This window comes from Culex pipiens, chromosome 1 (assembly GCF_016801865.2).
Source record: "Culex pipiens pallens isolate TS chromosome 1, TS_CPP_V2, whole genome shotgun sequence".
Classification (NCBI taxonomy): Eukaryota; Metazoa; Arthropoda; class Insecta; order Diptera; family Culicidae; genus Culex; species Culex pipiens.
Window position 1 is genome coordinate 97,215,200 of NC_068937.1, and position 58,821 is coordinate 97,274,020.

The 58,821-nt window shown below is 39.2% G+C and overlaps 5 protein-coding genes and 1 non-coding gene across 8 annotated transcripts; 3 read left to right on the forward strand and 3 right to left on the reverse strand.

Moving 5' to 3' along the window:
* Window positions 1-5,753: 5,753 nt before the first annotated feature.
* On the reverse strand, window positions 5,754-15,730 carry LOC120427250 (TRAF3-interacting protein 1). Its single transcript, XM_039592106.2, has 5 exons — window positions 13,814-15,730; window positions 13,511-13,628; window positions 11,729-13,092; window positions 11,464-11,666; window positions 5,754-10,269 (listed from the first exon to the last, which is right to left on the reverse strand). Exons 1-5 carry the CDS (start codon window positions 13,943-13,945, stop codon window positions 10,119-10,121), a joined length of 1,968 nt encoding a protein of 655 aa, XP_039448040.1. The 5' UTR covers window positions 13,946-15,730; the 3' UTR covers window positions 5,754-10,118.
* Window positions 15,731-22,833: 7,103 nt separating this feature from the next.
* Window positions 22,834-23,496, forward strand: LOC120427260 (vesicle transport through interaction with t-SNAREs homolog 1B-like). The gene is made up of 2 exons (XM_039592119.2): window positions 22,834-23,102; window positions 23,165-23,496. The coding sequence occupies exons 1-2, from the start codon at window positions 22,971-22,973 to the stop codon at window positions 23,369-23,371; spliced, it is 339 nt and encodes a 112-aa protein (XP_039448053.1). The 5' UTR covers window positions 22,834-22,970; the 3' UTR covers window positions 23,372-23,496.
* Window positions 23,497-28,212: 4,716 nt separating this feature from the next.
* LOC120427258 (vesicle transport through interaction with t-SNAREs homolog 1B-like) lies at window positions 28,213-28,876 on the reverse strand. Its single transcript, XM_039592118.1, has 2 exons — window positions 28,607-28,876; window positions 28,213-28,544 (listed from the first exon to the last, which is right to left on the reverse strand). Exons 1-2 carry the CDS (start codon window positions 28,736-28,738, stop codon window positions 28,338-28,340), a joined length of 339 nt encoding a protein of 112 aa, XP_039448052.1. The 5' UTR covers window positions 28,739-28,876; the 3' UTR covers window positions 28,213-28,337.
* A 4,445-nt stretch (window positions 28,877-33,321) lies between these two features.
* LOC120427255 (oocyte zinc finger protein XlCOF6) lies at window positions 33,322-44,850 on the forward strand. 2 transcript variants are annotated; one of them, XM_039592113.2, is made up of 7 exons: window positions 33,322-33,487; window positions 37,331-38,193; window positions 38,252-38,384; window positions 38,525-38,582; window positions 40,983-41,246; window positions 41,311-41,470; window positions 41,554-44,850. In XM_039592113.2, the coding sequence occupies exons 2-7, from the start codon at window positions 37,349-37,351 to the stop codon at window positions 42,419-42,421; spliced, it is 2,328 nt and encodes a 775-aa protein (XP_039448047.1). In that variant the 5' UTR covers window positions 33,322-33,487; window positions 37,331-37,348; the 3' UTR covers window positions 42,422-44,850. The 2 variants fall into 2 exon arrangements, with proteins under 2 accessions (XP_039448047.1, XP_039448048.1); XM_039592114.2 differs by having other exon boundaries at window positions 33,344-33,362.
* Window positions 44,851-47,787: 2,937 nt separating this feature from the next.
* On the reverse strand, window positions 47,788-53,258 carry LOC120427256 (transcriptional adapter 2B). 2 transcript variants are annotated; one of them, XM_039592115.2, is made up of 4 exons: window positions 53,103-53,258; window positions 51,984-52,844; window positions 48,726-48,805; window positions 47,788-48,662 (listed from the first exon to the last, which is right to left on the reverse strand). In XM_039592115.2, exons 2-4 carry the CDS (start codon window positions 52,785-52,787, stop codon window positions 48,257-48,259), a joined length of 1,290 nt encoding a protein of 429 aa, XP_039448049.1. In that variant the 5' UTR covers window positions 52,788-52,844; window positions 53,103-53,258; the 3' UTR covers window positions 47,788-48,256. The 2 variants fall into 2 exon arrangements, with proteins under 2 accessions (XP_039448049.1, XP_039448050.1); XM_039592116.2 differs by having other exon boundaries at window positions 48,316-48,662; window positions 48,726-48,869.
* A 509-nt stretch (window positions 53,259-53,767) lies between these two features.
* Trnaf-gaa (transfer RNA phenylalanine (anticodon GAA)) lies at window positions 53,768-53,840 on the forward strand. The gene has a single exon. It is a non-coding gene; the product is annotated as a tRNA-Phe (tRNA).
* Window positions 53,841-58,821: the final 4,981 nt, after the last annotated feature.

The following is a 58,821-nucleotide window of genomic DNA, read 5'->3' on the forward strand; positions in this document are numbered from 1 at the left end:
AATAGCTCATAATCTGACACTTTCACGACACTTATATATTCTTTTTTCATTTTTAACTGTGTACTACTACGCGGCGCGAAAACTTCCAGGCACGCATCGGGTCACTACGGCGTGGCGCGAAAAATTCTAAAGTCCTGTCACGGTCGCCATGTAAAGATCAATAAAATGTTTAGAGATCGAAGCCATCGAGTGGACGAGGTACTCAGACTTGAGTTTTACCGAGGACTTTCTTTTCTTGAGGTCGGGGTGTCCTGGGTACAGTGGTCTACGAAAGTAGATACTGGCCAGGATCCCGAAAGAGGAGTCGAGTCCGTAGTATGTTCAATAAGACTGTGTTTTGTTTATTTTGGCCATCGGTATTTATATCGTTACATAATGTCGCAAGACTTGTAATTTGTCTTGCGACACTTATACGCTACAATATGACTTCTGGAGTTGGCTTATCTCTTGCGCTGGCTCAGCAGGAGCCAGTGCCCCGGCCAATAGCCGATGAACCGAAAGTGATTCGAAAAGGCTAGGCGCATGCATCAGCAATTATGTTTGCACCCATCGCACCGGCTGTGTGCAATATGATCCCGGTTCTTGAGTGTGTGTGGTCTGACGACCAAGGCAGGGTTTGTTTTGGAATATGAACCATGGCTGGGTTGTGTGATGCAAATTAAGTGCGAGCGGGTATGTGTGAATAGAAATGGGTTGCTGAAGGTGCAGTGGTGGTCAAACCATTACAAGCCCCTAATTCGTAAACTACGGTGTGCATCAGTTTTTGAAAGGTACTCCCTTTCGGCACGATCACTTTGCTAACGTCTTTGCTATAATTTAAGTTAGGGTAGGTCGCACGGACTAAGTCCGGTGCACTTCTATTTGGGTTTTTTTCTAATGTGCTTAGTATGTTATTTAATTTTTTTTATGTTACTATCTATAGCTTCTGACATTTGTACAACTTACTTTGTTTCTTTAATTAATCATTACTTCGCTGCTGGGGTCCTCTTTGGCATCGTGGAAAGGTATGCTAGTCGCATGAGCGCGCTCCCTTTAGCCGTTGTCTATATCTCCGTTGATCCTCAGTAAATAACTGCTATTAGGGTGCCTCCGAGGTTTTCTTCGATGACTTTGTGATGAGTCATTATTCCCTTTTCCGTTGAAATGAGTAGGTGCCCGGTTATTGACGGTAGTAAACACGTGCGTTTCAGGAATTTCAACGTTTGTTTCTTTTTTATCGGCACCGGTTTGGTAACGAATATCGCCTGAATCTCCTTGTTGATTTTTAATTTTCTGTTTTTTATTCTGTATGCCACTGGTTTTCTTATTGTCACTAAATTTTTCCATTAAACTTCTTCTTTTGAGTTTAATTTGCCAGAGTAAATCATAGTCTTTTGCTTGGACTCTTGATATGTACTCCTTCTTCATTTTGTCACTTCACGCTGTTTTTATCGTTCATTCATTTTTGTTTCTGTTGGCTTTCTGATATTTCATTGTTCGTTAGAAATACTTAGTACACACAGTAACTTCGCGGTGCAAAAAAAAACTGTGCTAACTTGGTCACTTAGCTCGGTCACTGTTCGGTGCACTATAACGCGGCACGAAAGATTTTCCAGTGTGGTGGCATTTCGTAGGTACGGGTCACTACGGCGTGCTGTCAAAACTTTGACGCGAAGCCGCTGTCACGGTCGCCATGTGGTAAGCGAAGCGGACATGAATGGCAAGTGGAAGAATCGCGAGTAATGCTTGACTATTACAAGGACTTTCTTTTCGAGAAGAGAGGTTATCCTTACGGCTGAGTAGATACTAGCCAGGAACCTTAAAACTCGTTAAGTAATGTCCAGTCAAGAACTGACTATAATCGTTTATTGAATGAGCTTTTTATATGGTTACATAATGTTGCATCGATGTGCAACTCTTACTAGCTACGCCCTGCCTGGTCTATTGCCCTGCTGGCTTTTTCGGTCTCACTGATGGACTCACTCGAAGAGTCCTTTGCGCTGACCTCAGCAATATCGCCGGCGCGCGTCGATGGGCTCACTCGAAGAGTCCCATGTGCTGACCTCGGCAATATCGTCGGTGCGCATTGAACAGAGCGAGGTGGGCAGTTGATATTTATCGAGGTCAGGATTGTTTTGATTCTAGTTGTCTAGTTGCCAGTGATTCTCACTCTATAAATATCACCACAATATGGTAATTATTAATGATGAGTTGTTGCTCATCTTTATTTTCAACATGTTTTATTTTATTTCCTATTACAATGATAGGTGGCATGCCTTTTATTTCTAGAGCTTCTACTTGCTCATTTAGTTTTTTATATGTCTGCATGTTTTGCACGACTAGGCCTTTTATCGGATTCTTTTCTGTAAACACCACTTGTACTTTCCATACTCCCCGTAGGTGAGCTATTGACGTTTTAGGGTTAATTATCAGTAGGGCTAGTGATTTTTCGCGATTTCACGGAAGCCGCGTAATCCGTGAAATTCGACCCTGGCCGTGAAATTTGGGAAATACCGTGAAATGCCGCGAAATTTCACATATTCAATTGATAAATCGCTACTCAGTGCATTTAAGCTTAATTTTTTTAATTCAAGCATTTTACAAGATTTATAACAAGCATTTTAAAAGCAGTTTACAAATAAAAAAGTTTTTCATATCAGATCTACAACTATTTTTTGAAAATATTGTTCATTAGAATATTCAAAAAAAAAATACAAAAAGTTTCTTTATTACACCAAATTCTAAACAGATTTAAAAAAAAAACATTAATCAGCACTTCTCTGAAAGAAAACGTAAGAAATAGATTTCATGATTTCATGATTAAACAAATTGATTAGTAAAATAATACATTTATTTGTTAACCATTTTGCAATGTATTTTTTTTTAATTTATCAATTAATGTAAAAACTGCTTTTAATGAAGTTTTGCTTGAACTTTATTAAAATACTGAAATTTTTCTATTGTTGAAATCAAGGAAAGCAAAAAACCCTTGCTTGCACTTATTTTAATGATTCAAGTTATGATGAATTAGAGATTCAGGACGTGCTACGTTTTGGGGGTATATGAGCATATTAATTTTATAAAATTAAAACAGCTGAACCATAAATTCTTAACTGTTTTTATAAGGTCGTATAAACAATTGTTAACGCTGAGTGTATCCCACTTTATAATTTTGCTAAAAGAATGCATTTTTACGTTTATTTTGAGCAGTTTTTTGAGTACCGTGAAATTGCTGTGAAATTTCAATGTTTTGTAACTGGTATGCCGCGTAATTTCGATTTTTTTGCCGTGAAAAATCACTAGCCCTAATTATCAGAGTTCCATCCTCAATTTTAAACTCATTTTCATTATTTCCAATTTGGATTTGTATGTAGTCTGTTGCAACTTCGCTTTTCTCAGCTGATTTAATTTTATTTTTATTTTGTGCGTTCGCTATCACGTTTTCTGATCCCTTTTTGTATATAACATAAAATTTATATTCTTCGAGTGCTAACCGATTTTTTGTTAATCTTCTCGAAGGGTCAGTTAATGTAAATAAATAGACTAAAGGACGGTGGCCTGAATAAACATCAAATCGTCTCCCATATAAATATAGTCTGAAATGTCTGATTGTCCAAGTAGTTCTTTTTCGATGGTACCATAATTGATTTCCGCTTTATTTAGAGCTCTACTTGCAAATCCAATAGGTCTACCATTTTGGTTGCTAAGAACAGCTCCAATGGCTTTTCCTGAAGCATCTGTATGTAAAGTATATGTATTTTTATCTGAAAATCTGGATAATCCAAAACTGGTGGATTGATAAAACAGGTTTTCAAATACTGAAAACTTTTTGCACATACATATTTCTGTCCATTGAAAGTCAAAGCCTTTTCTTGCTACCGTAATCTGGGGTGAATCGGGACTACAGTCTGAATAGGGACAGCAGTTTTTAGAGCACCTAATGCTTTTAAATTTGGAAATGGATGTACACATTTTGTTGGCCTGAGTCTGTTCTAACTGAAACCAACCAGAAAAATCAAAATATTGTGCTACATCATGGTTAAACTGCTGTCCCAATTCACCCTTAAGTGTCCCGATTGACCCCAGTTTACGGTAATTTATTTAAAGGACTACAATTTTTTGCGAAATTCTCAATATGTTTTCGATAATAATTAGCAAATGCTACAAATCTTCTGACTTCGTCCGCTGTTTTGGGACTGCTCCATTTTACAATTACTTTTATTTTTGAGGGATCAGGTATAATACCTTTGTATCGGGCCGTCCACCCGTTATTTTTGATTAATTCACTGGTATTTCTTTTAATTAGTAAGTAAGACGCGGCACGATCACTTTCCTAACGTTTTTTATTCAAATGTTTGAAGAATTACAAGGATACAAAGTCAAACACGGAAAAACTGACACTAATCGAAAAAAGAACTGAATTGAATTGAACTACTGAACTCAGCTGAACCACTGAACTGAGACCTGACTGAGACCCCGATCGAGGTTTTCGATCGCCTTTTATAGTATCCTCTTGGTTCATTTGAGGACTTTGAAGATCCCCATAATTCCTGGAAATCCTGTTGGTTCGGAAGGTTTTCGGAATCACTCAGTAGGGTTCGGATTACTTGCCGAAACCTTCTGACCAATCAATTAGCGGGTGAGGTAATTATCCCCTCCATGTCCTAATTGATTGGTCAACGAGTCAAAACCCGAAATGTCGCATATTGTCTTTCTTCTCCCTTTCTCTATCGCTCTCTCTACCTCTGGCTTAAGTAAGTGGATTAGATTCGATCTCCTATCGGCTCACGCATGGGTCATCTGTTTTCGCGCGTGTGACGCACAAACGACATCGCCTCAGCCGGCCCTTCGTTTGATCTTGAATAGATAACTGTGCAGTTATGCTAACTGGGCCAAGTTCCCCTGGGGGTAATTTGGCTGTAGACTAATTATGATTTGAGCGACTTCACGGTTCTCTTTAATTTCGCAACTGGATGAAATCTCCTCATCATGGGTCAAAGTCCAATCGCACATTATTGCATCGGGGATTTAATCTAAGGTGAAATAGATGTAGGTCGCTACACCTTCCTAAGACATCAAATGACCTAGATATAAAAGTTCTTTTTTTAAGAAATTACATTTTTGAGAGCTAAGTTTTAAATTTACTTGGCGTAATCTGCAAAAACTATATCTATAAGATTTTTATTATGTTCCTGTAATGTTTTACCATAGACTATAATATCGTCTAGGTAAATCAAACACTTGGAACCATTTAACCCTGACATTGCAATGGTCATAATACGTGTGAATTTAGAAGGACTTAATTTCAGACTCAGAAAAAGCTGTAACACGTCTATTTTTAGGCCTTATTTCTTCAATGTTGGGGAGTGGAAATTTATCATCTTCCACTACCGTGTTTAGTTTGCGGTAGTCCACTACTAAACGCCATTTTTTTCATCATTAGTATACCCTTTTTTGGTACTGAGCAATTATCTACAAAATCGGTCTTTATTTTTGAATTTTAATTTTTGTTTTTTTTTTTAATCCAGCTGAAACTTGTTTGGTGCTTTCGGTATGCCCAAAGAAGCCATTTTGCGTCATTAGTTTGTCCATATAATTTTCCGTAATTTTCCGTTTTTTTTTTCAGAAATTTACAGGTTGTGCAAAAAAATTTATTAATTAATACAGATTTAAAAAAAAACAAATACTGATCGCAAAAATTTACCTAAAAATGGCTATAACAAGAAAACGGTGCACTTTATCAAAATTTCACTGGTGTACTTTTTGATTGCAAATTGAATTTTACTTCAAAAATGAAGTTTAAAAAATTTTGCGACCGATATTTCGATTTTTTGAAAAACATAAAAAAAAATAAAAAAGTGTTTTTTGCAAATCATGTTTTAGTGATAAAAAGTGAAATTAAAAATGATCGCAATTTTTTTAACGGTGTAAATTTTTTTTCAGTGTAGTCCTTTTTTATACCTACAACTTTGCCGAAGACACCAAATCGATCAAAAAAATTCCTTCTAAAGATACAGATTTTTGAATTTTCATATATCATTTTTGTATGGACAGCTGCTAAATTTGTATGGAAAAATTACATAGACAAACTAATGATGCAAAATGGTTTCTTTGGGCATACCGAAGGTACCAAAAAAGTTTCAACCGGATTACAATTACAAAAAAAAATCGAATTACCGAAATCTCATCAATTTTAGCCGAGCTACCGTGGCCGTGAGGTTACGGGTTTCGCCTTGTAAGCGGAAGGTGGTGGGTTCGATTCCTGACTGGCTAGGCAAAGTCAGATCCCTTAAAAGAGTAAATCTGCTCACTAGCTCGACTAGCGACGTGCTGAATTTCGAATCCAGAGGTCGTGAGTTCGATTCTCGTACCGGGATGATGAATTAAATAGCTTTTGTAATAGCATCTGAGAGCTTTGAAAATGTTCCAGCTTCCAGCTCCAAAGTGAAAATATTCTTCATCAAAAGCTTTTGTAATCTTCAACAGAGAATTAATTTAGAATTAGAATATGCTTTCCATATAGTTCAAGAAAAGCCTACAGTGCACTAGTTATTTCTGAGAGAGATTCAGAGAGATCTGCGCTCGTTTGTTTCTGTTTTTATTTTGCTGTCTTAATAAAGCATTTTCGTTAAAATCATTACTGTACTGTTGCAAGAACCCGTACAGATGCCGAAAATATTCACGAATTATAAATTATAACGTCATGCTAAAAGAATTCTTAATTTCGTTTCGGAACAAAATCTTTAAATACTGTATTGATCACTATAGTCGAAAGTCTCTTAAAGCTTACTTAACAACAGCGATTTCTATTACACCCACCTGCCTAGACTTTCATTTTTTATGCCAGATCAAGAAAGTGAAACTTTAGCAAGAACATTCGTTGATTACTTTATTTGCAGATACGGTTGCCCTTTAGAAGTAGTAACCGATCAAGGTGCACATTTTGTGAGCAGCGCCTTATGAAAAATGTGTGCAAGCTCTTGAAATTTAAAAAGTTTTTTTTATCTTAATGTTTCATACGAGATGGAAAATCTGCAACAACATTTTCTTTTCCTTGTTTATGTCTTATCTAGCATCCAATGCTTTGAATTTTCAATCTTATTTCAGAAAGGGTTGGAGATGTTTCTTAAAGTCTTCATAATGCAAAAAGTGGTCTGTGGTCTGTATATACGATGAATGGTTGATTGAAAATTTAATGTTTGAAATATTCAATTGCCCATGCAATTGCTAGAAGTTCTTTTTCAATTATGTATCCACTTAACATGCTTGTAATCGTCTTTCTATTGTCTCTTTGAGTGCTAGCATATTGTTTTAAATTTGAAAGAAAATATAAAAAAAAACTCTGTGTTGATATTTTTCAACGGATGGTTGTTTAAATTCAAAACCAAAATTTGGTACAAGAATGTAATTTTGGTTTTGAATTTCGGTCTATGCTTGCTTTCCTCCTTATCACTCTCTCACTCTCCGAGAGAGAGGGCTTGTCTTGCTTACTATCTTCGATTTTAATTTGCTCTTTGGCATCTGCTCTTTGTCGTCTGCTTCGCCTATGAATTTACACTGTACAATATAAAGGATTTTGCTTCGAAATAAATTAAACAACTTAAACAATTCTTAATATCCAGGGACAAAATGTGCCTTAAAGTGCAAAGATATTCGTTTACTATTCCTCAAAATTTTAACGTATTCTTCTGCATAAATTTTAGCCCTTTTGAAATTTCAGACCTCGAATTATTCAAATTTTAGAAATATTTTTATGTTAATGATCGGAACATTTCACTGCATCTTCTTTTTTTTTACGTTGAAATTCGGACCTAAAGTTGCCGACATGGCGTCAGTTGAAAATTAAGGTAAATCGATGAACACTTTGAAAATCTAAATTTTCTCATTTTCAATTCTTGGCAATGCTCTATCTCGTCAACTTTTTGACCAATTTTCAAAGTTTGAAAAAAATGGGCAATAATTATCTCAGCTATTTGAAAAAAACATATACTTTTTTTTGCTTGGAACTTGGATTTAACCATCAAATGGCTATAATTTGAAAACTACTTTTCACTGGCAAATTTTGTTTTGCTCTTGATTTTTTGAATTTTTTTAAATACTAAAAAAATATTTTTTTAATGTAACATTTTTCTCTGATTTGTTCTTATCATACATAACCAACAACTTTGCTGAAAACACCAAATCGATCATCAAATCAAAAAAAAAAAACAAATTTTCGAATATTTATAGCATTTTTGTATGGACATCTACCAAAATTGTATGGAGACTTTTAAGGACGAATTAATGATATAAAATGCCTTTTACAGTCTTCAGTTTGTGAAAATTAGAAATGTCAGAATGAATAAAAAATCAATCTTATTCAAAATTACCCATCTCTATGCAATCGAAAGCTCTTGTTGTCACCCAAATCTGCGTCCCTCCAATATCCCCTTTGTTTAGAGTAAAACCATCATTGCGAGTCAAAGAAACCCATACTCACACACCCCTGGGCAAAACATATCCTTCACCGTGAAAATCTTTAACCAAATCACTGAAATCACAGCAAATATGCGAAAAAAAAAGTTCACAAAAAATAACAAAATGATTGTTTAAAACAGCCTCCGGCAAAAGTGGAGGGGAAAAAGTCAAGTTGTTGCCTTCAGTGTTAGCAAAAATGAAAGGAGAATAAAAAATCCGTAGTTTAGGCATAGTACGAGCAAAAACTATAAATAAATCCTATTACAACACAGAATAGTCGTTCACAATTCTCACAATCATGTAGACACTCGAAATGAAAGTTAGTTTTTTTTTTAAAGGCCCGCTTCCTCTCTTTCTCTTCCACTGTTTGAGCGGAGAGCGAAACTTGCGCGAGCGCAGCCAACCTTCAGCAAGAGAGAGTGGAAGATATAGAAGGAAGAGAGAGAGAGAGAGTTTGCAATTCTGAGAGAGAACTTAAATTGGTGCAAAAAAGTAAACATATTACACTCAGTTAACCAATCGGTACTATCGCTCAGGTCCGCGGAAGAAGGCACTCGAAAGGGCACCAGATTTGTCCAAAAAATATCAATTTCATTTTGTATGAAATCGTTAGAATATTTAACCAATCTTATCTCATTTTAAATTTAAGCTTTCGAACAAAATTATCTAGCTAAAAACAATCCAAATTGTGATATTTATAAGTTGATTTATCCAGAATCTTCATCTTTAGTTAACGTCCCTAGCCTAATTCCGTTATATTTTTTATTTGCTTGAAAAAGAGAAAGAGAGGTGAGAACTATGGTGCAGTTTGACAGTAAGGCTAGCGCACTGCAATAATTTATTGAAAAACTCACACCAATACACACGCAAGAACACCTCATCGCGCTGATACGAATACTATATGGTAGCTCACAGATACATACAACAATATTGGAACCCCTCACAAAACCACAACTCACTCTCACGCGCGCAACGGAAGCATTATTAGAAAAAGAGAAAGCGAGAGGAGAAGCAAATTACCAAATTAATCCAGCTTTAAGAGTTAAATCAAGTGAATCGCTATCGAACAAATAAATACAGTAATGTGAGCTGGTTTGATTGCTCGTTTGATGAAATTATCATTATACAAGAACACACACAAGAATACGTTAATCCTACATAAAAAATATATATATATATTTATCCACAAAGTGAAAGTAACACATGATGAGAAAATAGCTTATTTTGAACCAGTACACGTGCAGCATTGAATAGCAAGAAAAATGATTTAAAGAAATGTGCTAGAATAAACTGTAAATGTAAACAGAAAAAAACTGTCCTGAACCGAACCCGGGTACCGAACAGATCAAAGCCGTGTGTAAAAATGAATGTGTAAATTTGTGTAAATATGCGTAGTAGGTGGTAAACTTGAAGTATACACATGAATAAAACTATATAAATGATATGAACATAACCTAAGCCGATCGATTGTGGTTAACTTCGAAGTAGAGCGAAAGAAATCCATTTTTCATTCCTTCTCATAGCGTTGGTGCTTGGAAGGCACGTCGTCGGAGGTACCTTTGGAATTTTTCAGATTTCTCTACCCCAAGAAAACGTCCATGAATTCCGTGACTGAAATCTACCCTTTATTAAAATTTGTTTAAAAGAATAAAAAAACAACACGACTCAACCCCTCCCGTTCCCTAAATCTCCGTCATGTAGAGCCGCTCGATTTTCTGCTCGTTTTGCAGTATATTCGCCCTCGTAATGTCAATCATCTCGTGGTACTCCCGGATGCTGGTCTCGATTTGGGCCAGCTGGTGCTTCAGCGGTTCCACCGCGTTTTCGTTTGCACTTGATAGAAAAGAAAAAAAGAAAACGTCACATTTTGCATCCAAACGACGAACCTCTGACTTTGAATGCTACTCCCAAATCATTACACAGATTGATAGCTTTTGTGACATTTCGACCTAGAGATTTTCTTAGTTATCAGATTGACGTATGCAAGCAGCGGAAGAGTCTTACAACAAACTTCCATACAAATTTTATTTTATTTTTGTATGGAGCGTAACACGGCATCCGACCCCCCCCCCCCTTCCACCTAACTGCGTTACGTAATAAAAGAACGCTCCCTAAGGCTAGAAATGTTGACAGGAACAGAGCGGATTCGTTAATTCGAACGCTCGCCAATTCGGACGTACTTTAATTAAAAAGCACTCAAACGTCAAAATTTAGTTGTCAAGCTAATGTTTACATTTGACCCCCATGTTCGTCGTTTTCCAAGCACGTTGTTTAGTGCTGTTGACAGATGTCAGTCGTTCCAATTGGCGAATTCGGATTCGATAATTCGAATGCAGTTCGAATTGACGAATCCGCTTGCGCAAATGTTGTTGTCTGTTGTTTTTTGCTAACTGTGTCATAACAAAACTTTTCGGCACCCTCCGCAAATGTCAAGAGAGCACAGAGGCATCGATTGGCTGATACACCTTGCAAAATTGCTGCCATTTTTTTCCGGCAAAAATTCCGGCAGCAGTTTGTACTGAATAGACGTTTGCTTAAGGAGGTATTAGACTGTGATAAACCAACTACTTCTCACTTTTTCGTGTTTGACAGTTTGCCAAACTCGCAAACAAAGTGCGTTAAAAAGTGCGAGTTTGTTTGTTTGACATCTTTCGGGTTCAGGTTGCCGACAAGTTTGGTTATGTTAATGCTTGCAAAAAAACAGTGGACTTAGCACAGTTCGATGCGTTCGTCGATTTTGTTCCGGGAAAATCGACGATGTTAATGTAAACATTACACGCAAGCTGTCAAATTACGTCACTGCGTAAAACCTTATTGCACGAAGTGGTTTAACCTCTCTTTATTTTTACTCGAGCGAACGTTTAACATTTAATCTTTTTGCCGGATATTTTACGGATACCTCCTGAGAAAGATCCGGCATAAGTTTGACGTTTGCTCAGGTTAAAAAAGGTAAAAAATCGCGAGACTAGTGTAGCTGTCAATGGCAGAAAGTTAAACTGCCTTTGTTCAGGTTGTCAACAATCTTACCTTCTCTCCTTGGCGAGTTCTTGCGCTGCTTTCGAGTACACCTGCTGCCAGTTGGTCAGCTCGCGCTCCATCGAGTCGATATCCTCCTGGAGGAAGTCCATCAGTTTCCCCAGCGGATTCACACTTCTCGTTAGCTTCTGAATCGACTCTCGCATCGTTTCCATCTGCTTCGCCGAAGATTGCCGCTGGTTGCTGGTCCACTCCTAAAACATTATGAAAAGTCGTCTAACTTTCTGTTGAGACTGGTTTCTTCCAGCATACTCACGATATCAACCTTCTTGGCCACCTCCGCTTCCGCTCCAGCAATGTTCGAAAACTCCTTCTGCGTCTCCAGAATCTGCTGCACCAGGTGACCCTGATCCTGCTCTTCCTTAACCTCCTGCCCCTCCGACCCACCTCCGTACACGTTGTCCACCTGGGTAGGATCCTCGATCACGATCAAGTTCTCCCCATCGTCGTCCAGCAGCTCGTTGTTGAACACCTCCATCTTGACGTTGATTTCGCCCAGCTTCGTCGTCCCGTTCGGTTGCAGCACAATCTCGACGTTCTTCTCCTTCCTCCGCGGTGCACCGGGTCTCGCCGACGGAGGTCGAACGCTCGGTGGCCGCAAACTTGTCCGCGGACGCATCACACTGTCCACCGACTGTTGCCGATGGATTGGCGGCTTGGCCGAGATCCGTTCACTCGCGATCGGCTCCACCGGATCCGAATCATGCCTGCTTATCGATTCTCCCATCAGGTTGCTGTTCTGCCGGCTTGGTCCCTGTATTTCCAACCCGTTGAACTGGTTCAAATCCCCTAGCACTGTGTTCTCAACGGCAGTCAAACTACCCTGCTTCTTCAGTGACGATCTCCGACTATTGTTCCGCTCCATCCGTCTCAGCTCAGCTTCTTCGTCGATCACCGCAACCAGCTCGTCATCCTGTTGCTGTATCACAATCGATTTCTTCCCATTCACCTCCAGCACTTCCTGGTTCTCCTTCAGCGAATCCTTGCTGTCATTGTCCACACTTGAGTCCTGATTCAGCTGAGGCTTCCCTTCCGTCGACTCCTCCTTGATCGAGTCCGACCGCTTCAGTGGCTTCTCCTTGTCTTTCGATCTGGACTTCTCCAGCTTCCGCTTCTCACTCTTCTCCACCTTTCCGTCTGTCTTACTGCTCGGCTTGCCATCCACCTTGCTCGACGTTCTCTCCCTGTCTTTACTCTTACTCACCTTCTCCGCTTTGTCCTTGCTCTTCCCATTGACAACGTCTTCACCGCTTCGCTTCGTCTTCTCCTTCGACCTTTCCTTCTCCTTCTCCTTACCATCCTTCACTCGCTCCTTCTCCTTCGTCTTTTCCTTCGCCTTCTCCTTGCTTCGCTTGTCATCTTTCTTTTCCTCCTTTGCTTTGACGCCATTCACCGCCGGCGTCGCCGCCACCGCGGGAACTTCAGCCGCCTTTGGCTTTTCGCTTGCCGTTCCGTTGCTCGAGGTTGCGCCTCCGATGTAGCTTTGCACCGCTTCCGTGCTGTCGAGCTTTTTGTCCAGCGCATAGCCGATCGCTTGCAGCAGCTCGTTCGTCTTGTCCGGCTCGAGGCCGGCGACGATTTTGGACGGGCGGACCTTCAGGTCTTTGCCGGTGACGGATTCTGCGGGAAGACGCGAAAAAATTAGAACTTCGATTTGTCTTGATTTGGAGATTCCCGCGTTTCTTCCTGGTCTATAGATTGAGATTGGATTGCTGATTGAACCTTCTTGTCCAACATAAAGCCGATTCAACGAATTGCCTTTGCGGTTAAATTTACGCAGTAGGCCTGGCTACATTAGAGCTGAATTTATTTTAAATTTGATTTAAAGTTATCAATCTGAACATGCAACCAACTGCATCAATTCACAACCCGTGCCGTCCCAGTAGGCCTGCAGGGCGCGCGCCAACCCTACCCGTCACCATGTCAACGAACAACCCCAAACCCCTGTTCGAAATCACCACGCGCCACGGCTTGCTATGACCAAGTAAATAAACTCAAACCCAAACCCTGGGAAACACCGTAAAACAACAACACTTACTGGTCACGTCAATCAGCTTCTGTAGATAGGCCACCTTCGCATCCCGGTCCTTGATGTTGTCCGACACGAGCTCTTCCGGGCTGTACAAACCCTTGAGAAAGTTCGTGTCCTTGATGACCTACAAATAAAAAAGGGTGACACATTTAGCCGTGGGGGGGTGAAAATTCCACTAGTCATCAGCGACACCCTTTCAGGATAATGAAGAGCGAAAAGAAAAATGTCACCGGAAGTCGGTCAGGGGTGAGACGAAGGGCGCTAATTTTTGAAATCGATACTTTTGAGGATCCTAGCTGGGCCACTTACCACATTGATCACGTCGTGCAGAAACCGGAAGGGAGGCTTCTTCAGCAACTTATCCGTGAGGGCCGGCTTTTTCACGTACTTTCCCAGAGAGTTCTGGGTCTTTTTGATGGTGGCCGAATCTGGGTCAGTCATTTTCGCGAGTTGACTTCCGCAATCAATTTCGCACCAATTTACACCATTTCTTCGAGCAAACTCTTGCGACACCTCGAAAATCCACGTTGATGCGTAGTAAGCCTTGAACACTTTCAATTTCAACACCACACCGTGAACCCGCGGTCGTCTGGACTGGTCGAAGGATAGCTGGGCTTTTGCCGAGTCCGAGCAGGCCACGGCGACGACGACGACGACAGGAAAATAAACTGGCCGTGTTGTAGACGGGCGGTTACCTTGGTAACCCTTCCTAGGTCATAGCGCGCGTGGGGAGGTCGCGGCATGGTGACACGAGGTGGCGCGCGTTTTGCGTCAGCGGATTGTTGATTGTCGCGAAGTTTTCAATTTCAACGACCATTTAACGTGAAGACTTCCATCATTGTCATGATTTTCGTTCAAAGATAGAAATTTTGCACCGCTTTCAATATTTTGACAAAATTCCTTCAACAAGTTGTTTAGAATAGTGCCCTACACATGCTGATTTTTTTAGTAACGATTATCCCATTCCTTGCAAAGTTATGGAAATCGTCATTAATCAATGATTGCCAACTAGGACGTCAATGATTGTACCACAAAATTACATAAATTTTTAAACGCATTTGATTTAGATTGAAAATTCTTTCAGTGGCTTAAAGAACACAACACCCGGCACATGCTGATTCCTTTTGGTGCTAAAATTCGTTAAATTGAATTTAATACAGAATATTTTATAGTGATGATCAATTTTCTTCGAAAATGATCAACGGCTTCACCTTAGGATAATGACTTTTTTAACATTACGGCCTATGCAATTTTTTTTAAAGTTTATGTTCCTTGCCTGTGGTCAAAATCTTTGTTGACCTCTGAAAAAATGACATTGGCAAATTTACATCAACCAAGTCAAAATTCTACCCTTGATATTTTATAAAATTCAAAAAATTTCTTCTTTCCAATGCTTTTTGAAGATTGAAAATTGGTTGAAAAATGTTTTTTTTTGTTTGGTATATAAGAAGCGGCCGTGGCTGACTGGTTACGGTGTTCGCTTTGTAGGCAAATGGTTCTAGGGTCGATTCTCATCTGCAACAAACGAGAAAGTTTAGGAAATATACATTCTTGAAACTCTGAACATGAACGAAAAATCAAAGTCGCTCGAACAGGGGTTCGATCCCCCGTCCTTTGGAATGGTATTCAAAAATGCTAACCACTAGGCTATCACGGCTTGGTGAACTGTGACTGGAATCAGGAATGCTGTTACTACTATATACGCGCTGGGTTTTTGTCCATTTGACAAGGGTTCGGAAGTTCTAAATAACGTTTGAATCCGATCGATGCAAACGTTCTTTAGGGCGGGGCTTGTCGATTCAAGCTGAGGTACCTCGCGCACGGCCAGCCTGCGTAGAAATGGGTCACCGAAGCTCGGCAGAGCTAACACCTTCCAAATGCCTATAAGAGTTTTTTGCGTGTATAGAATGTATACATTAGGGTGGGTACGTTTTTCAAAAAGTTCTCGGATCAAGTTTTAGTATGGTTCCCCTTGTAGGGCATGCCCATAGGGACTTTCATGCCAAATATCAGCTCATTTAGTTGTAAACTGGCTGCGCGCATCAGGGTTAAAGTTAACATGGGAATTACTATGGGAAATTGGAACTTTTTGTTCAAACGCTCCTACAGGTCTGGGAAAATCACGCGCCAACTTCTGGTATGGTCAGGCCTAATGGAAATGGTCTGGAGAACACTTTTCCCGAAGAGAGCATATGGATTCGTTGTCCCTAGACCTGGCGCATCGGCAAACAATCCGATGTCTCCGGAATCAACGAGTTTCCCTGAAAAAGCATCAAATTTTCCTTAGCATGCTATGAAAGTTTGATGAACACCGCGACGCCATATGTCAGACAGCTACCACGTGGGTGAGAAACGGCTGGAATATTCAATTGCAAACCTTCTTTTAACTAGAAAATGATCATATCGAGTAATCCTGATATTATTTTGTCGAATTCAGAATCTTTGCATAGCAAATTTGTATTTTTTTGCAAATATTTCAACCACGTGGTAGCTGTCTGACGTATGGCGTCGCAGTGTTCATCAAGCTTTCATAGCATGCTAAGAAAAATTTTATGCTTTTTGAGGGAAAACCGTTGATTCCGGAGACATCGGATTGTTTGCCGATGCGCCAGGTCTAGGGACAACGAATCCATATGCTCTCTTCGGGAAAAGTGTTCTCCAGACTAGAGAGCCTGGATCTTATTAGAGAACGGACATCTCAAACCAAAAGTACCAATCGAAGCACGAGAACTGTCAAACGGAGGTACCAAACGAGCATAAGACAAAGGATTTTGCTCGATTGGTACCTCCGTTTGACAGTTCTCGTGCTTCGATTGGTACTTTTGGTTTGAGATGTCCGTTCTCTAATAAGATCCAGGCTCTCTACTCCAGACCATTCCCCTTAGGCCTGACCATACCAGAAGTTGGCGTGCGATGTTTGTTTGTAGCGGAAAGTTTTGACAAGAGTTTTGACGTAGGACTACGTGATAGAAAACTAATTGGGTCCTAAAATGAAGCTTAGATTGCTGATATTATTGTTTACAGCGATAAAGCTTATTTTTCTGAGTACAATAGACAAATCCAGCGAAAGCTCAACGCTGCTTTTTGGTGGTGAGAGATTTGACAGCTCCCATACTAAATGTCTCGATTTTCATACTTTTTGTTAATTATCTTTTAAAATAAAATACTTAACATATGAAAACTATATATTTTTGGTGCCCAAAATTCCTGCTGAATCGAATGGTGTACTTATCTCGATTGCAAATTTTTTGAGCGGCTTTCATTTTAATAATATTCTAGACACATTTTGTGCACCTAATCAATCAATACTTTTATCATAAATAATCATTTTATTGCTTAAAATTGAGCTTTCCTGAGCTCCCATATTCAAATACATGGAAGCTGTCATTTCTAACACCATTGGCCACCTAGCGGCCATTTCAAACTGGATTCATCTATGACCCTTTGTACGACCACAAAGAGTTTAAAATGGATTTTTAAATCAATTTTGAAAAATTAACCTCGCGGTCCTTCTTGACAAAAAGCTCCTACTTGACAGCTCGTTCCAAGGGGACCATAGTTGATCCATCGAAAAAATGTTGTCCTGTCAAAAAAAAAATTTGCATTAAAATGAAAAAAAGTGATCAGAAATGGTTTTTAATCGTGTTTTTTACCGTTGTACATAAAAATTGACATAGGGCTTTAGTACCCAATTAAAATTTATTTTAGCCAAAGTTTTTTTTTTACATTTCTGGAGTTTTTTGAAAAGGTCCAATCAACCAAATTTTCAGTTTTTGCTTTTTGGGTGTTTTTTTAATACTGACTCAAGGCGGTTTCAAAAACACCCAAAATGCAAAAACTGGAAATTTGGTTTATTGGACCTTTAAACAAAACTACACACTCAAAATCGTGGATCGGTTCGGATGCCGACGGATTTTCCGACGACGTAATTCCGGGTTGGTACGAAATTGGGTACTAAAGCCCTATGTCAATTTTTATTTACAACGGTAAAAAAACGCGATTAAAAACCATTTCTGATCACTTTTTTTCATTTTAATGCAAAAAAAATATTGACAAGACAACATTTTTTCGATGGATCAACTATGGTCCCCTTGGAACGAGCTGTCAAGTAGGAGCTTTTCTGTCAAGAAGGACCGCGAGGATAATTTTTCAAAATTGATTTAAAAATCCATTTTAAACTCTTTGTGGTCGTACAAAGGGTCAATGTACTCAAAAAAATAAGCTTTATCGCTGTAAACAATAATATCATCAATCTAAGCTTCATTTTAGGACCCAATTCTATGGTAATATATAGACATTTAGTTGAATTAAAAGTTTGAAAAATTAAGTTTAGAAAAGTTTTATATAGAATTTCTGTAATTTCTGTAATTCTGTAATTTCGGAATACATTCGTCCGGCTTCAGCTGAAGATTCATGCTGTCCCATGTTGCATGTTCGAGTGTAGACCTACGGAAAACCTTGCCGCGAGGAGAGGTGAGTGAGAAGTACACGAACCACCTACGACATAATTCCTCGGGCGGCCCAGGTCAACTCGAAGTTACCCCAGGCACCCCCAGTGCAGGACACATTGGGGGTAGAAAGTGGATAGAATTTTCAGTGAATACAATAGTTATGACAATATAGGTTCATATAATCCTTATTCCTTGATCTTACCTTTTGACATTATCAAACCTAGCAATATTACTATTGCATCTTACCATTTCCTTTTGATAGTGTCAACCTCAAACCTTCATCCATTGTACAATTAACGCAGAATTTCCACTATATCCTTCATGCGGAATCGTCGTCTACTTTCTTCACCTTGTTATCACTTAACCACGACGCGATATTGTTCTCACATTTTATTGAGCTTCAACGATTGTTATTCACGCACTTATAAAAATACTTGTTCTGTTTTGTTGCTTTGTCTACTTTAATTTTGGACATGATTATCTTTTCACTGTGAAATACACACTGTTGGCTGATACAATGACTTTTTCGGTCATCGTATGCTCGCAAGGTACAGTCATCCCACATATTCTGAACAGTTTACAGATCGGCCAATGTTCAACAAATCATAGAAAATCGATAATTGAACATAATGATTTGCTTTTACCTCCATGTGAAAGCTTTTCTTGCGATCTTTCAAATGCTGTATCGGACAACTGCAAATTTTAACTTTTATATCAATTTTTTTAAGAAATACTTTGACCCTTGAAATCCACAAATTCGGAACACTTTTTTCTTACGATGTAAACAAACTTTTTTTTCTCCCCACGAGTAAATATTTTTTACAAAACAATGACTTCACACTCGGAAACCAATAAAACTGAAACTTAGTGATGTTTTATCAATGGTCTGATAACTTTTTTTGTGAAAATATCAGTTAAATTCAGGTGTTCCACAATTGTGGGTGGCACAATAACATCCCACAGTCATGGAACAGGCAATTTGGAGGCAGTGTTTTGCTGCTCTGCATAAAATAGTCTTGAAGTGAAGTTTTTTGTTCAAAAAGTACTACTTTTACTAGTGGAATAGCAAGAAAATGTTCAAATAAAGGTCCTAAAAATAGTATGGTCGAGAGAAAAGCTGCATTTGGCATGCTACTGACAAATTATCACAAAAGTGTTCCGAATTTGTGGGTGTTCCGAACATGTGGGATGACTGTACATGAAAAAGAAAAAGAGAAAAAATGGGATAAGTACAATGTAAAATAAAATCGAACATTGAATAACAGACTAACACAGAAAGAAAGAATAAAGAAACCTTATTTATTGCAACTAGACAGAACTACCAACATATAACGAGAAGTTTACTAGAAAACAACTGAAGTTGTGAAATATGGGACGAGACAAACAAACTTGAACAGTTAACATATACATATATTAAAATAGATTGAACGTACCTTTAATCATATTAATAACAGTTATGCCCAAATTTCTTACCAATTTTTTTCAGCAGTTACATTTCTACAATGATGTATTGCGATTCCAAGTTAGAATAATTGAGTAGTTAAAGTTTATGGGGTAAGAGACAAGTTATAGCAATAGCAAAATAAATAGATGGATAGATTTTACTAAATTTTATCTTAAAAGAACAGGAAAAATCGAGCTTGTTTTTGAAAATAGCCAATGCACCAAGAGCAAACATACAGCATGTCACGTTCACACCGTATGGAGTAAATGTGATAAACTATATGTCCACATTCAAGACATCACCTTTTTCAAAATACAGGAAATGATAGAAGGTAGACCCCATTCTGTATAGTGGAAGATTTCTGCAACACCTTGGACTCGGACCAGATTTTTTGTCTGAAATAAGAGAGAAAGACAAATATTAAATTGTGGTATTATCACTAAATCCTATCATCCTTTCACCCCCAAGACATGGTCTATCCTTCGTGCCTTCGTGTCTTGGGTGATGGCGAATTCTACCTTCTTCAATGATCTTCGGACCACCTCCAACTAGAATTCACAACAGGACCTCCCTCGGCTCCAGTTTACAACATGACAGCGACGAGAACACAGCCGAATGGGAGTTGACAGTATCAAATGCATGCTATTCTTCATGTAAACTAATGTCAAAAACATAAACAATGACTTTAAAATCCCGCCGTTTGGCATGTGGGTTGGTATCATCCCGCCAAACAAATCAAAGTAAACTTTGGGTTGCGATGGAAAAAAATCTTGTCAAATGTTTGCATTTTTGTTTTTAGCCACACGGTTTTCGCAACAGCGGATGAAATTCGAATTGTTCCAGAATTTGTCCACCGGCAGGACCGTTGGTCGTCGGCAGATCATCGACTATCCGGATCAGTTCACGGATTTGCGCAGAACTTGTCTTTGTAATTCACGCGGTTGGATCGAGCGATGCCATTTACGTAAGCTGTTTGGGGAGCAGCTACCTTCAAAACAGGAGTTGGCCACCGTAGGACGGGACCACAAGACGCCCATCGAATTGTGCTTCAACCGCCCGCGGTCTGGCCAGTACGTTGTATTAATGATCGTCGCAAATTATCACTAAGGCGGATTCTGCATACTGAAGCTATCAAAATATCGTTTTCAATTTCGTATCAAGTGCTAGTTTTATATTTGCTTTTTCCAATTGAATGTTTAAAATGATTTTTGTTTAAGCGTTTAAATAACTTTAAGTGATGTACGACTTGGACTGGACCTTTGGACGCAGGAGTTAGATATTGATAACATTTGAAACAGAAAAACGCTGAATGTTCTACCTCAAGAATGATTTTTTTTTAATATCCGAATATCTTTGATAAAAAAGTTGATCTTGAATCTTGACAGCGCAATCCGCTGGTAGAACTTAACTTGTTTCCTCGACCAGGGGCTTGAACATGCGCGGATTTTCCTAGACCAGGTAAAAACCGTGGATTCTTAAAAATTTTGCTCTGGGAACCTACGGACAAAGCAGATATCTGAGCTGTAAGAATCGGGATCAATCAGTTTCATGTTCTCCACGGTCAAGCTAGTGTCACTTACGACTAACGACCGTGTGGGATCTGCTGTGAACTGAATTTATCACCTCGAAATGATGCACTCCTTCCTCCTCCCGATCTGATGTTCTGCTGATGGCCGTGACTTTTTCCATCGGTGGATCTGCCTGATGCCAGGATAAGTCGAAAATTGCGAATAACAACCTTACCCACAGATAAAACGAGGACAAAAGCTGGAAAACCCAAACTTCATTTCCTGGCTCCGTGCGGCAGAAAACAAAAATTTTTGACAAGATTTTTTCCATTGCAACCCAAAGTTTACTTTGATTTGTTTGGCGGGATGATACCAACCTACATGCCAAACGGCGGGATTTAAAAGTCATTGTTTATGTTTTTGACATTAGTTTACATGAAGAATTCTTCATGTTAATCCGCGCATGTTCAAGCCCCTGGTCGAGGAAACAAGTTAAGTTCTACCAGCGGATTGCGCTGTCAAGATTCAAGATCAACTTTTTTATCAAAGATATTCGGATATTAAAAAAAAATCATTCTTGAGGTAGAACATTCAGCGTTTTTCTGTTTCAAATGTTATCAATATCTAACTCCTGCGTCCAAAGGTCCAGTCCAAGTCGTACATCACTTAAAGTTATTTAAACGCTTAAACAAAAATCATTTTAAACATTCAATTGGAAAAAGCAAATATAAAACTAGCACTTGATACGAAATTGAAAACGATATTTTGATAGCTTCAGTATGCAGAATCCGCCTTAGTGATAATTTGCGACGATCATTAATACAACGTACTGGCCAGACCGCGGGCGGTTGAAGCACAATTCGATGGGCGTCTTGTGGTCCCGTCCTACGGTGGCCAACTCCTGTTTTGAAGGTAGCTGCTCCCCAAACAGCTTACGTAAATGGCATCGCTCGATCCAACCGCGTGAATTACAAAGACAAGTTCTGCGCAAATCCGTGAACTGATCCGGATAGTCGATGATCTGCCGACGACCAACGGTCCTGCCGGTGGACAAATTCTGGAACAATTCGAATTTCATCCGCTGTTGCGAAAACCGTGTGGCTAAAAACAAAAATGCAAACATTTGACAAGATTTTTTTCCATCGCAACCCAAAGTTTACTTTGATTTGTTTGGCGGGATGATACCAACCCACATGCCAAACGGCGGGATTTTAAAGTCATTGTTTATGTTTTTGACATTAGTTTACATGAAGAATACCCTTTGCTTTGCTGGATACTTACTAATAGCAAAAGGCGAGAGTCCTGCGACTCTCAGCAATCATGAATACTGCCCATTTGCCACTAGAAAAGTTTTATATAGAATTTCCAGAGTTAAATAAACTTTTATACTAAGTAGCTAGTAAACTTTATATTCAATCCAAATTATTTTTCAATCAGTCAAGGATGCTTATTTGGAGTTGGGAGACTGGATTTATGGTGATTTGTCAACAAATAACTTTATTTATGTTAATTTTTCGAAAGGTGCACAAACTTTTTTTGTACCTTTTTTTGATTTTTGTAATAGTATTTGTTATATAACTTTTTATAGAAATCATCTTTTAATGAGCTTTTTGTAGCAAAATGTTTGGCATGAGTTTCGGAACAAAACGTAGTACTAGGTTCCTGTCAAACTTTATTTTTTTACATGTTTCTTCACAAAATGTGCATAGTGCCCAAGGGGTGTAAATACTTTTTTTACATACTGTAATTGGACTTTTACTACAGTAATTCTTATAACAAAAATTTAATTAATAATAAAAAAATATTTTTGTTTTCACTGTGCGCAGTTTGCGCGCGTTATCAATCTCAATCACCAAAGATGGCGGCCTTTAGCATCCCCCTGGTACAAACTTGCAGATTTTTGTCAGATGTCAGTCCTTTTTTGTTGTTGTTTTTGTTTGTTTACGATTCGCCCATCGCCTGAGGAAGAATTATTCTTTGTGAACAGCGGAATTAAATTTATTTATTCAACTGAAAATAAAATCTGAATCCATTTGCCAATTTTGCTACAGCAACAACAAATCATGGGCGATTTCAACTGGGACGACCACAACCGGCAACAGGTTCTGCAGGGCCGCCAAATCCTGGAGCGAACATCGGCCAGTTTGGCCCGCTCGAACCAGATCGCAATCGAAACCGAACAGACTGGCCATGAAGTGAATGATTGCCCCCGCGTATTGAATCTCCAAATTGATTTAAACCCCCTTTATCGCCGTAGGTCATAAGCGAGCTGGAAGTCCAGCGGGAATCGCTGCTGCGGAGCCAGCGGAGGTTGGAAAGTGCCAACGACGGACTGTCCAAGTCGAGCTCGATTCTGAGGGCGATGCACCGGAACGTGCTGTACAATAAGATGATTCTGATAATGATTATTGTGATGGAGGTTATTATTCTGATTGGCATGATCTATCTCAAGTTTTTGCGCTAGTACGGAGGACGTTCGAGCAACGAGTTGGACGTGCAACCATTCCTGGAAATTTTTATTTTTCTTCGCTAACCAAAGTTATGATATCAATCTATAAATATATTGGTATATTCGGATTTTTTAACACATTTTGAATTGTTAGTTTTATTTTGATGGCATTTCAAATTTTTTTTTTCATAATTAAATTTAACAGCCTTATTAAAGTGTGCCAAAGTGCAAATTAAAAGTCTATCCTGCTCGCTCCGAATGTAACGTATATTGACGTGAGCAGGATAGAAACATTACATGATATATATGTATACTAGGGTGGGTACGTTTTTCAAACAGTTCTCGGATCAAGTTTTAGTATGGTTCCCCTTGTAGGGCATGCCCATAGGGACATTCATGCCAAATATCAGCTCATTTAGTTGTAAACTGGCTGCGGGCATCAGGGTTAAAGTTAACATGGGAATTACTATGGGAAATTGGAACTTTTTGTTCAAACGCTCCTACAGGTCTGGGAAAAACACGCGCCAACTTCTGGTATGGTCAGGCCCAGAGGCGCCGACTAGTCCAAAATGTTGGGGGGGGCACGGTTGTTTTCCGAAATCGATAGGTGAGAGTGGCGATTTGATGTTTATGTTTCTTGTATATCACGAATTTTACCAATTTGAATATTACTTTGTGATACGATTTTTTTTCATCCGGAATCCATTTTTTTTTTTGGAAAAAGATAATTTATTAAAACGTGATTGAGAATGATAATTGGGGAAATTTTTTATATTTTTAGAAGGCGAATTCCTTCTAATTGGCATATTCTCACTTATTTTCCAGAAGAAACAGTCAATAATAAAAATAATCAGATATTTATAATTCAACAACACAAATATTCTACAAATGAAAACATAAGTAAAAAGCAAAAATTTAGAACTTTAGAAATTGGAAAATACACATTAAAAAAAACAACAATTTTTCAAATCTGCAATTTAGAAAAAATAACAGTATACCAAACTCAATATTTAAATTTAAAAAAATCAATACAATAAAATTCAATGTTTAAAAAAATCGAAAATTTCAAAAAAATTAAAACATTTATTTTTTTGTTAAGAATTTAAGAATTTAAGGGTGCACAGCATCCAAGGAAGTTGTTGTTTTCTTATTCCAAAATTGACAAACTTATGGACCCAATCCTGCAACAATCTGATTGTAAAAATAAATTTTGTTGTAAATCGCTTAATAGACAGTACTTTAGGGGATGAATAAAAATATATAACGATTGTTTCCCTAGTTTCGAAAATACTAAAACTGCTCTGGTTGATGTGCACCGTTAAGAATATAAGAATTTAAGAATTTAAGAATTTAAGAATTTAAGAATTGAAGAATTGAAGAATTGAAGAATTGAAGAATTGAAGAATTGAAGAATTTAAGAATTTAAGAATTTAAGAATTTAAGAATTTAAGAATTTAAGAATTTAAGAATTTAAGAATTTAAGAATTTAAGAATTTAAGAATTTAAGAATTTAAGAATTTAAGAATTTAAGAATTTAAGAATTTAAGAATTTAAGAATTTAAGAATTTAAGAATTTAAGAATTTAAGAATTTAAGAATTTAAGAATTTAAGAATTTAAGAATTTAAGAATTTAAGAATTTAAGAATTTCAGAATTTAAGAATTTAAGAATTTAAGAATTTAAGAATTTAAGAATTGAAGAATTTAAGAATTTAAGAATTTAAGAATTTAAGAATTTAAGAATTTAAGAATTTAAGAATTTAAGAATTTAAGAATTTAAGAATTTAAGAATTTAAGAATTTAAGAATTTTAGAATTTAAGAATTTAAGAATTTAAGAATTTAAGAATTTAAGAATTTAAGAATTTAAGAATACAGATACACAATAGGTGTTTACTAAAATAAAATAAAAAACATTATGACAATTTGATACGAACAAAAATTTGCAATTTTTTTTAAAATGAATTCAAGAAAAAAAATTACCTAAAATTACAAAAAAAAAATATCGAATTTATCAGCATTTTTTTTGTGTTTCAGTTCATTCTCGCTAAATCCTGATCTACAATGGCAAATCGCAGAATGTTGCGTCTGAAAACATGATGATTGTTTTGGCAAAAGTTTACGTAAGTTTGCTCTTGTACTGAGCTTGCTGGTTTTCCTACCTAGTTAGCATAAGAGAGCGCAGTAGTATAGATGAAAGCTGTCTGACGTATGGCGTCGCAGTGTTCATCAAGCTTTCATAGCATGCTAAGAAAAATTTTATGCTTTTTGAGGGAAAACCGTTGATTCCGGAGACATCGGATTGTTTGCCGATGCGCCAGGTCTAGGGACAACGAATCCATATGCTCTCTTCGGGAAAAGTGTTCTCCAGACCATTCCCCTTAGGCCTCAGGGGCGCCGACTCTGGGGGGGCACGGTACTTTTTGCCCCCCTTAAAATTGGGCAGGGGGGGCAGCCCATACATTGTGCCCCCCCAAAAATTTTGGAAGAAAAATATTCTTTATTTCAAAAATCACAGAAATAATTGAAAATAATATTTAAAACTGAATTGGAATTGGATAGAATTCTTGTAAGCGAATCTGTAAAATAGTTCAAAAACATTTGTTGTATTCGAAATCGGTGAAATTTTTTGATCAAAATCGTTTAAAATTTTCTGGATTTAGATGCAATTTATTTCTAAATCGACAACGTTTCATCTATACTACTGCGCTCTCTTATGCTAACTAGGTAGGAAAACCAGCAAGCTCAGTACAAGAGCAAACTTACGTAAACTTTTGCCAAAACAATCATCATGTTTTCAGACGCAACATTCTGCGATTTGCCATTGTAGATCAGGATTTAGCGAGAATGAACTGAAAAACAAAAAAAATGCTGATAAATTCGATATTTTTTTTTTGTAATTTTAGGTAATTTTTTTTCTTGAATTCATTTTAAAAAAAATTGCAAATTTTTGTTCGTATCAAATTGTCATAATGTTTTTTATTTTATTTTAGTAAACACCTATTGTGTATCTGTATTCTTAAATTCTTAAATTCTTAAATTCTTAAATTCTTAAATTCTTAAATTCTTAAATTCTTAAATTCTTAAATTCTTAAATTCTTAAATTCTTAAATTCTTAAATTCTTAAATTCTTAAATTCTTAAATTCTTAAATTCTTAAATTCTTAAATTCTTAAATTCTTAAATTCTTAAATTCTTAAATTCTTAAATTCTTAAATTCTTAAATTCTTAAATTCTTAAATTCTAAAATTCTTAAATTCTTAAATTCTTAAATTCTTAAATTCTTAAATTCTTAAATTCTTAAATTCTTAAATTCTTAAATTCTTAAATTCTTAAATTCTTAAATTCTTCAATTCTTAAATTCTTAAATTCTTAAATTCTTAAATTCTTAAATTCTGAAATTCTTAAATTCTTAAATTCTTAAATTCTTAAATTCTTAAATTCTTAAATTCTTAAATTCTTAAATTCTTAAATTCTTAAATTCTTAAATTCTTAAATTCTTAAATTCTTAAATTCTTAAATTCTTAAATTCTTAAATTCTTAAATTCTTAAATTCTTAAATTCTTAAATTCTTAAATTCTTAAATTCTTAAATTCTTAAATTCTTCAATTCTTCAATTCTTCAATTCTTCAATTCTTCAATTCTTCAATTCTTAAATTCTTAAATTCTTAAATTCTTAAATTCTTATATTCTTAACGGTGCACATCAACCAGAGCAGTTTTAGTATTTTCGAAACTAGGGAAACAATCGTTATATATTTTTATTCATCCCCTAAAGTACTGTCTATTAAGCGATTTACAACAAAATTTATTTTTACAATCAGATTGTTGCAGGATTGGGTCCATAAGTTTGTCAATTTTGGAATAAGAAAACAACAACTTCCTTGGATGCTGTGCACCCTTAAATTCTTAAATTCTTAACAAAAAAATAAATGTTTTAATTTTTTTGAAATTTTCGATTTTTTTAAACATTGAATTTTATTGTATTGATTTTTTTAAATTTAAATATTGAGTTTGGTATACTGTTATTTTTTCTAAATTGCAGATTTGAAAAATTGTTGTTTTTTTTTAATGTGTATTTTCCAATTTCTAAAGTTCTAAATTTTTGCTTTTTACTTATGTTTTCATTTGTAGAATATTTGTGTTGTTGAATTATAAATATCTGATTATTTTTATTATTGACTGTTTCTTCTGGAAAATAAGTGAGAATATGCCAATTAGAAGGAATTCGCCTTCTAAAAATATAAAAAATTTCCCCAATTATCATTCTCAATCACGTTTTAATAAATTATCTTTTTCCAAAAAAAAAATGGATTCCGGATGAAAAAAAATCGTATCACAAAGTAATATTCAAATTGGTAAAATTCGTGATATACAAGAAACATAAACATCAAATCGCCACTCTCACCTATCGATTTCGGAAAACAACCGTGCCCCCCCCAACATTTTGGACTAGTCGGCGCCTCTGGGCCTGACCATACCAGAAGTTGGCGCGTGTTTTTCCCAGACCTGTAGGAGCGTTTGAACAAAAAGTTCCAATTTCCCATAGTAATTCCCATGTTAACTTTAACCCTGATGCCCGCAGCCAGTTTACAACTAAATGAGCTGATATTTGGCATGAAAGTCCCTATGGGCATGCCCTACAAGGGGAACCATACTAAAACTTGATCCGAGAACTTTTTGAAAAACGTACCCACCCTATCATGTAATGTTTCTATCCTGCTCACGTCAATATACGTTACATTCGGAGCGAGCAGGATAGACTTTTAATTTGCACTTTGGCACACTTTAATAAGGCTGTTAAATTTAATTATGAAAAAAAAAATTTGAAATGCCATCAAAATAAAACTAACAATTCAAAATGTGTTAAAAAATCCGAATATACCAATATATTTATAGATTGATATCATAACTTTGGTTAGCGAAGAAAAATAAAAATTTCCAGGAATGGTTGCACGTCCAACTCGTTGCTCGAACGTCCTCCGTACTAGCGCAAAAACTTGAGATAGATCATGCCAATCAGAATAATAACCTCCATCACAATAATCATTATCAGAATCATCTTATTGTACAGCACGTTCCGGTGCATCGCCCTCAGAATCGAGCTCGACTTGGACAGTCCGTCGTTGGCACTTTCCAACCTCCGCTGGCTCCGCAGCAGCGATTCCCGCTGGACTTCCAGCTCGCTTATGACCTACGGCGATAAAGGGGGTTTAAATCAATTTGGAGATTCAATACGCGGGGGCAATCATTCACTTCATGGCCAGTCTGTTCGGTTTCGATTGCGATCTGGTTCGAGCGGGCCAAACTGGCCGATGTTCGCTCCAGGATTTGGCGGCCCTGCAGAACCTGTTGCCGGTTGTGGTCGTCCCAGTTGAAATCGCCCATGATTTGTTGTTGCTGTAGCAAAATTGGCAAATGGATTCAGATTTTATTTTCAGTTGAATAAATAAATTTAATTCCGCTGTTCACAAAGAATAATTCTTCCTCAGGCGATGGGCGAATCGTAAACAAACAAAAACAACAACAAAAAAGGACTGACATCTGACAAAAATCTGCAAGTTTGTACCAGGGGGATGCTAAAGGCCGCCATCTTTGGTGATTGAGATTGATAACGCGCGCAAACTGCGCACAGTGAAAACAAAAATATTTTTTTATTATTAATTAAATTTTTGTTATAAGAATTACTGTAGTAAAAGTCCAATTACAGTATGTAAAAAAAGTATTTACACCCCTTGGGCACTATGCACATTTTGTGAAGAAACATGTAAAAAAATAAAGTTTGACAGGAACCTAGTACTACGTTTTGTTCCGAAACTCATGCCAAACATTTTGCTACAAAAAGCTCATTAAAAGATGATTTCTATAAAAAGTTATATAACAAATACTATTACAAAAATCAAAAAAAGGTACAAAAAAAGTTTGTGCACCTTTCGAAAAATTAACATAAATAAAGTTATTTGTTGACAAATCACCATAAATCCAGTCTCCCAACTCCAAATAAGCATCCTTGACTGATTGAAAAATAATTTGGATTGAATATAAAGTTTACTAGCTACTTAGTATAAAAGTTTATTTAACTCTGGAAATTCTATATAAAACTTTTCTAGTGGCAAATGGGCAGTATTCATGATTGCTGAGAGTCGCAGGACTCTCGCCTTTTGCTATTAGTAAGTATCCAGCAAAGCAAAGGGTATAGCATGCATTTGATACTGTCAACTCCCATTCGGCTGTGTTCTCGTCGCTGTCATGTTGTAAACTGGAGCCGAGGGAGGTCCTGTTGTGAATTCTAGTTGGAGGTGGTCCGAAGATCATTGAAGAAGGTAGAATTCGCCATCACCCAAGACACGAAGGCACGAAGGATAGACCATGTCTTGGGGGTGAAAGGATGATAGGATTTAGTGATAATACCACAATTTAATATTTGTCTTTCTCTCTTATTTCAGACAAAAAATCTGGTCCGAGTCCAAGGTGTTGCAGAAATCTTCCACTATACAGAATGGGGTCTACCTTTTATCATTTCCTGTATTTTGAAAAAGGTGATGTCTTGAATGTGGACATATAGTTTATCACATTTACTCCATACGGTGTGAACGTGACATGCTGTATGTTTGCTCTTGGTGCATTGGCTATTTTCAAAAACAAGCTCGATTTTTCCTGTTCTTTTAAGATAAAATTTAGTAAAATCTATCCATCTATTTATTTTGCTATTGCTATAACTTGTCTCTTACCCCATAAACTTTAACTACTCAATTATTCTAACTTGGAATCGCAATACATCATTGTAGAAATGTAACTGCTGAAAAAAATTGGTAAGAAATTTGGGCATAACTGTTATTAATATGATTAAAGGTACGTTCAATCTATTTTAATATATGTATATGTTAACTATTCAAGTTTGTTTGTCTCGTCCCATATTTCACAACTTCAGTTGTTTTCTAGTAAACTTCTCGTTATATGTTGGTAGTTCTGTCTAGTTGCAATAAATAAGGTTTCTTTATTCTTTCTTTCTGTGTTAGTCTGTTATTCAATGTTCGATTTTATTTTACATTGTACTTATCCCATTTTTTCTCTTTTTCTTTTTCATGTACAGTCATCCCACATGTTCGGAACACCCACAAATTCGGAACACTTTTGTGATAATTTGTCAGTAGCATGCCAAATGCAGCTTTTCTCTCGACCATACTATTTTTAGGACCTTTATTTGAACATTTTCTTGCTATTCCACTAGTAAAAGTAGTACTTTTTGAACAAAAAACTTCACTTCAAGACTATTTTATGCAGAGCAGCAAAACACTGCCTCCAAATTGCCTGTTCCATGACTGTGGGATGTTATTGTGCCACCCACAATTGTGGAACACCTGAATTTAACTGATATTTTCACAAAAAAAGTTATCAGACCATTGATAAAACATCACTAAGTTTCAGTTTTATTGGTTTCCGAGTGTGAAGTCATTGTTTTGTAAAAAATATTTACTCGTGGGGAGAAAAAAAAGTTTGTTTACATCGTAAGAAAAAAGTGTTCCGAATTTGTGGATTTCAAGGGTCAAAGTATTTCTTAAAAAAATTGATATAAAAGTTAAAATTTGCAGTTGTCCGATACAGCATTTGAAAGATCGCAAGAAAAGCTTTCACATGGAGGTAAAAGCAAATCATTATGTTCAATTATCGATTTTCTATGATTTGTTGAACATTGGCCGATCTGTAAACTGTTCAGAATATGTGGGATGACTGTACCTTGCGAGCATACGATGACCGAAAAAGTCATTGTATCAGCCAACAGTGTGTATTTCACAGTGAAAAGATAATCATGTCCAAAATTAAAGTAGACAAAGCAACAAAACAGAACAAGTATTTTTATAAGTGCGTGAATAACAATCGTTGAAGCTCAATAAAATGTGAGAACAATATCGCGTCGTGGTTAAGTGATAACAAGGTGAAGAAAGTAGACGACGATTCCGCATGAAGGATATAGTGGAAATTCTGCGTTAATTGTACAATGGATGAAGGTTTGAGGTTGACACTATCAAAAGGAAATGGTAAGATGCAATAGTAATATTGCTAGGTTTGATAATGTCAAAAGGTAAGATCAAGGAATAAGGATTATATGAACCTATATTGTCATAACTATTGTATTCACTGAAAATTCTATCCACTTTCTACCCCCAATGTGTCCTGCACTGGGGGTGCCTGGGGTAACTTCGAGTTGACCTGGGCCGCCCGAGGAATTATGTCGTAGGTGGTTCGTGTACTTCTCACTCACCTCTCCTCGCGGCAAGGTTTTCCGTAGGTCTACACTCGAACATGCAACATGGGACAGCATGAATCTTCAGCTGAAGCCGGACGAATGTATTCCGAAATTACAGAATTACAGAAATTACAGAAATTCTATATAAAACTTTTCTAAACTTAATTTTTCAAACTTTTAATTCAACTAAATGTCTATATATTACCATAGAATTGGGTCCTAAAATGAAGCTTAGATTGATGATATTATTGTTTACAGCGATAAAGCTTATTTTTCTGAGTACATTGACCCTTTGTACGACCACAAAGAGTTTAAAATGGATTTTTAAATCAATTTTGAAAAATTATCCTCGCGGTCCTTCTTGACAGAAAAGCTCCTACTTGACAGCTCGTTCCAAGGGGACCATAGTTGATCCATCGAAAAAATGTTGTCTTGTCAATATTTTTTTTTGCATTAAAATGAAAAAAAGTGATCAGAAATGGTTTTTAATCGCGTTTTTTTACCGTTGTAAATAAAAATTGACATAGGGCTTTAGTACCCAATTTCGTACCAACCCGGAATTACGTCGTCGGAAAATCCGTCGGCATCCGAACCGATCCACGATTTTGAGTGTGTAGTTTTGTTTAAAGGTCCAATAAACCAAATTTCCAGTTTTTGCATTTTGGGTGTTTTTGAAACCGCCTTGAGTCAGTATTAAAAAAACACCCAAAAAGCAAAAACTGAAAATTTGGTTGATTGGACCTTTTCAAAAAACTCCAGAAATGTAAAAAAAAAACTTTGGCTAAAATAAATTTTAATTGGGTACTAAAGCCCTATGTCAATTTTTATGTACAACGGTAAAAAACACGATTAAAAACCATTTCTGATCACTTTTTTTCATTTTAATGCAAATTTTTTTTTTGACAGGACAACATTTTTTCGATGGATCAACTATGGTCCCCTTGGAACGAGCTGTCAAGTAGGAGCTTTTTGTCAAGAAGGACCGCGAGGTTAATTTTTCAAAATTGATTTAAAAATCCATTTTAAACTCTTTGTGGTCGTACAAAGGGTCATAGATGAATCCAGTTTGAAATGGCCGCTAGGTGGCCAATGGTGTTAGAAATGACAGCTTCCATGTATTTGAATATGGGAGCTCAGGAAAGCTCAATTTTAAGCAATAAAATGATTATTTATGATAAAAGTATTGATTGATTAGGTGCACAAAATGTGTCTAGAATATTATTAAAATGAAAGCCGCTCAAAAAATTTGCAATCGAGATAAGTACACCATTCGATTCAGCAGACATTTTGGGCACCAAAAATATATAGTTTTCATATGTTAAGTATTTTATTTTAAAAGATAATTAACAAAAAGTATGAAAATCGAGACATTTAGTATGGGAGCTGTCAAATCTCTCACCACCAAAAAGCAGCGTTGAGCTTTCGCTGGATTTGTCTATTGTACTCAGAAAAATAAGCTTTATCGCTGTAAACAATAATATCAGCAATCTAAGCTTCATTTTAGGACCCAATTAGTTTTCTATCACGTAGTCCTACGTCAAAACTCTTGTCAAAACTTTCCGCTACAAACAAACATCTCTCAACTTGGCATCACTGCTCGCGGAAAAGCTGTCATCGTGAAACATCAAACAAAACGCCTGCCACGCGGCAACAAGCAGTGAAGTCCGTAGTTCCATCTCGCTCGCACTCACACTGCGGTCCCCACGGTCGCAGTGACGGAACGCGTTGCGCTCGCTGATTAGTTTCTTTTCCTCATTATCCCCCGTGAGTCAAGTTTTATTTTAATTTCTAGTTTAAAATTTAGTTGCTTCGGTTATTTTGGGCGTCAAATGTCCTAAACTAGTGTTTAAAGTGTTTAGTTATCTTCAAATTATCATTTTCAGCCGCAAGTAAGTCGAAAAAGGCGCTTTGTTTACATTTTCGTCCCATTTATTTTCGAAACCCCATCCCAAAGCGACGACGCAACAAGTAGATCAGAGGAGGCCTCGGCTGAGTTGGAAATCGCCATTTTTGCTGCTTCAAAAAGTGGGGAGCCGTGTGCCGTCGTGGTGCTGGCCTACTACGGCGTTTAGATTTCACGCTGAACGCAATGCGGGTTGTGGCGCTCCGGGGGTGTGGCGTTTTTTTTGGCTTTCTTTTCTGATGGTCAGAATTTTTATTGCATTCTGTTGTTGAGGGAGGATAAGCCTAGAGGGATTGCACTTTAGGCGTAAAATAGTACACTGAGGAAAAAGAATGTAAGATTTTCATAAGTCTACATCTTATGTGCTGCCTGATTTGAGTATCCACTAGGCTCTCGCGATTTTCATAGACAATCTTATGACCGTCACTATAAATTCATATGGTTATAACTAAACTTTACTTATGTATTTGGGTCACTGTTGATAGACTATGGACTTCATAAGAAATTCTTATGGAATTCATCTGTAATTTTTCAATGGTTTTCGCGTATGATGCTAGTGTGAAATTTTTTGACATTTCAAGATGGCGAAAGGACGGATCGAGCAGACAATTTTAAACGCTCGCTACTCCTAATCTCCCCGTAGTTCGTTCCGGTAACTACTTCACAAAGCTGCCGCCGCAGCTATAAGTTTTACCGCGACCTCCAAGACACAGGTAAGTTCTGTGGCGGGTGTTTCGTGGGTTTTGGGTCGAAGTTGAATATTTTGTTTTAGTATTTTAGGTAACATCAATGGCTGTTGGTTCCGCCGGCGGCCCTCATCAGCATCCTCCAGAAAGATCCGGAGAATAGCATCGGTGAGGACAGTTCCGAGCAGCGGTCGAAGGGGTTTAAGTTTGATTGACGCGGTCATGCCGAAGGTGTTGGCCATCCGACAGAACATGCCGAATCACCAGCAAAAGTCGATTAAACCGAAGGCAGCGGAAACCAACGGGACGACGAGCATCTCCTCAAAGCAAAAATGAGATAAAGTTTTGGTTATATTACGATTATTCAAAAATATACACGTTTAAAATTTAAATAAACTTTTGTTTTCATTCAATTAAAAATAAGAGAAAATGGGTATAAAAAACAATGTATGTTAATATGATCTCCATGAGCATTGCCATATATTCTGTACATATTTCCATCTATGAAAGTCATAAGATAACTCAATGGAAATCTTAATTGATGGCTTTGTCGAATTTCCCCTCCCAGCCATAAGAAAATCTTATGACATTCGAATAAAATCCTGATGTCGAAAGGTCATAAGACGTTCTTATGGATTTTGCCAGTACTTTTTTCTGAGTGTAAGGCAATGTGGGACTGAAATAAGGTACTTATGCCGTAGACATAACCCGAATGACGAAGAACCACGTAATTAAAAGAGATTTAATAAATGTCTCCACAATCAGGAAGAGTTTCCGTGGTCAGAAACTTCAAATTCTTTACATTTGACGATGCAGAGAAAGTCCCAGTGAAGATCGTCTTCCAGAGATATCGTAGCCGTCCGGTTTCCGGATCGACAATGGTGACAAGTACCAACTTTGTGCCTCCTGTACTTCGATCGTGGTTCTGTCAAAATTAAAGCACTGGACGGATTCTTTGTAACGATGCTAAATGAAAAACTTTACGACGCAGCCCAATGGCATCGCTGTCAACAATTCGGCCATGGCTCCAGAACAGCAATGTCCCACCCCGGAGTGTCAAGTGCGGTGAGACCCACTTCCCCTAGAGAACGAACCTGGAGTTTATTACACCCTTACCAAAAATCATGATTTTTTGAGTTCCAAATCTCACTTTTCATACGATTTTTTGAGTTCAGGTACTACAACCATAAAAATGGTTATATGGGTTGAACTGAAAAATTCGTATAAAAAGTGGGATTTGGAACTCAAAAAATCATGATTTTTGGTAAGGGTATAGAGAACAGACCTCCGTTTGACAGTACTCGTGCTTCAATAGAGTTATCTACGTGCGCATGTATTGCGTGTTTGTACACGAAGGGTTTTTAGGTTAAAATTTGTACCGGCCAGCAAAAACAAATGGTAAGCTAGTGTGCGTGAAAGCAGGCTTAGATAACTCTATAGAGTTATCTAAGGCCGATTTCACGCACACTAGCACACCATTTGTTTTGCTGGCGGGTACAAAATTTAACCTCAATTTTTTCGTGTACGTACACGCAATACATGCGCACGTAGATAACTCAATTGGTACTTTTGGTTTGAGATGTCCATTCTCTAATAAACTCCAGGTTCTCTAACTTCCCCGAAAGATGCAGACTTCCACGGAAGCAGCCATGCCAGATATACAGATAAATCTGTATTTTACAGATTTTTCAATCCCAAAAATTCCAAAAATCTGTATATACAGATTTTTTTCAGATGGTTATATTTGAAAGTTTCAACAATTTAGTAATTAATTTATGCTTTATATGATTAAAAAGCTTAAATCTGCTGTTAAAATTTTTAAAATGTCTTCTATGGCTTCGAATTCGACAAGATACAGATAAAATACAGATTTATTTTCAAGAAAATACAGATTTCCCACAAAATAATCTGGCAACGTTGCACGGAAGTACCAGGGGGAAAGTCAAATGTGCGAACTGTGATGAAATCCACATGGCGAATTTCGATCTTGCTGGAGAGATGCTAACTAATGGAAGACGACGAAGATCTGATCATAGTAGACTAAGTATAGGGGGGAGTCGGATGTGTAATGGGACGACAGTCCAAAATAAAGCTCATTCTATTGCAAATATTCAACTTAAGTAGTTCGGGACGGTCAGCTACCCAACAACACCGATTATCTGTGCTTGATCGGAGGTCTGCTGTACGTAGCTGTTCACACCCGACCGGACATTGCCGTTAGCACATCGACTCTTGCTCAGAAGTCGAGTCGCCCGACGCAGCTGGATTGGCAAGAGGCAAAGCGAGTGCGATGCGGACTGGGCAGGCGACCACCGAGACCGGAAATCCAACTCTGGTTATCTGGTACGTTTTGGCGGCGGACTCGTCAGCTGGGGCTCCCGCAAGCAGAGCTGCGTAGCGCTGTCATCAACGAAAGCTGAACTGGTGGCGCTGACTCAAGGATACAAGGAGCTGATCTGGATATAGATGCTGCTGGGCGAGTTCGGGATCAAGATCAACCGAGCTGTGCCGATCTACGAGGACAATCAAAGCTGTATCAAGCTCGTGGATGGCAACAGGTCGAGAAGCGGACGAAGCACATCGAAACCCGATACTCCTACGTTCGCGACCTGAAGGAGAAGAAGATGATCGATCTGCAGTACTGTCCGACTGAGAAGATGTTGGCAGACATTCTTACGAAGCCGTTGCAGAACCTGCGGATCAAGATGCTGCGTGAAGAAATCGGTCTACTACCGGATCACGTCGAGGAGGAGTAATGAAAGACGCAAAGATCTGATCATAGTAGGGAGTCGGAGGTGTAATGGGACGACAGTCCAGAATAAAGTTCATTCTATTGCAAACACTCAACTGAAGTAGTTAAGTCTCTGGCCAATCTCCCAAAACTAACCCGCTTTTGTGCCTGCTGGAACAATAGCAATCTCTCGGTGAGCTGATGATGAAGCACATTTTCTGTGTTTCCTTAGTAAATTTTCAAAACAGCCTATGAGTCATGGGTTTCCTATATAGATAGGACCCTTTGATAATTTAATATAGATTTCCATGTTTAGGTCCGAAGGCATAGTTGAAAAGAACTCTTAATCTCTGTTGGGTTAGAAGAGGGTTTAAGTTAGAATTTCAGTTTTATTTCTCGTCTCCTCTTGCAGACAATCCGTCCCCAAAAAATGTCCAAAAAGAAGTCGGAAAAGTTTCGCCTCAGCGTGACCAAACATGGCGAGGAGGACGTCGAGATGGAGTTCATCCCCCAAGCTGGCGACGGAGACGGCGGAGCGCTTGAGGGCGAAACGATGGCCGAGCAAAACTCCGAACCCCACCTGGTGGAGACCGACGACGGGCGGTTGATCATCAACATGACGCCGGGCCTCACGTGCACCGTGTGCCAGAAGGCCTTCGCCACGGCCAACGGCTTGGCTCGGCACAAGAAGGATGTCTGCGACGCGCAATCCGGTCCACCCGAAGAGGACGTCCTGGATTTGGAGCGCAAAGCGGCGACCCGGGCCAAGCCTGGCGAGGAGTTCTTCAAGTACTGCGATCCGAACCCGGAGAATCCGTGCTACTGCTGCGGCGAGGACATTTCCACCGCCCACACTGGCCATATCCGGTGCAAGCTGTGCCCAAAGTCGTTCAAGGCGTACGAGTACATGGAGCGCCATCTGGCGTCGGTTCACGCCGAGGACGACACGTTCGCGTGTCCGCAGTGCAACTCCAAGTGCTCGTCGGCCAAGGTCCTGAACGAACATCTGCTGACCCATAGCGAGGGCAAGCCGTTCTCCTGCTTGCGCTGCAGCAAGGACTTTACCCGGAAGTACCACTTGGAGCGCCACTTGAACCATTCAAACTGCGGCGACAACCCGAAACATATGCAACCGTGCGAGGTGTGCGGCAAAGAGTTCGCCCGGCTGGACAATCTGAGGGAGCATTTGCGGTTCCACATGGGCCAGGCCAACCGGAAGCGCGACTACCAGTGTCCGTACTGTCCCAAGTCGTTCTACGGGTCGTCGCTGCTGAAGTTAGTTACCCGAAATCAGTTTCAGAGAAATGTTTACTAAATTAACTTATCTTGTCAGCATTCACATCCGTACTCACACCGGGGAGAAGCCGTTTCCGTGTGATTTGTGCACGAAGTCGTTCCCGTCAACGGGGGCGTTGAGGAAACACCGCAGAAGCCACACCGGCGAGCGTCCCTATCGTTGCGATCAGGTATGAAGCAACATGAACTCTAGATTAAATTTTCAAAACAACCTATCCCTCATGGGTTTCCTATGCAGATAGGGCTTTTTGAAAATTTAATCGAGAACTGTTCAATTTCAGCTTTATTCATAAAATGGTTTTTATTCTAGTGCTCGGCCACCTTTGCGGCTCGGGAAACGCTCAACAGACATCGCAAAACTCACACTGGTAAGTTGCAAGAAGAAATCAGGGGCTCGAACATTCAGATCGAAAGGAAAAGTTTCAAGAATTTTGACAAAGAACTTTGTCCTGAGAGCTCTATTTCTGATGCGGTTTCAATCCAGAAAAACGAAAAAAGTCTTACGAGTTACGAAAATGTTGCATTGTTTGGACTTGACTTTCACGTTCCAGTTAGGGAAAGGGTCTGCAACGTAACTGCTGGACTAAGGCACAAAATAAAACTCAGTACCAGTCATGCCTTTATTCAAGACACTGCATGTGACAGGATGTTTTGATATGGGGAAAATTAAGTTTGAATTTTCGATTCTGGTTGTTGAAGTTGACATTTCGAGAGTTTTTCTTTCAAATGTTGGTTTAAAGATTTTTTTTAAAGCTGCATTTAGCATGTATATTATCTTACAACATTCTTTGTCATGCTGGTCATGTCTGTAACAAAGCCAACATTTTTGTGTGTTTTACTTCCCAATTCAAGCTCAAATAACTCAGTCTCAAAAATTCAACAAAAATATTATTTATGAGTACAAATTCAAAATAAACAATTTTAATGTTCAAAACCCAAACTGAAGCTTGACAAGATGCTCAAAGTGCCCTTAATACTAGAAAAACTTCCAGAAAGTTTTCAACATTAAATACAATTCATCAATTCTGCGCCAAATTTGAGCACTCTTCCCATCTGTTCCTTGAACTATGAGTTTAATTAAATTATGGCTCAAAATTATATGCTCTGAACATGGATGATTTATTTAAAATCGCGATAGTACTTATTTTTTTACAAACTATCATCAAAAGCTAAAAAAATAAGCATCAACACACCAAAAAACGGTAAGAACTACATTAAATATTTTAAAAATCTTACGAGTGAAACAGGTAAAGCAGGTTTTAGACTATGACAAACAAACTCGCACTTTTTGACAGTTTGACTGCATTTGTTTGTTTGCTTGCATTTGATTGCAGAAACGTCAACCTGCACACATTTGGCTTTGTTTGCGAGTTTGCCACTAAAGGAGGTATTAGACTACGGCAAGCAAACAAAAAAGCTCACATTTTTGACAGTTTGTTTTTTTTTACCTGCCGAGTTTGACGCAAAATGTCAAACACGAAAAAGTGCGAGTTTGCTTTGTTGTTTGTCATAGTCTAATACCTGCTTAAGATTGCCCGCTGTAAATTGTTAATTTCACTCAGAGATGTAAATAGCTGGTGTACTTTATACTTCAATTGTTAAGCAAATGTTCAACAAAGTTCATCACAATTGAATCTAATGTAAAATAAATAAAACGCCACAAAAAAAGAGATCCGTTTCAAAGTATTTTTTTAAAATAAAATCGTATCAAAAATAACTTAACATTTTCAAACCAACACTAAAAACAAATAAAGGCAAGCAAAGTTTTGTTTTTTTCAGGAAGATCCCAACTGGTCCAAGGATCATTCGAACAAAAAAAAACATTAAAATGATTATTTGATGATAAAATTATCTCTTATTTTAAATTTCATAGTTTTCCCTGTATTCTAATCTTTTTTATTAGGAAAAGATACAATTTGGAAAAACAAAACTCTAAAATATAATTGATTCAAAATTGTTAAGCGTTGTCAGTTCAATTTGCTTTCCATTAAAAATGTTCAATTATTTTACGTAAAAGAACATTTCTAGAGTTTTTTAGGAAAGGTCCTATAAGCTATTGTGTTTCATATGTTTATAGGACCTTTTAAAAATATACTCTAGATTTGCTTCATAAAGATAAAGCTGGAGTTATCTATTGAGTTTCTTCCATCAGGTTGATTAATATAATAAATTTAGTTCATGCTAAAAAGAAAGTTCAATCTAAATATATTTGAATTACTTTCCTTAAGTCTTAAAATATGGGAAAAGTATCGAATTGTATAACAACAATATTTTCAGTGCGAAAATTTTTCTTAGAATGGAATTTATTAGATGGGATCAGGGCTTCAAAAAGCATCGATCACTGACAGAAATTGCTGATATTCGATAGAGCTCGGGAGTCAGCTCGATCACTTCGATGCGACCGTCGGTTGATGATACACTCGAAGTTGCCATGAAAGAATGCCGCGCTCAACACTCTAACAGCTTCTCTAACAGTCTATCTCTTTCTTGCTTGCGCGGGCAAGTGTGGTGACAGCAATCATTTGATTGCAGTCATGTGCCAAGTGATTGAAATTTTGGTAGAATTCAAACGAAAGAGCTCTACGCGATTGAAAGAGGTGGAGTGAATAGGATATCACAGTCAGACGGACGAAGCGAACACGAAAAACGAGCTCAGTCAACTGTCACGAAAAAATGTCGATTAATCACAAACATTGCGATCGAACTTTTCTCGAAGCAAGAAAAACTTATCGCTCTCTCTCTCTCTCTCTCTCTCTCTTGACCCACAGGCGAAAAGCCCCACGAGTGCACAATCTGCCACAAGGGCTTCATCCAGGCTTCCCAGCTGCGCTCGCACATGTTCAACCACACGGGCGAGGGCGGCTTCGACTGCGAACAGTGCGGGGCAACGTTCAGCCGGCGAACGCGCCTAACCGAACATGTCAAGTTCGTGCACAAGCAGGAGCAGATGTTGCCCTGCCCCACCTGCGGGAAGGAGTTTGTGCGCAAGGAGGACCTGCAGCGCCACCAGGACACGCACGCCGATATTAAGAGTGAGCTTGAGGGTGTTTTAGGATGTGTTTAGAATTCTTATGACTATTTTAAAACAATTTGCAGACTTTGAATGCTCCGAGTGCAGCAAGCGGTTCGTGTCCCGGGCGGCGCTCAACACGCATCTTAAGGTGCACATCGTCGAGGAGCCGGCAAAGTGTACGATTTGCAACAAAGAGTTTTTGCGGAAGGACTGTCTGACTCGGCACATGAGAAGCAAGCATCGGTGGGTAGCGCACGCAAAGTGCGCCAATTGTTGGAGGATTCGCACCGCCAACTTTCGCGACTAACTTTCAATTTTCCTTGCAGCGACGAGTACTACATGAAGGAAGAAGCTGAAGACACCAAACCGGAACAAATAACTCCAGACGACGGTTCGGCGTCGCCGGTCGAGGTCGAAGAGGATCCGCACGTGCTCGAGATCGACGGCGAGGTGTACCAAATTACCCCACTGGAGGAGGTTCACATCGTTCGTATCAACTCGAGCGACGAACGCGATCCCGGAGCAGCCACAGTCAAAACCGAGGAAGGTAGAAAGACCAAAGTGCTCGAGGTGGTCAACATTGTTCCGTCGCCGACCAAGCAGGTCAAACCGAAGGTTGTGGCGGTGAAGCCGGCTAAGAAGAAGGAACCTGCGGAGAAGAAGCCCAAAAGAATTAAAACCAACGAGTTTGTCCTTCCTCTTCCTCCTCCGGTTAGGGAGAAGATCGTCCCGGCCATGGTGGAACTGCCGGCGGGAACCCTCGTCGTCGCCAAAGAGCCAAAGGAACCGAAAGAGCGCAAGAAGCGCAAGCCGAACGCCGAATCCGACGGCGGCGACATCCGCAAGACCAAAATCAAAAAGGAAAAGCAAGACGATTCCGTCCCCATCTTCCTGAGCGACGCTTCACTAAAACAGAAAATCTCCGAGCTGCTCTGTCTCCTCATCGACGAGGAAATGCTCGAGGAGTTCGGATGGCCCAAGGCCCCCGTCGAGGACGTCCTGAGCAACGTGATCGTCCGCTGTGGCCACAAGCCGGCCCGAGACGAGGAGGATATGGGCGGCGATGTGACCACCCGGATGCGGGAAAACACCAAGATTCTGTTCGCGCTGACGATGGACGACGACAACATCAAGACGCTGCTCAACAATCACACCGTCGACGAGGTCATCATGAACGTGCTGAAGACCAAGTAAGTGTTCCGAGGGGTGTTGAGGGGAAGATTCGCCACAAGTGCAATTATTAAATCCTTCCAAAGGCGGGGACACCGGAAATCATGTGGCCTTTGTTTACAAGTTAAGGTTTATAATATTTTGGTGAATTGGTTGAACTAATAATAAGCATACATATATTTTAATTTTAAACTAGATTCAATATTTTATAATTTATTGGCACGTCCAATCCTTAAATTGTACGTTCACGTTTAATGTTAGAATTCCAGTATACAAGAAAGTGCAGATCCCCACTAATGATTGTTTTGCTTTTGAAATATATTTAGTTATCTTGTAGAAACAACAGTTTATAATTTGCTCGAAAGAAAAATTCCTGAACTAAAGTGGTAATGCTACAGGCATAACAACCATAATGACGAAGCGCTTCGGGCAGAAAAGTAAATAAATAGTTTTATAAGTATTGACGTAGGACTACCTCTTACTCGAAGATATTGGGGTGCCGTTCCAAAAAACCTGGGCCGTAAGATTTCAAACGCTTATATCTTCCTTCCCTTAAATCTAATCGACACGATTTTGTTTCCATTCGATTAGAAAATTACTCAGCTGTTAGATTTTCAATGTTGCAAAATAGTTTTACTATTGAACCAACTCAATGTTTTAAAATGTTTTCAAAATGCAGAGACTAGCAAAATAAGCGCTTCCCAAACACGGACGGAAATGTCGAGTATCTATTTTGAGGGGAAAATCGTGACCGGTGTCGGTCGTGTAAAGGAGGGAAAGTAGAGGGCTAAAAAACATACAAAAGAACGCGCGCTAGTGTCCGAACCATCATTCACGTCTCAGACGTCGGACCGGCCAGACCAGCAGCAGCAGGAGAGAGAGGGACTTTCCTTTCCATTTGCCGCAAGTACACCAACGAGTGGAGCATTTTTTTGTGAATTTCTGTTTATTTTCACTTTTAGTAAAAGTTATTTTAGTCCTTTTATAAGCAATTAAAACAAATATTTCCCAAATGTATTCTAATCAGACGAGAAAGCATTGGGTCATGCCCATTTTTCTATTTTCAGCTTAGTTCTTTTTTCTCCCAGCGCTATTTTGGGTCTGCTTAGTACTGCCAATTGTGCCGAAATTTTAAGCGAACACTCACGAAAAGTAGCATTTATAGATAAAGTTTTCTGGCATCACTGGCTCACTCCAACAGGCGCTGCTGGTGGTGTTGGTGGCCACCCTTTTGTTCTTTATTTGCCTTCGCTTCTCGCTCGGTTTTCTTCAGCCTTCGATTGGAAGGGGTCGTCAAAAGTCAAACGTCAAAATTGTTGGCGCGTTTTTTTTTTATGCGCTTGCCAATTATTTACATGTTTCGGGATTATTTTTCAAGTGAGTAACTAACTAATGTTCAAAAGAACATGTTGCCGCTAGTTCGAAGCAATTTCATATCTTAAAGTCGTAGAAGGTGTCCTTCACTCTTAGGGAAATGACTGTCAATTATGGTTCTGAATTAAGAGTCCAGAAATAGTAAATTGAAATGAAAAAAATAATCACGTTATGTTAAATGCTTCTACAAACAATACAAAGAAAACAATTTTTTGTTTGATACATTCTGAATCAAGATTTGAATGTTTTTCTAAAACAAACATGGCCGCCAAATTGCCCATCGGGAATGACGCTTTGAAAACGTTAGCTCAAGTGAAAAGATATTGATGGCGACTTTCGTTAAGCAGTTAAGCTCTCATCTTGCGGTGGATGTGTGTGCCAAAAAAATGATGAGAGATGGGCTCCCAAAAAATAAATTATGATCAAAAGTGCATTAAATTTAATCTTTTTTGCCAGTAAATGGAATAAATTTGCGTGCTTACTCGAGGCGGTGCTGTTGCTGGTGAGTTTAAAGCCTAAATAGTATTTTTTGAGCTTTAATCGAGCATCAAACTCTCCATATGACGAAGATAGGTGTTTGATTAGAAAGGGTATATTTCCCCTATGCCCATTGTTAGTAATTATTTGAGTGTAAAAAAAAAAACTCTACCAACTCATACGTTGATCGTTGTACAAGGTCATTAAAATAAACTGGAAATAATAGAGGTATTTTAATTTCAACTTTTGATTTGGTTAACGCTGAAATTCCTTCAAAATACCATGCACTTTAGGTACTTGAAGTTCACATCCGTGTTCGGGAAACGCTTTTGCGGTGACCAATTTAATGCTTTTCAGGCGACACTTAACTTTCCTGCCGGTGTTACGGAAGCGCTCATTTTGCATGCAATTTGAAACAATGTTCGATTGATATACTATTTTGCCAATGTTCAAATTCTAATAGAATATTGTTGAATAACTTCGAATCGAAATGTGATATTGTCCTTCTGTAAAGATTGGGGACTTGACGAGTAAGAAAAATCATTTGAAATATAAGGAGACCGTTTTGAAATCATTCAAACACTCTGCAATAAGAACAAACGCGTTGTAGGCAAAAAGTATAGTGCTTGGATTGCCGAACCAAAAATTGTTACAACGCTGTCCTACCAGGTGGAATTCGGCATTTTGTCATGCTTGAGCAATTTATTGAGCTAAGATCAGGTATAACGGCGACAACTGAGCAACTCTCTACGAAATCGGCCGATTTCGACCATTTTTATTTTTTGTATTTTTTGATTTGACTCAAACTTTGTGGGGGCCTTCCCTTTCCCTATGACCAAATAAGCTATTTTGTGTCATTGGTTCACCCATACAAGTCTCCATACAATTTTGGCTGCTGTCCATACAAAAATGGTATGTAAATATTCAAACAGCTGTAACTTTTTAGTGAATTTTCTGATCAATTTGGTGTCTTCGGCAAAGTTGTAGGTATTGTTGAGGACAATTGAGAAAAAAATAGGTACACGGAAAAAAAAATTGCAGATTTTTTTATCAACTTTTTTTTCACTAAAACTCAATTTCCCAAAATACGTATTTTTTGATTTTCGCGATTTTTTGATATGTTTTAGGGGACTAAAATCCGCAACTTTTGAGCTATAGAGAAACATGGTCAAAAAAACTGCCGCCAAGTTATGAATTTTTGAAAAATAATGATTTTTGGAAAAAAAATCGAAATTTTATGCTAAAACAAATTTGACGTTATTTTTTAATGCAAAATTGAATTTGCAATCGAAAAGTTCTTTACAATTTTTTTGATAAAGGGCTTCGTTTTCAAGATATAGCCACCGAAAGTTTGATTTTAGCAAAATATTTGCAGTTTTTCGATTTTTAAAAATAGTGACCATGAGCGACCATTTCTAAAAATATTTTTTTTGAAAAGTTCAGAAAATTTGCTATAAAATTGTCTAAGAGACATTGAAGATTGGACCTCGGGTTGCTGAGATACAGCCGCTTTAAGAAAAAGAAACACGAAAATTGAAGTTTTCTAAGTCTCACCAAAACAACCCACCATTTTCTAATGTCGATATCTCAGCAACTAATGGTCCGATTTTCAATGTTAATACATGAAACATTCGTGAAATTTTCCGATCTTTTCGAAAAAAATATTTTGAAAAAAATTGAATCAAGACATACATTTTAAAAGGGCAAAACATTGAATATTACGCCCATTTAAAATGTTAAGCTTGATTTATTTTTTTTCAAAATATTTTTTTCGAAGAGATCGGAAAATTTCACGAATGTTTCATGTATTAACATTGAAAATCGGACCATTAGTTCCTGAGATATCGACATTAGAAAATGGTGGGTTGTTTTGGTGAGACTTAGAAAACTTCAATTTTCGTGTTTCTTTTTCTTAAAGCGGCTGTATCTCAGCAACCCGAGGTCCAATCTTCAATGTCTCTTAGACAATTTTATAGCAAATTTTCTGAACTTTTCAAAAAAAATATTTTTAGAAATGGTCGCTCATGGTCACTATTTTTAAAAATCGAAAAACTGCAAATATTTTGCTAAAATCAAACTTTCGGTGGCTATATCTTGAAAACGAAGCCCTTTATCAAAAAAATTGTAGAGTAGTTTTCGATTGCAAATTCAATTTTGCATTAAAAAATAACTTCAAATTTGTTTTTGCATGAAATTTTGATTTTTTTCCAAAAATCACTATTTTTCAAAAAATCATAACTTGGCGGCAGATTTTTTGACCATGTTTCTCTATAGCTCAAAAGTTGCGGATTTTAGTCCCCTGAAACATATCAAAAAATCTCGAAAATCAAAAAATACGTATTTTGGGAAATTGAGTTTTAGTGAAAAAAAAGTTGATAAAAAAATCTGCAAATTTTTTTTTCCGTGTACCTATTTTTTTCTCAGTTGTCCTCAACAATACCTACAACTTTGCCGAAGACACCAAATTGATCAGAAAATTCGCTAAAAAGTTACAGCTGTTTGAATATTTACATACCATTTTTGTATGGACAGCAGCCAAAATTGTATGGAGACTTGTATGGGTGAACCAATGACACAAAATAGCTTATTTGGTCACAGGGAAGGCCCCCACAAAGTTTGAGCCAAATCAAAAAATACAAATAAAATCCATTTCCGGTTTTGGTAGAGAATTGCTCAACTGCAAATCGTGAGCTGTTTACATCATCTGCTGCAGCTAAATTGAAACTATGCGAGGCAGTTTGGATCGCGATTGAGGAGTTGGTTAAAAAGCAAACTTAACAGTTACTACATCTATGGTACGGTCTGTCGTCTGGAATCTGATCAATCGCCAATCGAGAAACTTTAAAATAACCAGTCTCAGGATATTTCGAAGCGAATTAAAATGGAACAAAATCAGCCGGTACAGCAACATACGTGCTTCCTTGATCCCCGGCATAAGAGTCTACTGTTTGAACCCGATCGATCCAGAACGTGGTGAAAGTTCAAACGCAGCTGGAACCACATCCTAAACTCTTTGCTTGGTGATGAAGACCAACAACATTCAAACGAATTTGTCAAAAACCTTCAAGTTCCGGAATTAGATCGAAATCTTGACTGCTCCTATTCCCCTTTCCTGAGAAAGACGTCACGTTATTAATCCGATTTCTAGTGCGTCCGAAATTGAATTCCTGTTTTCATAAGGTAGGAACGACAAATGCTAACATATTATTGCTTGCCTGAAGGATGGGTGAAACGTGTGGATATACTGCCCTTCTGAACTAATTGTTGCACACCCTGGACTAACGAAGCAACCCATTCAAGCAATCGAAGCAACCATCAATCAATCAAGCGATCATTCTACTTCTGACACTCGAACAAGCAAGAATCAAATAAATCAATCTCTCACGAAATACAACACTAATCAAACTCATCGCAACGCAGGGGCTTGAATGTTACGTCGGTGTTTGGGAAGTGCATTTTATTTTGCTCGATTAGGAGAGAACGCGTTTTTTGCCGAACTTAAGCAAACTTTAACGGTGTGATATAAATCAATTTTACAATTTGTTTCGTTTTCCGACAATAATTTATTAAATTGACTATTTACACACTATTTTCCTCTAGTTTTAAACATCTAACGATGTTTGAGTAGCAGTAGTAACATCTACCTTTTTTAAATTTGATAGCTAATTCTTACATTTCTCCCCTTCAAAATTACCCAGTAAAGAGCATGGGAACGCTCCTTTCTAAAACTGTTGATACTATTGATTAAATTGTTACAACGATTATTCCTCGAGTAAGATTCATATTTTTATATCCAAATGGCTTGCTATTGAACGATTGGAAAGGTTGTCTGTGCGCACTTGCAGTGTGCTACACCGAGTGGCAGTTACTTAGTCTACCGCGACGACAATGATTACTGTTTGTTCTGTAATTCTAAAGCTAGTTTCGTAAAAAAATAATCAGAAAATCCGTGCACCTCTCACATCTACCAGAATTTGAGATCATTTACTTGCATCAGCACATCACCCCTTAATTTTGCGGACTCGTCTGCAGCCAGCCCGACCGGATCAGATACTTTTTGACCATCGTCTCAGCCACGGAACTGATGCCGTGGTCGAGCGACGGTCGCCCCAGCAGCACCGTCTTCAGGCTGAGATAGCGCGTCACGGGCAGATTAAGGGAGCTGCACAGCTGAAGCTCGTTTGACGTGAGCAGCTGTCCGCCGGGCTGCTGTTGTTGCTGCAGCTGATGATGATCCGGATGCGACTGGCTGTGCTGCTGATGGTTGTGGTTCGGTGGATGCCTCGCGGCATCCGTTCCCCGTGAGCTATCCGAGAAGTTTCTGCTGCTGAATGAGCCGTCGAAGGAGACCCGGTCGTCGGTGGGGTGCGTGTGCCTTTGGCCGGTGGAACTTGAGCTTCGGGCGTCGCTTTCGCTGAACAGAAAAAAAAACAGTCATTAGAATTAAGAATTTCGAATTCAAGAAGTCAAGTCTCACCTTCTTCTTGCTATCTGCGAGCTGGACAACGCCGAGGATCCCTTGCTTGTCTCGCATGAGCCGCCTTTGCTTCGGTTGTCCTGTTAAAATTTGTCTTATACAGCCCGGCATCGATTGACCGTTGGGACCAATTATACATGCAAGCTATTTTTTCGTTCGATTTAGTTTTGTTCAAAGTTTTAAATAAGAGGAGGATAATTTTTAATGTATTTTGATCGAAGATATTTCAACCGGTCGATTCGAGTCGGGTCGAAGAAGAACACAAAAAAGAGAATAATACAATTAATTGCTAGTGGGGGAGGAAAGAGATTCTGCCTCCAACGGCAGCTAAAATAGCTCTCATGTATAATTGAGAATATTTGGCGGTAATCTCGAAGAACTTAATTTACTTATATTTTTAAATGTTGATTACCCTAACTAAAGTAGTGATGTTTGATGACAGTGTTCTCTGATTTGACTCTGACACCTTCAATATTAGTTTAAATTTATTTTTTGCAAAAATTACTTTGTGTCGCAGAATAAAAAAAAAGTAACATCTAAATCGATCGGGCTATTGCTGAGGAATCCAAGAAATTCATTTTTTTTATTAATATGGAAATAGCATGTAACTCCAGCGTGCCTCTAATGTAGCCATATCAGCACTTTGACGTTCAATTAAAGCTCAAATTTTCAACTTAAATCGAGTGATAAATAACTCAAAAGGAAGTGCGCAAGCAAGTTTCTATCTAAAATCAGCAAATTGGATGGAGTTTGGAGCGAGTGCTTAACTTGCCCACGGGGATGCTACGGCTGTCATCTGCATACAATGTCACTGAAGCCCAAAAAGTACCAAAGTTTTGGTGACTAGTGTCAAAATTATGGGGAGTAACATGACGAAAAGGGCGCAAAATCGAAAGGACGAAAATATGTTGTTTCTTTATTTTTGTTTCGTTAGTTAAAATGAAATTAAATGTGTACCATTATCCGGGGCAAATCGGGACACATGGGGTGAATTGGGAAGTGATTTTAGCAATGTTTTTGCACACTATTTGAATATTTTTTATTGGTTTCAGTTAGAATAGACACAAAACAACAATATTAGTTTCGTTGGATTTGAACAATTGGAATGCTTCACCCTTCATTTTGTAGCATTTTTAAGTCTTGTTTAAGAATTTTGAGACTCAATTGAAATTTGCCTCAGCTGAAAATATTAATATTTTTTTAGGTATTTAAAAGTTCAAAAGTTGTGTCCAGATTTGTTCCACTTTCCATTGAGCTAGAGTGCTCATATTTAGCCCAGATGTTAGTTGTATAAGTTCAAACAACCCCTGAATCAGGCAGATTGGGGAGCTCCACAACGTTCCTAACAATGGGCTATGCCCTGTTCGTGGACTCGCTCTTAAGGTTTCCCAACAACATGGTTGAGCTCACATATTGATTTAACCGCCTCAAATTGTAGATTTAAATTAATATTATGATGATCTGTAAGTTCATTGGCCAAATAAGAATTTGCGGAAGACATTTCAGAGGATTTGAAAAATACACCTGCTGGGAAGCTTTGCCTGAGACCTGATGCTAAACATATATTGTTGTTGGCGGCATTTTTGGTTTATTTTAATAAAAAGAATCATTATGAGCAGCTACAGGATTTTTTCCAAAAATAAATAAATAAGATTTATTATATTTTGATTTGTGACCCTCTGAAATGTTATTCCCGAAACAGCGCCACCAAACATTTGGTGGCGGCTTCAGCAAGCTACGTCAGTATCACGGGCCTGAACTTGCCTAACGTACGAGATTTTCCCCTATTAGAGAATAGATACAAATTCTTTTTTTTTTTTTAATTCTTTGATTCCTCAATTTTTAAAATTTTCGATTGGGTCCTAAAATCGAGTAAAGATTGCGGATTTCTAGCAAAACTATGTAATTAACCCAATGTTAATAAAATTTGTACCAGCCGAAACTTAGTCAAAATAAATAACTGAATCAAAAGATTCATAAAAAATTTTGTAAAAATTTGGGTCAAATGCATGCCACCATAATCATCCATTATTTATTACGATTTTTAATGTCATAAAAAGTCTACAAAAATAAATATTCGATAATCTCTATTTTGGTAACAGATTAGTTACACTCTTGCAAAAGGAACCCATTAGTGCTCATTTCTGAAAACTGAGAAAATGCCCTCGTTTTCAAATGCAATGATCTCTGAAGCTAAGGTTCGATTTTTTATGTTAAAAAAGATAATCGTTCATAAAATGTTCTGCTCTGTACGTCTTTTTTAATTTTAAAACCGAAGTAAAATTTTGTAAACTGTGAATACCTAACAGTTTTGTCGCAAAAAAAAAAACAAATCCTATGATTCAATTAACTAAACTCTTATCAGTTCTTTTTATACCAATACCTAGTGCTACATTTACAGAATTTTGCAAAGAATTTGATTCTCAGTCTGTATGCGTGAATGTAAATCTTAAAGGTCTGAATGAGAAGATCATTTTCATCGACCTAATTATTTTCAAAAAGAAAATAAAGATTCCCACTTAAGAAAGGTTTGCTCAAATATATTAAATTATTTTGTAGGAGCAACCTGCTTGAACAAAAATTACTTCTCTAACACGGACGTACGATTCAAATACCTCCGACCTCTTCAACCAAAATTTAAGAAACAAAATCCATGGCTTCAATTTCCTTAGTTGAGATGTTGTTTTTATTGACCAATAGACGCTCTCATGTACCGATTTGAGCAAGCAAAACCCAGTTATGTTGTTCGCCCCTTTCCCAGCGTTGTTTGTGCACTTGAGCTGAAACCGATAACTTGATAACATTAGCTATGACGTTGAGGGAATAAAACAACCCAAAATATAACATTTCTCAACGTTAAAAACAACTGCTGTCATTTTTCAAGCAAACGTTTGTTTAACTGGTCGATGAAGATCGAAACTTGTCGGGCGTCATCACCATTGTGGCAAATGAGTATTTCCATTTCAGGTCCAAGAATAGTGCGTCTGGCGTCTTTATCTATTATTTTACAAGTTTTTTCAGTAATTCACGCTATTTTGATTTTGTTGGCGATAAGGTTTTTTTTTCTTTTTGTTGAATTGTTTGTTTTGAAGATGGTTTATAATTACAAGCCTTAAAAGTTCTTCGAGATTGCCGTACTATGAACGGTAATTGTTTTGATTTTGTCCAGATTATACAATCCAATCTATCACCATGCAATGCTCAGAATAGAATCAAAACCATCACCGTTCTCTCATTTAAACCAAGTTTCCAACTCACCGTCCTGCCATGCCCGTACGGGCCCGTGTTCCTGTGCTGAGCGGCGGCCGCATGCTGCTCAAAGTGCACGCACTCGTCCATCCGCTGCAGTCCGTTCCAGCGGTACCGGTTCAGCTCGGAAAGGCGAATGCGCAGTCCACGCTCGCGCTCCAGCGAGTTGATCAGCCGCTCAAACTCCATCGACGTGTAAAACTGCGAGAACGTCCGCAACCGCTCGCGGAACTCGCGCTGATCGCGACTCATGCGAGCCCGTTTGGCGTTTCCGCGGAAAAAGTTGGCCACCAGCTGGTAGTCTCGGACGACGCGCTTCCGCCGGGCACGCTCGCGCAGCCGGCGCGTATAAATGTCTACTTGGGCGAGCTTTAGGAGCATGTCGACGTCCTCGTCGTCCGGAGAGAGCGACAGCGTGGACACCAGCTGTTCCGCCGTCGGGTCGTACTCGCGCTCAAAGTCGTCCCGATTGGGCATGTACCCGAGGGCGGTCGCTTCCTCGTTGGAGCAATCCATTGGCGGGAGCTTCTGGATCAACAGCTGACTGAGCGGTCCGGTGTCGTCCGAGGTGTGATCGGTCAGCTGGGGCCGCTGGTCGATGGCCGGGGCCCAGGTGTGCCGTCCGACCGTTCCCTGCAGGAACCGTGTGACGTACTCATCTTTCGCTTCCTCAGCGGTGCGCGTTTCGATGTGTTTGCTTATGTCCTCCCAGTTGCCGAAGCCGTACTGCTCGATGGCATCCAGCAGGTGCAGTTCCTCCCGCGCGGACCAGCCTCCCTTGCCGCGGTAAATGGACAGAATGCCCGAGTCCATAAACTGATAGGCGTGATCATTGCGATGCTGGCCGATTTCGGCGCCGGCCGAGAAGCACTGCAATCATAAAAACATTAAACTTTTAGTAATTTATCAAATCACTTTTCTCCGTGCATCAATCTCTCAGCTGATTATCCGCGGGCACTCACTCTCCCAAATCGATTCATTCCACTCTCAGTAAAAAGTTCATCTTGCACCACAAGCTGTGACGTCACCGCGCGGGTGCGCTTCTAGAAAACTCTCCCAACCCAAGCCCTTGTACTCTGGTCAGCGCCATTTTTTTTCTCAGCCCAACCCCGCCGCGAGGACACTTACCGCTAGGCAGAGTTCAAAGTCGGCGCAAACGACGCAGTGGACCCGGATTCCCGGGATGTCCTCCTGGCAGTTGGTGCAGGTGTACTTGGCGAACAGTTCTGCGGCGAGAAAGGAGAAATCGGACGAAATTAATGACCATTTTACGCGATTTTAGTCGCGAGCTCGATGCGAACGCTGTCGACCACTTACCCGCCATCTTGGATGTGCAGGAGAAGAAATTTTTCGCTTTTTTTGGGCGAGCTCTCACGGCTGGGTGAATTTTATGGGTAGATATAGGGGAGGCAGTGGAAACTGCCTGCAAGTAGGCAACAGTTTTTGCTTGACTTGCCATAAACCGTTGAAATTTTGTGAGATGGGGCACGGGTGGTCCCAAGAATTAATTAGAAATTCCCAAAAAAATGTTTGAGGAATGTTGGCATCAAGTCGAATCCCACTGTTTAAAAAAATGTTGAACGGATAATTATTTTCATCAGGTAGGATATAATTTAAGAGATCGTAGCAGGGGGGAAACCACTTGACTCATCTTGACGCTAAAAAAATAAGATTTTTGCTGGCGCGTTTACCTGATTGTTTGCTGCAAATCCAATTTTACGAAAATACGGTAAGTAGTGACAGCTTTTCGTTGTTTGTCTATCCATGCTTTGACTTGACCAACGAGTTCAACAGCCGAAATAGCTCAGTTGGGAGAGCGTTAGACTGAAGATCTAAATGTCCCCGGTTCAATCCCGGGTTTCGGCAAATGTGTCTATTTTTTTCTAAACACTTTTTCGCTTCACAATCTGTTCAAGTTCCGCTCGTGCCAGTCCCACCTTCGACTGGGAGCGTGGCGCCTCCTGTAACGTGAGCTACTCACGAGTCGGATCACTGGACTGGCTTGAGGTTGGGGTCCACTGTGTACCGGCCGGGTCCATGTTGACGGGACGTCCGCACTAAGCTGACCGTCAATATGGGTGCAATGGGGGAGCCCGATGCATTCAGGTTGGCTAAAGAGGGATGAACCGAGCGAGGGGTGAAAACCAGCAGCTAAAAGTCTCCGCGGTAAGCAGTAGTGGGATCGCGTCCCGGAGTGGACCTCCGGGGCCAGCCCGGCCGATATAGTCACACCGTGATCTTTTTGCCGTTCACAAAAAAATCTTGGCTATGTGTTTTTTTATGAAAATCATGTTTAAATTTGTTTTATTTGATTATTTTTTTCATTTCCCTAAGCCAGAAAAAAATTTGAGATTACGGCTTGTTATTTAAATTTTTATGTTATTTTTTTGTGTAAAATGCATTTTAGAACAATTTTTTTTTCATTCAAATTTCGAGATTATGGAGGGACAACAACTTTGAAAAATATTTGCATCGGCCAAAAGCACACTAAATTCGATTTCTGCGACCTCCTTCAAGTAATTTTTTAGTTGTTTATTGCAAGTTACACAGGGTGGTCACCTCGTGAAAAACCGGGGATTTGTATTCACCTGAAAAAATCCGGGATATTTGTACAGAACCTAGATTCTTTTTTTCTTCTAAAAAAAATGTGTTGCATTATTAATTTGCGTGCCTCGAATGAAGATACTTTTTTTCTTGCGCGTATCTCATTCAAGATGTGCGAACTAAAAATTGTAAAAATTCAAAGAATGAAAAAATCCTGGAGTTAATAAATTTTCAAATGAAAGAAAGCAGAAAGTTTAAAAATAAAAAAAATACTAAATTTGCATTTTTTAATTTCATAATTTCTGAAAAAATCTAAAATGTTGAAATTCAGAAATTTGTAAATTCTAGAATCTAAAAATGCAAATTATAAAAAATAAAAGTTTCACAAATTTTAAAAGCCGACAATTTACAAAATAAATAATTAAAAAACGTAGAATTTCAAAATTCTTGAGTTAAAAAATATAGTTTTTGTTTTAAAATACTATTTACACAGAGCGATAAGTGCAGTGCTTCTGGGGACACGCAGTCCTGTTTTTTTCGAGATAATTCGTCTCTTTTGTGTCGCTGTTTGTGTGCATGGGGTGATTGGTCATAATAATTAAATAATGCCTTCATAAGTGCAGTGCTTCTTGGGACGCACAGTCCGGTTTTTTTCGCGATAATTTTCGTCTCTTTTGTGTCGCTGTTTGTGTGCATGGGGTGATTGGTCATAATAATTAAATAATGCCTTCATAAGTGAAGTGCTTCTGGGGACGCGCAGTCCTGTTTTCTCGCGATAATTTTCGTCTCTTTTGTGTCGCTGTTTGTGTGCATGGGGTGATTGGTCATAATAATTAAATAATGCCTTCATAAGTGCAGTGCTTAAAAAAAAAAAAAAAAAAATAAGTGCAGTGCTTTTTGGGACGCACAGTCCGGTTTTTTTCGCGATAATTTTCGTCTCTTTTGTGTCGCTGTTTGTGTGCATGGGGTGATTGGTCATAATAATTAAATAATGCCTTCATAAGTGAAGTGCTTCTTGGGACGCACAGTCCGGTTTTTTCGCGATAATTTTCGTCTCTTTTGTGTCGCTGTTTGTGTGCATGGGGTGATTGGTCATAATAATTGAATAATGCCTTCATAAGTGAAGTGCTTCTGGGGACGCGCAGTCCTGTTTTTTCGAGATAATTCGTCTCTTTTGTGTCGCTGTTTGTGTGCATGGGGTGATTGGTCATAATAATTAAATAATGCCTTCATAAGTGAAGTGCTTCTGGGGACGCGCAGTCCTGTTTTTTCGAGATAATTCGTCTCTTTTGTGTCGCTGTTTGTGTGCATGGGGTGATTGGTCATAATAATTAAATAATGCCTTCATAAGTGAAGTGCTTCTGGGGACGCGCAGTCCTGTTTTCTCGCGATAATTTTCGTCTCTTTTGTGTCGCTGTTTGTGTGCATGGGGTGATTGGTCATAATAATTAAATAATGCCTTCATAAGTGCAGTGCTTCTTGGGACGCACAGTCCGGTTTTTTTCGCGATAATTTTCGTCTCTTTTGTGTCGCTGTTTGTGTGCATGGGGTGATTGGTCATAATAATTGAATAATGCCTTCATAAGTGAAGTGCTTCTGGGGACGCGCAGTCCTGTTTTTTCGAGATAATTCGTCTCTTTTGTGTCGCTGTTTGTGTGCATGGGGTGATTGGTCATAATAATTAAATAATGCCTTCATAAGTGCAGTGCTTCTTGGGACGCACAGTCCGGTTTTTTTCGCGATAATTTTCGTCTCTTTTGTGTTGCTGTTTGTGTGCATGGGGTGATTGGTCATAATAATTAAATAATGCCTTCATAAGTGAAGTGCTTCTTGGGACGCACAGTCCGGTTTTTTTCGCGATAATTTTCGTCTCTTTTGTGTTGCTGTTTGTGTGCATGGGGTGATTTGTCATAATAATTGAATAATTGAATAATGTCATAATAAATGAATAATTGGTTGGCGAAAGACTGGACATGGCGTACCATAGGTACTTCGAGTACCGCAGGAATAAAATAGACCCACCAAGCGGTCCATTAGCCTCTTGTCCAGTAACTCCGATACCCTGGCCTCCCCGCGGCGCTAGCCGGGATACTAGTAACCATTGGAGAGATCGGGTAACCAACCCCGGTGGGAACTATGGTAGTATGCTGACAGGGAAGGGGGGCTCCATCCTCTTCGGAGGGTGTAGCTATGCCGTTAGGCCTCGTGAGAAAGGCCCCCGTTACGGTGTCGAGAGAAAACCGGAGCTGGGTCTCGGTAGCTTCAAGGTGGCAGCCCCACCCCGAGACTAGGTATCGCAGCCCCAATCCGGCTGCATACCGAAAATTCAAGTATTACGAACAATCAAGAAGGAATAAGGATCCGGAACAAACGGCATAGACCTAGGCACGAAAAGGACACCGATTGGAAACTCGGAACATGGAACTGCAGATCGCTACGTTTCGATGGGTATGAGTACGCTCTGTTGAACGAGCTCAAACCCCGCAACTTCGATGTTGTAGCACTGCAGGAGATGTGCTGGAAGGGAGCGAAGATGTGGGAGGATGATGCTTTGGAGCTCACCATGTACCAGAGCGGCGGAGCCGAAAACAAGCTGGGAACCGGCTTCATAGTGTTGGGCAAGATGCGGAGTCGTGTGATAGATTGGGAGCCGATCGACGACCGGATGTGTAGATTGAGGATTAAAGGCCGTTTCTTCAACTATCACATCTTCAACGTACATTGCCCACACGAGGAATCATCCGATGCCGAGAAGGAAGCGTTCTACGCGAAGCTGGAGCAGAAGTTCGACAGCTGCCCGCAGAGGGACGTCAAGATCGTCATCGGAGATATGAACGCCCGCATAGGAAGGGAGGAGATGTACAAGCCGGTGATCGGGCCGAACAGCCTACACACCGTCACGAACGACAACGGCCAGCGGTGCATCAACTTCGCAGCCTCCCGCGGTATGGTGGTACGGAGCACATTCTTCCCCCGGAAAGACATCCACAAAGTCACCTGGACATCGCCTAATCAACGAACAAAAACACAAATCGACCACGTTCTCATCGACGGCCGATTCTTCTCGGACATACGGAACATCCGCACGTACCGCGGTGCGGACATCCACTCGGACCACTACCTGGTGGGTGCAAGCATGCACTCAAAACTGTCGACGACGTACCACCGACGACGGAGCCGGCTCCCACCGCCGTTCAACACCGAGCGGCTGCAGGACACGGCTGCGGCTCAGCACTACGTGCAGCAGCTGGAAGCGAGCCTGCCAACGGAGGAGGAACTCGGCGCTGCCTCGCTCAACGATGGATGGAGCAGAATATGCTCGGCCATCGGCAGTGCCGCTGAAGCCGCGCTAGGTAGTACGGTCCGAGTTGGAAAGCAGCGCTGGTTCGACGAGGAGTGCCAGCGGCTACTTGACGAGAAGAAAGCAGCTTATGCGGTGAAGCTGAGAGCTGCAACTGATGAGAACGTGGCCAGATACAAACAAGCGCTGAAACAGCAGAGAACGGTTTTCAAGCTCAAGAAGCGCCAGCTGGAAGATCGCGATCTCGCCGAAATGGAGCAGCTGTTCCGGCAGAACGAGACGCGAAAGTTCTACGAGAAGGTTAACCGGTCCCGCAAAGGCTATGCGCCGCAAGCCAACACTTGTCGGGACGCCGAGGGAAACCTTCTTATGGACAAAGGCGAGGTGTTGAACAGGTGGCAGCAGTTCTTCAACGAGCACCTCAACGGCGATGTAGCGCATGGAGACGGCTTTGAAGCCCAACTTGGACCGCCCGCTGCTGACGAACAGTTCCCGGCACCTGATCTGGAGACGGTGAAGAAGGAGATCAGGCAGCTGAAGAACAACAGGGCCGCCGGTAAAGATCGGTTACCCGGTGAACTCTTCAAATATGGAGGAGAGCAGTTGGCGAGGGCGATCCACTTGGTGATTTCTAAGATCTGGAGGGAGGAGAAACTACCAGAAGAATGGATGGATGGTGTCGTGTGTCCCATCTACAAAAAGGGCGATAAGCTGGACTGCGGCAACTACCGCGGCATCACGCTTATCAACGCGGCCTATAAAATCCTCTCCCAGATCCTCTGCCGTCTGCTGACACCGTACGCACGGAGGTTCGTGGGCCCCTATCAAGCTGGGTTTACTGGCGCTCGGGCCACCACGGACCAAATTTTCTCGCTCCGGCAGATCCTCGAGAAATGTCGTGAGTACAACGTGCCCACACATCACATCTTCATCGATTTCAAGGCAGCGTACGATACAGTCGACCGCGAACAGCTATGGCAGATCATGCACGAGAACGGATTT

What these genes read in the sequence shown, in the direction of transcription:
- LOC120427256 (XM_039592115.2), bottom strand. Translation starts at nt 52,787, where the DNA reads ATGGACTCGGGCATTCTGTCCATTTACCGCGGCAAGGGAGGCTGGTCC. An exon ending in CGTACGGGCATGGCAGGACG is followed by an intron (nt 48,806 to 51,983) that starts GTGAGTTGGAAA and finishes AAATTTTAACAG; the next exon opens with GACAACCGAAGCAAAGGCGG. An exon ending in TCGCAGATAGCAAGAAGAAG is followed by an intron (nt 48,663 to 48,725) that starts GTGAGACTTGAC and finishes TTTTCTGTTCAG; the next exon opens with CGAAAGCGACGCCCGAAGCT.
- LOC120427260 (XM_039592119.2), top strand. Translation starts at nt 22,971, where the DNA reads ATGGGCGATTTCAACTGGGACGACCACAACCGGCAACAGGTTCTGCAG. An exon ending in CCGAACAGACTGGCCATGAA is followed by an intron (nt 23,103 to 23,164) that starts GTGAATGATTGC and finishes TTATCGCCGTAG; the next exon opens with GTCATAAGCGAGCTGGAAGT.
- LOC120427258 (XM_039592118.1), bottom strand. Translation starts at nt 28,738, where the DNA reads ATGGGCGATTTCAACTGGGACGACCACAACCGGCAACAGGTTCTGCAG. An exon ending in CCGAACAGACTGGCCATGAA is followed by an intron (nt 28,545 to 28,606) that starts GTGAATGATTGC and finishes TTATCGCCGTAG; the next exon opens with GTCATAAGCGAGCTGGAAGT.
- LOC120427255 (XM_039592113.2), top strand. Translation starts at nt 37,349, where the DNA reads ATGTCCAAAAAGAAGTCGGAAAAGTTTCGCCTCAGCGTGACCAAACAT. An exon ending in ACATCGCAAAACTCACACTG is followed by an intron (nt 38,583 to 40,982) that starts GTAAGTTGCAAG and finishes CTTGACCCACAG; the next exon opens with GCGAAAAGCCCCACGAGTGC. An exon ending in CACGCACGCCGATATTAAGA is followed by an intron (nt 41,247 to 41,310) that starts GTGAGCTTGAGG and finishes AACAATTTGCAG; the next exon opens with ACTTTGAATGCTCCGAGTGC.
- LOC120427250 (XM_039592106.2), bottom strand. Translation starts at nt 13,945, where the DNA reads ATGACTGACCCAGATTCGGCCACCATCAAAAAGACCCAGAACTCTCTG. An exon ending in TGCACGACGTGATCAATGTG is followed by an intron (nt 13,629 to 13,813) that starts GTAAGTGGCCCA and finishes TTTTATTTGTAG; the next exon opens with GTCATCAAGGACACGAACTT. An exon ending in GAAGCTGATTGACGTGACCA is followed by an intron (nt 13,093 to 13,510) that starts GTAAGTGTTGTT and finishes GTCTTCCCGCAG; the next exon opens with AATCCGTCACCGGCAAAGAC.